The 72,089-nt window shown below is 47.3% G+C and overlaps 1 long non-coding RNA gene and 1 pseudogene across 1 annotated transcript in view; both read right to left on the minus strand.

The window, feature by feature from the left end:
- Nucleotides 1–6,507: 6,507 nt before the first annotated feature.
- Nucleotides 6,508–42,955, minus strand: LOC124666709 (annotated as a pseudogene).
- Nucleotides 42,956–70,036: 27,081 nt separating this feature from the next.
- Nucleotides 70,037–72,089, minus strand: part of LOC124666719 — a 2,493-nt gene continuing 440 nt past the window's right edge. The window contains exon 2 of the long non-coding RNA XR_006990998.1: nt 70,037–70,477. This is a non-coding gene — a long non-coding RNA (uncharacterized LOC124666719). The remainder of the gene's footprint in view (nt 70,478–72,089) is intronic.

Below are 72,089 nucleotides of genomic sequence, written 5' to 3' on the forward strand. Positions count from 1 at the left end.
TAACCAAAATAACTTATGAAAAAAATAACTTAAAAAATAACTTAATTGGCATGTTTGGAATTTGGAAAACTTTTGTGTTTTTTTCTAACTAACTACACGGGAATGTTAACTCTCGGTCGCCGCCACCGCTCTCTCGGCACCGCCACCGCTCTCTCGGTCACCGCCACACCGGTCTCTCGGTCACGCGGTTGCATATACACAATTAATTTGTTTTGACTACATGTTTTCAGGGCTGACCCGATTCTGGACAACTATGATCTGGACGTTGAAGACCATATATTCGGCATCATAAAAGGCGATATTCCATATGTGCCGACCGGACAAGAAGAAGATGATATCTCTTCTTATCTGAACCTTGACGGTGAAGATGAAGGGCGCCGTCGAGCAAGATGATGCCGAAGAAACGTCGGTAAACGACGATCTTGAATTGGAAGTAGCAACCACCTCCGGCGCCGAGGTATATATATACATTGAGCCTACGGTGATACAAACTAACCGATTTGAATAAATATGTGTGTACTAACGCGCGCGACTCTCTTTCTTATTTTAGCCCTCGGCCGGATCGTCGAAAAAATCGAGTACGTCGTCGTCAAAGCGTGGCGCAACCAAGACGATGAAACCAAACGAAACATGGACCATCGAGGTTGTCGACGAAGCAACCGGCAGGCGGCTGGAGCCCAGCAAGAACGCCACCAAGTTTATCGGCCAATGCGGAGCCGTTGTTAGAGACAACGTCTCGATCACCGTCCGAGAGTGGAATGAGCCAAAGAAGGCACGTCTTGGTTTCACTTTTGTCGATAAGAGAACAAAAAAGATTGCTTCAAGAAGCTTATAGAACATTTCGTTCTACCTCCGGAATACCGCGGATACGATGAGGCGGGTAACAAGATTCAGGAAAACAAGGAGAGGTGCAAGCTAGTCAAACAGTTCGCTCTTTCTAAGATGGCCGACGCATTCCGGAAATACAAGCAAAATCTAGCCCATAACTTTGTCAAGCAGGGCAAGACTCCGGTTTTCGAAGGACAATATGAGAAACTGCAACATGATTGGCCAGAATTATTGAAGCAAAAGAAATCGGAGCAGTTCCTTGAAATGTCGAAAAAAAATAAGAAGAATGCGGCCAAGAAGGAGTACAATCATATTATGGGGCCAGGAGGGTATCGCTTTTGGCAGCCTAGGTGGGAGAAGATGGAGAACGAGGCGAGGGCGCGAGGAATCCGTCCAGGTACGGAGGGATGGGACCCAAGGGCCAAAAGGCTGGTGGTACGGGCATGGGGGATCGGCTGAACCCGGAGACGAGGGAGTGTGTTTATCGGGGCAAAATAATTAAACCCACCCAAAAGCTTATTGAGGCAATGAGGGATGCTCAAGAGGGGAGGATCAAGTTCAACGGAGAGAACGACGCCACGACAAAAGCCCTCGGGAATCTCGAACACGGAGGACGTGTACGAGGCATGCCCGGGGACATTCCGTGGAAAGTAGGGTTCCCCCGAACGATGACCCGTACGGTTACGAAGCCGTAAGAGAAAGATGGATCGGGATGCGGATGTTGTGGCGAAGGCGGTAACGGAAATGGATGTGATGAAGAAAACCGTGAGTGTACTAGTAGCCGAAAGAGATGCAGCTCGGGCGCGAGCATGAAGATCATCCAATGGATCTCGGAAGCCAGCGAGAGAAGAAGCAGCGTGGCTTCCACGGAGGCCTCACCGGCTGGTGCACCGACGATCGAAATTACTGCACCGGAGCATCTGGTGGTCGAAATTACTGCACCGGAGCCTCCTCGCTACCCCGTGGACGATATAAAGGAGATGAAAGCATGTCATCTGTATTATCCTATCGGGAACATGTCCATGAAGGTAGCCACCGGCAGTGCTTTACCACCTGGAGCACTCCACCACAACAACCCCATTCCAGATGGCTATGCTCGTGTCACGGTGGAGGAGATAGTCCAAGGGTTTGAGGACCTGGACATTGACATTGCTACACCTGAAGGGGCGACAAGACTTGGAGATGTCAAGCGCCGGTTCATTCCGTGGCGGAAGAAGTTTATCAAGTTTCCAGGCGAGGCGCCAAGGCAAACAAGTCCACCCCCCTCCGGTGGTGGTGGCGGCGGCGGTGGTGGTGGTGGTGGCTCACCTACACCTCCGGCGGGTAAGCCAACGCCGCCCCCCAATTCACCTCCGGCGGGTAAGCAGACGCCGCCCCCCAGTCCTCGTCCGGCGGGTGATCAGACGCCGCCCCCCAATCCACCTCCGGCGAAGAAGCAGAAGCAGTCCTGGGTTATTAACCCGGACCCTTACGTACCTACAACCACAAAGATACCGGAGCCATCACTTAAGCCTCTCCCCAAGAGGTCTTGGGAATGTAGTGCCGAGGAAGTCGAGGCGGGCGCGGCTGCTGATTTAGAGAAATGGAAGGCGAGCTGCAAGAAGAAAATAGAGGGCGAGCCCAAGCCGGTATTTTACGATGAGCAAAAGAAGTGGGCTAAGTCATTTTTGAACACATCGTCCCAAGCCGCGAAGAATCTCCCTGACGACTATGAACGTGAACTTCGTACGCAAGCACTCACGTTCAGGAGGAACCAAGAGTTGGCGGAGAAGCAGGAGAAGAAAGTCTTGGAGGAGGCCGAGAAAAAATTAGAAAGGGGGAAACAAGTTGCCCAGCTCGGGGAACAAAGTAAACGATCGATCCCCCGGCTCATAGTGAAAGCCGCAGGTCCGGAGGACGAAGCCCACGATGTCATAGCAGCTGCGGCAGCACGGGGATTGAGCGTAGCGAAAGCCAAAGAACAAGCGGCAGACTTAGGTCGACTCTTCGTGTAGCGTTAGGCCTTGATGACGTGGCAATGAAGGACGTAGTATTTGGATATGTGAAGGATGGTCCTCTCGTCGAGCCTGCGCAGAGAAGAGGATCTACCTCGACAAATGAAAGGTCCGCTAAATTGGTACAAGGGTTACATAAAACTTAAAAACGCCGAGAGAATATATTTATGCGGAAGTTAGACCCGAGCATCACTTCAAACATTACTATATAACAATTCATCGGAGTGAATTGTTCCAGCTGTTCAATCTGCGCGAGCTCGACAAATCTATCATCAGTCTGCTATGTTACGTAAGTGATTTATTAATTTCTACCCCATCTCGTTCATTGCCCGCACTATAAATATATATATTATCCTAACTATCTTGTTGTGTACGCTATTATGCGGAATGAAGAAGCGGGAAATGCGAATAAGGCACACCCATGATGTTGGGTTCATTGACCCACAAATCGTTAATTCATATGTGTTACAACACCACCCCCAGAGACGTGGAGGGTGACCTGTGGATGTTTCTTACAAAACAGGAACTCAAAAGTGATATTCTATTTCCTTACCATTTTGGGTGAGTGTTTCTGTCTTGAGCACATTCTCTTTTGTTTACTCCATGCATGGTATGTGGCTAATCGATGAGTTATGCATGACTGTGCATGTATCGTGTCCGCGAGGTTCCACTTGGATTCTGCTAGTAATTCAAATTCAGAACTCCACAGTTCTCGTCCACGACTCTCTGAATATGGATACGAAGCTTTGGGCCGACATGAGAAAAATGATGCAAAAGTAAGTACTTTCATTCGTTTGCGCTCTATATCGATCGGCCTATTACATTCATCATTTCCTAATATCAAGTAACTAATTAATAACTCTCTTGTTCATTTAATTTTCCTTGCCTCGTAAGGTTTGGAGACGGTTCGTAGATCAAAAGGTCGGTGAATTCAAAAAAGAGCTACATTTTAAAAGGGCAAAGGCTGCGACCGGGGACATTCAGCCACCGGGGACCAATCTATGTGGATACTATGTTTGTGAGAGGATCCGGAGATACACCAGCGAGCGGCAGCCGTACGAGAACAACACCGGGAGGAATAACCTCCGGGCGACGCTTACTCCGGAAGCTCGCTTCCGACCACTTCAAGAGGAACTAGGCTGGATGGTTGGCGAACCAAGTCATCGATCCTAGAGGAGAACACTATGTAGAGGACGTAGAACTTTATATGCACTAAATATGTATGGAAACTTGTTCAAAATTGTATATGGTCATCCGATATTGAATATATATTGTATATTCCTCTTGAATTCTTTTTGGTTCTAATTTCAAATTTGTTTGAAATTGTACATTCACATGCATGTATACCGTAGAATATGTGAAACTCCTTCAAAATTAAAATAAAACACAAAAGAAATAAAACAATACAACTTAAAAAGTAACCAGGGGTTAGGGGAACCAGGTTAGGGGGGGGGGCTAAAACCCTAAACCTGCGGCGGCCTTTAGTCGCGGTTGGCGAGCAGAACCGCGACTAAAGGTCCTCCGCCCTGGCGCTCGCCTGCCGCCCACGTGGACGGGCCTTTAGTCGCGGTTCGTAAGGAACCGCGACTAGGGGGGGGCCTTTAGTCGCGAATAATAGGTCGCGGTTGCGCAACCGCAACTAATGGCAGTTGCGCACCGCGATCGAAGGCCATTTTTCCACCAGTGTGAGCATTAACAACAACAACAAAAACGTGTCCATACGAGTGCTTTATTTCGATCCAATCTCATGTTCAGCCAATGAACGGAGCTCAGGCTGGGGTGTAGCTTGTATGTGGCAGGGAGTGTCTGGAGCAAGCTTTTTGTAACGACGCGGACACATACGTTTTTTTTTGGCAGGCCTCACCACCTTAACATTTGAGCTACTTATCCTAGTTGGTCTAGTGTGGTAGAAAGAGCAAAATTGGGGTTGATTATTTTTTATTGTGATCGTTCTCTTTCTTTGTCAATCCTGTTGTTTGCATGCCCGGAACAAATATTATTGCTTTAATCCTGTTGTTTACCGAGCCTGATGACTAGACTTCTTTTACCAGAGAGCGGAGCCTCTCCCATCATGCAACTGGGCCATGTCCCGGCTTTGGCCCGCGACACAGTGACCCTCACCACAGGTAAAACAACCGCGAGCACTAGAGCCGCACACCATTATTTGTTCGTCGTTCCACCACACAACCTCTCCGCCTCTCCCCATGTCGATCTTTTCTTTCTCTCCACTCGCCTCGACTCCGATCCCGGTCTTGTGGCCAGTGTCCTAGCCCACGCGCTACATGGTGGAGCCAAAATTTGTTGCCCCCTTCCCGCCTCTAAGCGGCTCTCAAATTTATTTCGGATCTTTCCTCCATCGGCTAGGGTCTCGAACTGTTTAGGAGCAGGAGGGGCGGAGGCAGGGCGGTGTTTTTGTTCCTGTTTCATCCCGGTCGGGGCATAGGTGATGGGCTCGCTGTTAAGAGATGCGTCTGGCGGCCTGCTGTTGAGCGACGCCGTCGCTGTCCAGATTTGTTGCTGGGTTTGTGAATTCCAGCCTTCCAGTGTGTTCGTGTCTTTTTTTTTTGTTTCCGCCACGGCTGTCTCCTCCAGCGCCTCCGGTCCCTCTACTTCCGGCTTCCTGTAAATCTACTATTGGTGTAACTCTATCATTATTAGTCGCCCATTAGGCCTAAGCTCCAAGCCTGCTTAGCCTGAAATCCACATTGCACACAACCCGTTAACCTAGCATATTGATTGCAAAAATAATAATGGATCAATAACTGAGACGGTGAAACGTAATGTACATTAATTATATGGCATGACAATTGACTGTAGAGTAGTTTTTGAAAATGACCTAATAATCATGCCCTCCAAAATTAAAGACAATTAAAATATTTTATATTAGTGAGATATTTAGCTACATGCATGGTGATCTGGACTTTTGGCTCTCATCTACGTAGCCCCATGATATCCACACCGTTACCAGCTTCGTGATCTGTGGATAGGGTAACAGAAATGTAGAAGTCAATGAGAATACACTCCTGCAAAACATGAATAGGCAGCTAATACACATTTAATGGGCCATAGCTGGCTCGGCCCAAGTTAATTCCATATTGATGAAACTAATAATGAACTCACTGGTTAATTAGCAGATGAAATGCACTAATATGAAAATCATTACTACCTTCACTCCAAAATTTAAGGCTTTTTTTTTTGAAAAGTCAAATCAAGTAAAATTTGATCAAACTTTTAGAAAAAAATATCAACAAATATAATATTTTGTAGATACCGTTCGAAAATATATTTCATTATCTATATATAATGATGTTAATTTATATTTTGCACATTAATGATTTTTGGTAAAGCTTAGTTATACTTGACATAGTTTGATTTTTAAAAATAATATAATCCTTAAGATTTGGGATAGAGGTAGCACATATGGAAATAATTGATCTCAATATGCTGTTGCATAACTGAATAGTTCCATGTGCTGACAATATATGTTTTGGAGTGTGTTCTCATTTACTTCTATATTTCTCTTACTCTGTCCACGGATCACGAAGCTGGTAACGGACGTGTGGATATCATGGGGCTACCTAGATGAGAGCCAAAAGTCCGGATCAACGTACACGGTGCCTATAAAATGTCAAAACACTAAAATGATGATCACCTCCTAGTGAAAAATAAAGATGATGCCCTCGTATTTGCCAGTGCCACCATGTTAGGGAAAGAAAATTCACGGAGAAGTTTCCATGACCTTCAGCTTCCCCTCCGGGAGATCTTGCAAGAAACAGCTCAAAGAACGATTCGACGAGCCGCCTTCCTGGACGGCTCGACGGGAATCCTCGCGCAGTTCTGCAGCTCTTCTCCTCATTTCTCGCCCAACACCACTGTCGAAATCCATCAGCTTCATCACGGCGGCAGAGATGGCGGCCCTGCTCACGGTGCCATCATCGCCCCTCTGCTCCGTCAGGTCGATGCCCACCTTCCATTCGTGGGCGACCATCCGTGCATTCACCAGCTGATCCCACACGACAGGGAAGGCGAGCATGGGCACCCCGGCGCACACGGCCTCGAGCACGGAGTTCCACCCGCAGTGGCTGAGGAAGCCTCCGACGGAGGGGTGGCACAGCACCTCCAGTTGCTCGCACCACGGCACCACCAAGCTCCTGTCGCCGCACGTCTGCCGCAGACCGGCGGCCTTGTCTCGGGCCACCCAGAAGAACCTAACCCCGCTGTCGCGCAGACCCGCGGCGATCTCTTCGAACTGCGAGGCCGGCATGGAGACGTAGCTGCCGAAGGAGACGTACAGCACCGAGTTCTCCGGCTGGGCGTCGAGCCAGTCCCGGTGCTCCTCGTCGCCGATCTTGTTGCCGCCACCGGTGAGCGGCATCCTTGCGATCGAAGGGCCGATCGGATATGCGGGGCATGGAAGTGACTCTGCTATTGTGCTGAAGGCGCGGGGCTCAAGCTCGCGGAAGGAGGTGAAAAGGACACACTGCGCTTTCGGAAGGTTGGCGAACGCCTCCGCTACTATTTTCATTGACCGCTCCATTGCGATTGCCCTGAAGGTCTTTAGATCAGATAGCTGCACCGAGGAGAGGCCCGGGACATATTGCTCCAAAGATTTCGTGCTTAGTTCTGCAGAGCATAGCATAAAAGCAGAGCATATCAAATTCTTGTTCAAATTAACAAGTTCGATGTTAGACGGAAGGCTCGAGCAGAGCCCGGCTTTAAATTAATAAAGCCCCAACGGCAGAGTACAAAGCCCACAACCACAGAATCATACAACATACAAACACCATCCGGGCAAGACCGCCCCAAACTGAAGCACATAAACACACACACAAGGTCGGAGGGTGCCCCGACACCACCGAAGCCTGACGCCGGAGATACAGAGCCACCAGAGAAGGGTCTAGCTGTCGCGGTCTCTGATGGTCGAATGGAGAGTGCGGATCCGGGTGACCACCCACTCCACAGCTTCGCGGTCCTTCTTCCTAGCCACTAGCTTCCACACCTGCAAGTACATAGACATTTTGTATAGGGCATCGGCAGGTTGGCGGGGAAAGACCCCGTCAATCGAGGATTTGTTCCTAAGATTCCAAAGCGTCCACAGCAGAGCAGCGCACGCCATCCCAAGGACCCGCTTTGATTGTCCCCGCTGAGCGTGGAGGAGCCTAAAGATATCCGCGAAACACGAAGGGTTCCAAGTGCGGCCGAGCAGTTCCCGAACTGCACTCCACATGAACCGAGAGAGGGGACAGTCGAAGAAGATGTGATTGTTATCTTCAACTTCCCCACATAAGGCACAAAGACCCAGGGATGGCCCCCTACGCCGCCGGATGTTCTCATTAGAAGGGAGGCGTTTCCTAGCAAGTTGCCAAAGGAAAATCCGGACCTTCAAGGGGATCGAGAGTTTCCAGAGGTCGCTAAAGAACTTCGAGGGGGTCCCCTGACAAAGTCTGAGGTACAAAGAGCGCACCGAGAACCTCCCCGAAGGTTCTAGGGCCCAAGTAACCTGATCTGGAAGGGGGGAGGGAGATGGCACCCGAACCTCCCGAAGGAGATTGGCAAGGGCCACCCTGTCTCCCTGCCCAAGCTCACGGCGGAGCGGGAGGTGCCAGGAGCTACCAATGCGGGCAGCGGCAACCGAGATATCTTGGTCCATGGCAACGGCGAAGAGCGTAGGGAAGCGGTCGCACAGGGGTCCCGACCCCTGCCACCAATCTCGCCAGAAACTCGTCGTCTTGCCATCAAGCACACTATGCTTCGCCCCCAAGCGAAACAGGTGCTTAAGCTTCTGAATGGAGTTCCAAAACTGGGAACCAGGGCGATGATCGTACAGCATCAGATCCTTATCCCTAAGGTACTTGCTCCCGAGGATATCCGCCCAAAGACCTTGCTCCCCAGAGTAGATCCTCCAGATCCATTTGACCAAAAGACAGGCGTTCATGAGGTGCGAGTCAGTAATGCCCAGCCCCCCAAGGCTCTTGGGCGTGCACATCGCCGACCACCTTACCCAGTGGTACTTGCGTTTAGCACAGTTGGCTTCCCAAAAGAAGCGGGCCCGATGGCGGTCTAGCAACCCATGCGTCCCGTCGCTGAGGAGATAGATCGCCATGGCATGAAGCGGAATGGACGAAAGACATGCGTTAGTGAGTGTTAAGCGCGCAGCCGAGGACATCAGTTTCCCCATCCAGGGGTCGGTACGCTTGCCCACCTTAGCCGTCAACGGACCCCAATCCGCCGCCGAGAGGGCTCGGTCCTTAATCGGAAGCCCCAGGTAGGTGAACGGAAAGGAACCCAACTTGCAATTAAGCATATGAGCTATCGGCTGGCCTTCCCCCGGCGCCAAACCCATCACCATGACCTCGCTCTTATGGAAGTTGATCCGGAGGCCTGACATGCTCTCAAAGCAGAGGAGAATATACTTAAGATTGGCCACCGCCAAATCGTCAGGTTGGAACATGATGATAGTATCATCTGCATATTGCAAATGAGAGACCCCCCTAGGGATCAAATGAGGAATCAATCCCGCAATGTGACCCGCCCCTCTAGCCTTGTCCAAGATAGAGGCCAGAGCCTCGACGACATAGTCGAAGAGGATGGGAGAGAGGGGATCACCCTGACGCACCCCGCGCCCATTGCAGAAGTAATTCCCAATATCTCCATTGATGGAAATAGCAGTTTGCCCCCCCGAGACCAAACTCAGGGCCCTATGGACCCACGCGGGCTCAAAGCCCTTGCCCAAAAGAACCTCACGGAGGAAGGGCCAGTTCACCCGATCATAGGCTTTCTCAAAGTCCAACTTCAGGAAAACTCCCCTAAGTTTCCTGGACTTGGTTTCGTGGACGATCTCTTGGAGGGAGAGGACCCCCTCATGGATATGGCGACCCTTGATGAACGCAGATTGCGCCCGATTAATAGTCCTATGGGCAATAGGAGAGAGTCTAGTAGCATAAGCCTTAGCAACAAATTTGAAGATAACAATAATCAAAGCAATCGGCCTAAACTGTTTGATATTATCCGCCCCAGAGACTTTAGGGATCAGCGTAAGGATCCCAAAGTTGAGCCTCGCAATGTCAACTCTCCCCAGAGCGAAGCCATTGGCGATGTCCATGATGAAGGGTTTCACCAGATGCCAGAAGCGTTTGAAAAAAGGCCACCGGAAAACCGTCTGGTCCTGGAGCGGTATCCACCTTCATGCTGGCAAGAACCGCATCGATCTCTTCCCCCGAGAAGGCGATCATGAGGCTATCATTCTCCCGTTCCGACACCTGAGCCGTAGCATGCCAGAAGGAGGGGGAAAGGTGAAGCAGGGGGGTTCGCCCGTGGATCCCATGAGGGCACGGTAAAACTCATAGATATGCGCCTGAAGCGCATGAGACTCGACTGGGATCCCCGAATCCGTCATGAGCCTGGTAATGGCGCATTTGCGGCGTCTTCCATTAGCATAAGCATGGAAAAACGCGGTGTTAGCGTCCCCCTTGGTGAGCCAGGTAACCCTGCTCCGCTGGCGCCAATACTCCTCCTCCACCTCCGAGAGATGGGTGAGTTGGTCCTCCAGATGGTAACGAAGTGCCCAACCCTCATCATCAAGACCACGCCCATCCGCCACCCCGTCAAGGGCCTGGATGCGCGCAAGGATATCGGCCTTCAGGTCGCGGTTTTCTCTTCCTAAGTTGGCCCCCCAGCCCTTCAGGAATTGCCGTAGCCCCGCCGAGGCCCGTTGCCAACGTGTGATTGGATCGGAACACGGCCCCAGGGCGGCGACCTGATCACACCACCTGCTAGAAACCAGATCCCCAAATTCTGGCCTCAGCAGCCAACCCTGTTCAAAGAAGAAACGAGGGCTACGCTTCCTAATTTCCTCCCCAGAGCTTAGGATCAGCGGAGAGTGGTCGGACCCAATGATGGTATCCGCCACCAGGGAGCAGAGCGGGAAAAGGGCCTCCCACTCGGCAGTCATGAACACCCTGTCTAGGACGCAACGGACTGGGTCAAGTTGTCGATTCGTCCACGTGTATCTGGCGCCCGTCCTACGGACCTCCCTGAGAGCAAGGGACGCGATACAGTCGTTGAAGCGATGCACCCGAGGCCAGTCAATGTTCGAGTTATTCTTGTCCTCTGATCTCCTAATCAGGTTAAAATCTCCGCCCACCACCAAGGGAAGGTGACAGGCGCCGATGGCCAGCGACAGCTCCGCAAGGAAATCCCCCGATCTCTGATGGTCAGCAGGTCCGTACACAACGAACAGAGACCAGACCTTTGCGGTATCAAGTTGCCTCACATCAACCCTAAGGAAGAAGGCTCCCGAGCCCCACCCCAGGACGTCAAAGGTATCCTCATTGACGCCAAGCAGCATTCCCCCCGAGCGCCCCGACGCTGGGGAGTGGTGCCAGGCAAATTTGCCGAGGGGGTCAATGCCCCGCAGATCCGCCGGCGTGAAAGATGCCTTCATAGTCTCCTGCAACCCCACAAAGTCCAGGTGTTCTCGGGTCATGAACTCCTTAATTTGGGTACGGCGCCCCGGCCTACCGTACCCCCGGATGTTGTAGAAGCCCGCCCGCATTAGATGCGAGGGGCTTTCCTCCGTCCAGAACGGGATGCCAAACAAGCCCTCGGAATGCCCCCCGTGTTGGCGCGGGTGGCAGCCAGAACCGGGACCTCCACAAGCGAGGGGTCGCCGTCGTCGCCCGAGACCGGGGCAGCCCCAGTTGCCACGGGTCCGGGGTCGGAAGATGAGGCGGCCTTGCGAGCCGCCTCCACCTCCTTGCGGAACACCGCAAGGGCCAGCACCGCCTGTGCCTCCTCATTCGCACGAATGAGGGATATCGATTCCGCGACTGGGCGGGACTCCGTCTGGCTCGAGGTTCTTCGCTGCCGCCCGCTCCTGAGCACGCTGCATGACCGGGGTCGAGTCGGTCAGCCTCGCGCTCTTCCTGGCTGGCTCCGCCGGGACCGTCTTCGTGCGACGGCGGCGTGGGATCACCTGCCGGCCCGCCGCAGGCGCGCCCTGGTCCACCACCTGGCCGCCCTCCTCCAGCATCTCGTCGTCACCACCAGCCACCTCCGCGTCCATGGCCTCCACGCCATCAGTGTTCTTGGACGGGGAGTCCGCGGAGTCCTCCCCATCCGACTCGGCAGTGAGCAGGGTGGAGGATTCTGGGAGGAGGGGGACGGGGGCGCCTCGCCATCCTCCAAGATCAGAGACGGTCGGCACCCTGCTGAGGCAAGGTCCGCCGCCCTCGCTTGCTCAAGCTGGAGCAGCGGGAGGGGCCAGCCCCTCAGGTTGGACCCATACTGGTCCGAGACGACCTGCTCCACCGGACCGGACGCAGCCGTAGACCCCCCCAGGTCCACGGGCGCACAGGCCGCAGAGGCCGCAGGGGGCAGCCCCTCCGTAGCCGGCGTAGCAGCCGCAACGACCGGCGGGGCTGTCGACGGAGCACCCGCCACAGCCGCCCGGGCCTGGTCACGGGCACCAAGCTCATCCCACTCCTTACGAGAGGGGCTGAGGTCATCGACATCATCGTCGTCCTCGTCTTCATCGTCCTCCGGTCCCGCCTGTGGAGGTGGAGGAGGAGCCGTGGTAGAGGCACCGGTGGCCGGCTCAACGTGCACCCCGATGTTGTAGCCGAGCTTCTTGTGAAAGAGCTGGACCGAGCCCCGCAGCTTGTCCGGGTTGCGACACGCGAGCAGCATGCGAACCGGCTGGCGGCTGATGTCTACGGGTGCTTCTATTCTTGTAGACAGTGTTGGGCCTCCAAGAGCAGAGGTTTGTAGAACAGCAGCAAGTTTCCCTTAAGTGGATTACCCAAGGTTTATCGAACTCAGGGAGGAAGAGGTCAAAGATATCCCTCTCATGCAACCCTGCAACCACAGAGCAAGAAGTCTCGTGTGTCCCCAACACACCTAATAGGTGCACTAGTTCGGCGAAGAGATAGTGAAATACAGGTGGTATAAATAAGTATGAGCAGTAGTATGGCGCCAGAAAATAGCTTACTGGCGTGCAGTTGATGGTAGTAATATTGCGGGAAGTAAACATGCAGTAGAACAGTAAACAAGTAGCGATAACAGTATTTAGGAACAAGGCCTAGGGATTATACTTTCACTAGTGGACACTCTCAACATTGATCACATAATAAATAAGTTCTCTTTCCTTTGTGCTACATATACTCTTGTTGGATGATGAACACCACTAATTGTGTAGGGCTACAAGAACCCTCAATGCCGGAGTTAACAAGCTCCACAACATTCGATATTCATGTTTAAGTAACCTTTAGAGCATAATAGATCTTTGCAAAATAAACCAAGTACTAACATAGCATGCACACTGTCACCATCACACTACGAAGGAGGCATAAATCACATCAATACTATCATAATGACAATTAACTCCACAATCTACAAGAGATCATGATCATAATCTACGACAAGAACTACACGATGCACACACTGTCACCATTACACCATGCAGGAGGAATAGACTACTTTAATAACATCACATGAGTAGCACATAGATAAATAGTGATACAAAACACATTGCAATCATAAAGGGATATAAATAAGCACTTCACTGCGCCATTCATAACATTGAATAAGTATTCTGTGAAATATAGCCTAAGAGACCCACACGGTGCACACACTGTCACCTTTACACACGTGGGACAAGGAGTCTCCGGAGATCACATAAGTAAAACTCACTTGACTAGAATAATGACATCTAGATTACAAGCATCATCATATGAATCTCAATCATGTAAGGCAGCTCATGAGATTATTGTATTGAAGTACATAGGAGAGAGATGAACCACATAGCTACCGGTACAGCCCCGAGCCTCGATGGAGAACTACTCCCTCCTCATGGGAGCAGCAGCGTTGATGAAGATGGCGGTGGAGATGGCAGCGGTGTCGATGGAGAAGCCTTCCGGGGGCACTTCCCCGCTCCGGCAGGGTGCCGGAACAGAGACTCCTGTCCCCCAGATCTTGGCTTCGCGATGGTGGCGGCTCTGGAAGGTTTCGCGTACCGTGGCTTCCTCCGTAGGGGTTTTTAGGTCAGGACCTTTAAATAGGCGAAAGGGGAGCCTCCGAGGGGCACCAGGGTGCCCTCACCACCAGGTGGCGCGGCCAGGCCCTGGCCCGCGCCCAGGTGTGGTGTGGGGCCCCCCTGGCCCATCTCTGGCGGCTCTCGGGTGTTCTGGATGGTTCCGGGAAAAATAGGAACCTGGGCGTTGATTTCGTCCGATTCCGAGAATATTTCGTTACTAGGATTTCTGAAACCAAAAACAGCAGAAAACGGGAACTGGCACTTCGGCATCTTGTTAATAGGTTAGTTCCAGAAAATGCACGAATATGACATAAAGTGTGCATAAAACATGTAGATATCATCAATAAAGTAGCATGGAACATAAGAAATTATCGATACGTTGGAGACGTATCAGCATCCCCAAGCTTAGTTCTGCTCATCCCGAGCAGGTAAAACGATAACAAAGATAATTTCTGAAGTGACATGCCATCATAAAATTGATCATATTGTAAACATATGTAATGAATGCAGCGATCAAAACAATGGTAATGACATGAGTAAACAACTGAATCATAGAGCAAAGAATTTTCATGAATAGCACTTTCAAGACAGGCATCAATAAGTCTTGCATAAGAGTTAACTCATAAAGCAATAATTTAAAGTATAGACATTGAAGCAACACAATGGAAGATTAAGTTTCAGCGGTTGCTTTCAACTTGTAACATGTATATCTCATGGATAATTGTCAACATAGAGTAATATAACAAATGCAATAAGCAAGTATGTAAGAATCAATGCACAGTTCACACAAGTGTTTGCTTCTTAAGGTGGAGAGAAATAGGTGAACTGACTCAACATAAAGGTAAAAGAATGGTCCTTCAAAGAGGAAAGCATCGATTGCTATATTTGTGCTAGAGCTTTGGTTTTGAAAACATAAAGAGAGCATAAAAGTAAAATTTTGAGAGGTGTTTGTTGTGGTCAACGAATGGTAGTGGGCACTCTAACTACCTCATCAACCAGACTTTCAAGAGCGGCTCCCATGAAGGACGTTATCTCTACCAGCAAGGTAGATCATCCCTCTTCTCTTTTGTATACACATGTACTTTAGTTTAGTTTTTCTTTATTTATGGATGACACTCCTCCCAACCTTTTGCTTACACAAGCCATGGCTAACCGAATCCTCGGGTGCCTTCCAACATTCACATACCATGGAGAAGTGTCTATTTGCAAAATTAAGTTGCTTACTGATGAATCAGAGCAAAACATGTGAAGAGAATTATTAATGAAAGTTAATTAATTGGGGCTGGGAACCCCATTGCCAGCTCTTTTTACAAAATTATTGGATAAGCGGATGAAGCCACTAGTCCATTGTGAAAGTCTGTCAAAAGTAAATGACAAGATCGAAAGATAAAACACCACATACTTCCTCATGAGCTATAAAACATTGACACAAATAAGAGGTAATAACTTTTGAATTGTTTAAAGGTAGCACTCAAGCAATTTACTTTGGAATGGCGGAGAAATACCATGTAGTAGGTAGGTATGGTGGACACAAATGGCATGAATATTGGCTCAAGTATTTGGATGCATGAGAAGTAATCCCTCTCGATACAAGGTTTAGGCTAGCAAGGTTATTTGAAACAAACACAAGGATGAACCGGTGCAGCAAAACTCACATAAAAGACATATTGTAAACATTATAAGACTCTACACCGTCTTTCTTGTTGTTCAAAACTCAATACTAGAAATTATCTAGACCTTAGAGAGACCAAATATGCAAACCAAATTTTAGCAAGCTCTATGTATTTCTTCATTAATAGGTGCAAAGTATATGATGCAAGAGCTTAAACATGAGCACAACAATTGCCAAGTATCACATTATCCAAGACATTTTACCAATTACTACATGTAGCATTTTCTAATTTCAACCATATAACAATTTAACGAAGAGGAAACTTCGCCATGAATATTATGAGCTAAGAACACATGTGTTCATACGAACCAGCGGAGCGTGTCTCTCTCCCACACAAGGATGAACTTATTCAGAGAACGAAGATAACAAAACAAAAATAAAAGCACACACAGACGCTCCAAGTAAAGTACATAAGATGTGACCGAATAAAAATATAGTTTCAAGAGAAGGAACCCGATACTTTGTCGATGAAGAAGGGGATGCCTTGGGCATCCCCAAGCTTAGATGCTTGAGTCTTCTTGAAATATGCAGGGATGAACCACGGGGGCATCCCCAAGCTTAGAGCTTTCACTCCTCTTGATCATAGTATATCATACTCCTCTCTTGACCCTTGAAAACTTCCTTCACACCAAACTTCAAGCAAACTCATTAGAGGGTTAGTGCATAATCAAAAATTCACATGTTCAGAGGTGACACAATCATTCTTAACACTTCTGGACATTGCACAAAACTTCTGAAAGTTAATGGAACAAAGAAACTCATTCAACTTAACAAAAGCGGCAATGCAAAATAAAAGGCAGAATCTGTCAAAAACAGAACAGTCCGTAAAGACGAATTTTAAAATGGCACCAGACTTGCTCAAACGGAAAAACTCAAAACTAATGAAAGTTGCGTACATATCTGAGGATCACGCTCGTAAATTTGCAGATTTTTTCAAATTTTCTACAGAGACTTGTGCCAGAATTCGTGACAGACAGCAATGCTGTTTCTGCGCAGCGATCCCAAATATAACATCAACTTTAGCATAGAAACTTTACTTGGCACAAAAACATGATAAGGAGAGGTTGCTACAGTAGTAAAACAACTTCCAAGACACAAATATAAAACAAAGTGCTGTAGTAAAAAAAAACACATGGGTTATCTCCCAAGAAGTTCTTTCTTTATAGCCATTAAGATGGGCTCAGCAGTTTTAATGATGCACTCGCAGGAAATAGTATTTGAAGCAAAAGAGAGCAGCAAGAGGCAAATTCAAAACACATTTAAGTCTAACAAGCTTCCTATGCATAGGAATCTTGTAAATAAACAAGTTCATGAAGAGCAAAGTAACAAGCATAGGAAGATAAAACAAGTGTAGCTTCAAAAATTTTAGCACATAGAGAGGTGTTTTAGTAACATGAAAATTTCTACAACCATATTTTCCTCTCTCATAATAAATTTAAGTAGCATCATGAGCAAACTCAACAATATAACTATCACATAAAGCATTCTTATCATGAGTCTCATGCATAAAATAATTACTACTCCCAACATAAGCATAGTCATTCTTATTAATTGTAGTGGGAGCAAATTCAACAAAGTAGCTATCAAATATAGGAGGTATATTGTAATCATAATCAAATTTATCCTCCATAACAGGTGGTAACAAAAGACTACTATCATTATAATCATCATAAATAGGAGGCAAAGTATCATCAAAGTAAATTTTCTCCTCAATGCTTGGGGGACTAAAAATATCATGCTCACCAAAACCAGCTTCCCCAAGCTTAGAATTTTCCATAGCATTAGCAACAATGATGTTCAAAGCATTCATATTAATATGTTCCATGGGTTTTTTAATTTTCGCATCAAACCATCCATGTCTTAAATCAGGAAATAGAATAAAAAGGTCATTGTTGTCCATTATGCCTAACTAGTGTAAACAAGTAACCAAATGTCGCAATTGCAGAGTCTAAAGGAAATAGCTTCGAGCACACACACAATGGCGCCAGAAAAGTACTGTTACGTGGAACCGGAGTATGAGTGCCTTTTACCTTTCCTCCCGGCAACGGAGCCAGAAAAGTGCTTGATGTCTATGGGTGCTTCTATTCTTGTAGACAGTGTTGGGCCTCCAAGAGCAGAGGTTTGTAGAACAGCAGCAAGTTTCCCTTAAGTGGATTACCCAAGGTTTATCGAACTCGGGGAGGAAGAGGTCAAAGATATCCCTCTCATGCAACCACCGCAACCACAGAGCAAGAAGTCTCTTGTGTCCCCAACACACCTAATAGGTGCACTAGTTCGGCGAAGAGATAGTGAAATACGAGTGGTATAAATAAGTATGAGCGAGTAGTATGGCGCCGTGAAAATAGCTTGCTGGCGTGCGGTTGATGGTAGTAATATTGCGGGAAGTAAACATGCGATGAGAACGAGTAAACAAGTAGCGATAACAATATTTAGGAACAAGGCCTAGGGATTATACTTTCACTAGTGGACACTCTCAACATTGATCACATAATAAATAAGTTCTCTTTCCTTTGTGCTACATATACTCTTGTTGGATGATGAACACCACTAATTGTGTAGGGCTACAAGAACCCTCAATGCCGGAGTTAACAAGCTCCACAACATTCGATATTCATGTTTAAGTAACCTTTAGAGCATAATAGATCTTTGCAAAATAAACCAAGTACTAACATAGCATGCACACTGTCACCATCACACTACGAAGGAGGCATAAATCACATCAATACTATCATAATGACAATTAACTCCACAATCTACAAGAGATCATGATCATAATCTATGACAAGAACTACACGATGCACACACTGTCACCATTACACCATGCAGGAGGAATAGACTACTTTAATAACATCACATGAGTAGCACATAGATAAATAGTGATACAAAACATATTGCAATCATAAAGGGATATAAATAAGCACTTCACTACGCCATTCATAACAGTGAATAAGTATTCTGTGAAATATAGCCTAAGAGACCCACACGGTGCACACACTGTCACCTTTACACACGTGGGACAAGGAGTCTCCGGAGATCACATAAGTAAAACTCACTTGACTAGCATAATGACATCTAGATTACAAGCATCATCATATGAATCTCAATCATGTAAGGCAGCTCATGAGATTATTGTATTGAAGTACATAGGAGAGAGATGAACCACATAGCTACCGGTACAGCCCCGAGCCTCGATGGAGAACTACTCCCTCCTCATGGGAGCAGCAGCGTTGATGAAGATGGCGGTGGAGATGGCAGCGGTGTCGATGGAGAAGCCTTCCGGGGCACTTCCCCGCTCCGGCAGGGTGCCGGAACGGAGACTCCTGTCCCCCGGATCTTGGCTTCGCGATGGCGGCGGCTCTGGAAGGTTTCGCGTACCGTGGCTTCCTCCGTAAGGGTTTTTAGGTCAGGACCTTTAAATAGGCGAAAGGGGAGCCTCGGAGGGGCACCAGGGTGCCCTCACCACCAGGTGGCGCGGCCAGGCCTGGGCCCGCGCCCAGGTGTGGTGTGGGGCCCCCCTGGCCCATCTCTGGCGGCTCTCGGGTGTTCTGGATGGTTCCGGGAAAAATAGGAACCTGGGCGTTGATTTCGTCCGATTCCGAGAATATTTCGTTACTAGGATTTCTGAAACCAAAAACAGCAGAAAACGAGAACCGGCACTTCGGCATCTTGTTAATAGGTTAGTTCCAGAAAATGCACGAATATGACATAAAGTGTGCATAAAACATGTAGATATCATCAATAAAGTAGCATGGAACATAAGAAATTATCGATACGTTGGAGACGTATCAGCGGCGACGGATGGAGTCCTCGTCAACACGCACCGGCCAACCCAACATGCGCATGCCGGCCAGCAGTCTGTCCGCCCGACGCATCCGGCGCGACACCCCAGTAAGGCGGATCCAGACCTCCTGCAGCATCTCGACTGGCGCCGGGTCGGAATCAGCCAGGCGGATGTCGGACACTGTCCCACTAAGGGGGAGAAAGAGGCGACCACTACGGGCCGAGATCTGCAGGGACTCGCGGGAGGGGAACACAACAGAGAATTCATGGGCAGAGGTCTCCTCGACCTACCAATCCCAGTCCGCCTCCACGAGGTGGTGAAGCTCCCGAGTCAAGTCACTCACCGAGAGCACCACATGTTTGAAAGAGATGACCGCCCCATTGGACATCTCCTCCGATTCCTCATCATCCTCCTCAAACTCGAGGGCAAAGAAACTTTCCCCCGCCACCGCTTGCCCCATCACGCGGAGCTCAGGTTGCCGTCCCTTGGAAGTGCAGGCCGCCGAGTTGTGGCCCTCGACGCCGCACAGGAGGCACACCGGGGGGAAGGTACAGGCCGCCTGGAAGTGCCCCAGCCGGCCGCATTTGAAGCACTCCATGTTGGTGGAGGGTGCCGCCGCCTCGGCCACCCGGAGGCCGGGCGGGAACCAGAGCTGGCCGTGGAGCGCCCCGGTTCCGCGACCTTCTTGCCGGCTGATGTCTACGGGTGTTTCTATTCTTGTAGACAGTGTTGGGCCTCCAAGAGCAGAGGTTTGTAGAACAGCAGCAAGTTTTCCCTTAAGTGGATCACCTAAGGTTTATCGAACTCAGGGAGGAAGAGGTCAAAGATATCCCTCTCATGCAACCCTGCAACGACAAAGCAAGAAGTCTCTTGTGTCCCCAACACACCTAATAGGTGCACTAGTTCGGCGAAGAGATAGTGAAATACAGGTGGTATAAATAAGTATGAGCGAGTAGTACGGCGCCGGAAAATAGCTTACTAGCGTGCGGTTGATGGTAGTAATATTGTAGGAAGTAAACAAGCGAGTAGTAACACAGCGAGTAGTAACGTAGTAAAACAAGTAAACAAGCAGCGATAGCGATATTTAGGAACAAGGCCTAGGGATTAGACTTTCACTAGTGGACACTCTCAACTTTGATCACATAACAGAATAGATAAATGCATACTCTACACTCTCTTGTTGGATGATGAACACATTGTGTAGGATTACACGAACCCTCAATGCCGGAGTTAACAAGCTCCACAATTCAATGTTCATATTTAAATAACCTTAGAGTGCATGAAAGATCGACACGACTAAACCAAGTACTAACATAGCATGCACACTGTCACCTTCACATCATGTAGGAGAAATAGATCACATCAATACCATCATAGCAATAGTTAACTTCATAATCTACAAGAGATCATAATCATAGCCTACGCCAAGTACTAACACGGATGCACACACTGTCATCATTACACCGTGCAGGAGGAATAAACTACTTTAATAACATCACTAGAGTAGCACATAGATAAATTGTGATACAAAACACATTGCAATCATAAAGAGATATGAATAAGCACTTCACTACGCCATTCATAACAGTGAATAAGTATTACGTGAAATATAGCCTAAGAGACCCACACGGTGCACACACTTGTCACCTTTACACACGTGGGACAAGGAGTCTCCGGAGATCACATAAGTAAAACCCACTTGACTAGCATAATGACATCTAGATTACAAGCATCATCATATGAATCTCAATCATGTAAGGCAGCTCATGAGATTATTGTATTGAAGTACATAGGAGAGAGATGAACCACATAGCTACCGGTACAGCCCCGAGCCTCGATGGAGAACTACTCCCTCCTCATGGGAGACAGCAGCGGTGATGAAGATGGCGGTGGTGTCGATGGAGGAGCCTTCCGGGGGCACTTCCCCGTCCCGGCGGCGTGCCGGAACAGAGACTCCTGTCCCCCAGATCTTGGCTTCGCGATGGCGGCGGCTTTGGAAGGTTTCGCGTACCGTGGCTTCTTCCGTCGGGGTTTTTTAGGTCTTGTAACATCCCAAGTTTTCAACAAATAATAAAGCAAGTGAGATTTCAATTACTCAAAATTCACAACTAACAAAAACTTTTCTATGCATATAGTGCCACATATAGTGTTGTGCATTTAAGTGAGTTTCTTTTGAGCTATTGCCATGATGAGTGTTAGCATGTGAATCAATTACTACATGAACCCAAATCAAGATCACAAAACCCTTAAATAAGGAGAAATGAAGAAAATGGGAAAAACCCATTCATCACTCACATACACCATATGTCAAAATGTAAAAACTTCACCAAGGCCATAATTGCTTGCTTCCTTGCTTCTAAAAAGCTTTAATATGATAAACTAACACAATTGTATCATTGGATCATGAATCAAAGCAAGAGAAATCAAGAACTCATCATACATATGATAATGGTCACTTGGGTGAAAAATATTTTCTTCACCACTTTGCACCCCTGTATTTCTTAAAACCTAAACCAAACTTTGTCAACCAAAGCCATGTCATCCAAGACCATGTCAAGGTGAACACTTTTCATGTTGACCACCATGGCTAGAGTTGACTAGGTTGACCAGAATTAAATTGACAAAAGAGGATCTGAGAATAAAAAGAAGATCATCTCAAATTTGAAACTTTGCAATTCTTTTCCAAATTGAGTGCCACCACCACCAATACATCACTATAATTATATAAAAGAGATTCACCAAAAAGAATTTCGAAATTTGAAAATTTTCTTCATGCGGCCATTGTGTCGAACACTTGGCAGGCATAAATTCAGAAATGTGTTACATGCATTTGTCCAGCAGTTTCTTCCCTAAAACCCTTTGCAAATGTGATCATTAGCTAGTTCTACACCCCCTGCCTCTAGCCCAGTACTTGCATGGTCGATTAAAGCCAAGGAAAAACCCTAAACTATGCACAACTCCACCATGCCGGCCACTTTGGCATCTCCACCACCAGCCAGCATTTTAACCCGTGCCCTTGTCCTGGAGCATCTGCAATGCATAAGGACACCAACGGTACCGCTCACTCGATCGATCGTGCACGGACTTGATCAGAACAGCCACGCCAAAAACCATGCCAGTACCGTGCCCATGCCGCGGTGAGCGCGCTCTGGAGCGCGCCAGGGCGCCGTGCACTCGAACGCGAGCGTCCTCGCCCTGCATCCCTACCACCGCGTCGACTAGCCACTCCGCTCACCCTACACGCTAGACATGCTCAAGCACCGTCCAGAGCCTTGTCGCCGTCGTCCTCGTCGTCGACGTACCGCGGTACTGCAATGATCACTGGAAAAACTCGAGCGCGTCCGTAGCCCTTTCGTCTGCGCCAATACACGTTGAGCATCGCCAGGACACCGCCTAGCCGTAGCCGTCCTTCACTTGCCCCTTGGAGCGCCAGAAGCGCCGCGCCATGGCCGTGCCCTTGCAGCACGCTCGGCCACCTCCCTCCCTCTATAAATACCGACGATCGGCACCCTCACTCCTCACACAATCTCCTCCCCTCTCCTCACTGAGCACTCCTACACAGTCAATTTCATCAGAGCTCGCCGGAGCTGCTCGAATTGCAAGCTCGAGTCCGCCGGAGCCCGCGGAAGCTCTGCTTCAATTGACGCCTCCCCGAGCTCCACAACTGCGCCAGTAGCTTCCTCATCGACCACCACTTCTCCGCGCACCTTGCCAGAGACACCGCAACGGCCCGGTAAGCTCTCCGACCCCCTACGACGCTCTGCCCTCGCCGGAATCCCGCCGGGGACGACGACGCACACACACCGTTGATCAGCCTCTTGATCCAACGCTCCTCATCGCTCGTACCGCTTCGGCGTGTTATGAGGCACTGACGGGTGGCCCCCGCTCGTCAGGGCAGCCCACCCGCACCAGTTGCTTGTTGGGCCGCGCAGTGTTTGTTTAAATCATTTCGGCCCAGTAGCATTTCCCGCCAGGCCCAAAAATTCAAATAGAATTAATCCAATTTGTTTAAATTCAAATACTGCTGCTCACTTCCAAATTGAATAAATTTGAAATCTGCCAAACCAAATCTAGCAAACTTTATATCGTTGGAAAGCCCATGAAATTATCTAGATAATGCCACTGGTCTCATACCCAAATTCGTATTAATTTTTAAATGATAAAAATAACAAGGCAGGGCATTTTCTAACTTCAAATAATTATTAAAAATAATCTATAAATGATTTTAAGTTGATTCCAATTCTAATAAATCACAAATGATGTTCTCTAATTGATGATGCAATAATATAGTCAGGTTATTTGCATGATCATGGATTAGATCAAATAAAATAGCTATGTAGTTAATTCTAGAACCATTTAACTTGGAATTCAAATTTTATGAATAGTATGAGAGCTACTCTCTCATTTAAATCTTGATCCTAAGTAATATAACCAGGGGGAATGACCTAGGCTAATGAACCCCTGATAAGTATTGCTTAGAGATTTTAATGCATTTAAAATAATAATATGATAACATGTGTAGTGTAGCACTTTAATTAAATTAGACTCACATATAATAGATATGAAATGTTGACTTGGGTCAACCTATATTTCATACCTGATTATTATATGAAGAGATTAAATCTTATTATGAAGTAAAGAGAAGAAATGAATTTCTTTAAGGATCTACCTATCTAAATTTAAGAAATAGGAATAATGAGAGGAAATTATTTTTCTAATAAATAAGAAATCATCAAATAACTCACCATGCCATGTTTGATTGATAATAGGACTAGAGTGTGAACTTTTTGAGTGTTCCTAGTTTAGCCTATGAGTTTGGTTTAGTATTTATACCTCGTATTCGTATATAGACGCTAGTAACGAGGATTACCAAGAGGAGGAGGCCTACTCCCAAGAAGAGGAAGAGCACTTTGATCACTACTCAGCTCAAGGCAAGCTAACCCTTGCTAAATACAAATGCTTAGCTTTACAAGAGCAAAGGCATCATCACACTTTACTTTTATGTATTACCTATCCCATGTTTTTATTTAGATTTTACTTTTGTTTACTTATTTCAAAGTACTTCGATTTATGAGTCACCATGTTTAGAATAGAACAATACTTGGTTTAGATGAGCACTACTCAAGCTAAATAGCACCCCTCATATAGTTGCTATTGCTAAATTATTAAAAATTTTGACTACTCTAGATGGGAACAAGTGGAGTTTGAAATGAAAGTAAAACCTTGGAGTATGACCAAGAGAAGATGGTGATTTTTGATATAAACTTGATATGGTTTTGAATGCGATACCTTTCCAATTATACAAGTACCCCCACAATACCTGATTATGGGTAGGGCTTAACTAGAAACTTGTGTATTTTAGTATGGGTTCCCTCTAAACAAGCATCATAGGGGTTACGGCGAGGCTGCCTCCGTATGTGAGAGATGATGTGAATATGAGGTGAATGTACGACCCAAGCCACTGTGCAGTCCCGGGTTAACAGTTGGTTCTCACCGGGAGGCCAAGCTCATGGGGAGAGGTGCCTATACTAGGACATATAAGTGAAAGGTTAGGATTGATGATCCGCGTACTGAGTTACGATGATTCGGGGTTATCCTCGACGGATGAAATCAATAGTTGTGGCACAAGAGTACAACCTCTGCAGAGTGTTAAACCTATTCGAATAGCCGTGTCCGCGGTTACGGACGGTTGGAAGGGCCATACTACTTCCGTTATCAGGATTTATGTTGAAATAATAATGGTGATTGATGAATTGTCTTGAATCCCAAATGAATGGTGGGAATGACACTAATGTTCCCACTTGAGTTAGTCTATTAAATAATGAGGATTTTTATTAAATATTTATTCAAAGAAAACTTGGCTTTATGCAAATAAACTTAGAGCTTAGTACCCCTTTAATACAATACATTATGCTTTATCTTAGTATTAGTTTGCGAGTACTTTAAAAGTACTCATGGCTTTGCCCTGGCTATTCAAATGCCAGACTATGAAGAGGAGCAACAGTATCAGGATGAGGGACAGCAGGACGTCTATGATAACTAGGATCGTCTTCTAACGTCAAGCGTTGCCTGTGGAATTATGAGTCCACTACTACTACGCTTCCGCTACTTATGTGTGATGTTGAACAATCTATTCGTGTAATATTGGATCATGTGATCCCTTTATGTAAGACTTTATGTGTTGTAATAAATGATGACTCTGAACGACTTACTATTATATCTCGCAAAAACAATCTTCCTGGGATTGCGATGTATGATATGATAGGGCATCCGGACTTAAAAACCCGGGTGTTGACAAGTTGGTATCAGAGCCATTGTTTGACCTTAGAAGACCTTAGTTAGAATGGACGTCCAACAAACTTAGTTTCTAATAAAATAGTTATGAAAATACATTCCTACCCTTACCTTGAAATTCTTTTTCGAAATAATCCCTTTCATTGATTATTACTTAAAATTTTGAACACTGACAATTATTAACTTATTTGTCACTCCCTCTACAGATGGATCCCCTCATCCCGACGGAGCCTTTTCTCCAGACCCAAGTCTACGACTTGGCGAACGGGGGAGACCTGATCTTCGAACGAGATCTGTTCGCTCTCACCGACTTCCTCGGACGCACGCCTCCCGTGTTCTACGGGGGTCAGATCTCGGACAACGGCCAGCTCCAGTGGCTCATCATGGCTAACCTTCCGGGAAAGCCGGAGTCGCCCATGTTCCGCCAGATCCAGTTCTCGCTCCGCGAGATACACCTGGGTGGATGGACTCGCCCATGCTCGCGGGAGTCTCTCGCTCGTCCGTGCGGGCGGAACTCGCCGGCCATCGAAGGGGAACGCTTTGCGCACCTCGCAAGGCACTCCTCCGTTGGTCCGCCCCTCGGCCCCGCCGTACCACCCCGTGCTGAGGCACCATGTGGACCACCTCGACTACATGCTGTACGAGACTCGGTCGGCGCTGAGCGACTCCCGCTCCGCCGCCAACCACACTCGGCAGCGAGCCTGAACCGAGTACGCGGAGACCATCAAGGTCATCGCGAAGGAGCGCGAGGACTCGCGCCGGCTGGTCGCGAAGAGGGATGCCACCATCCACCGCCTCAAGACCAAGATCGCCGTCCCGAAGGAGACCATCTCCACTCGGGTGGAGCAGCTCCGGATCCCGGAGGGAGAAGGCGAGGGGAAGACATCCAAGGGGATGGCTACTCCTACGTCGGCAACGACAACGACTACGAGCCGGAGGAAGAGGGAGACGACGACTTCCACCGGACCACGCTCTGCCGGGATGGACACCACCTTCCCGCTCCGCATCGATGGATAGCTTCCATCCCTCCTTGAGCACCGCGTAGCCTGAGATGTATCGGTCCTTTGTATTCGCCCCTTGTATCGTAGCTTGTTGAAAGGGTTCTTCAAACCCTCCGGAATGTTGGCTTGTAATAATTGCTACCTTCATGACTATGTTCGTATGTGTAATATTTGTAGATTATGAACCATGTTTTAAATAAATGTGAGTTTATTTCCCCAAAATTAAGCCATAGAAATAGTCCCTCTTATCTTATGATCCATATCTCTGTTCAGATGGCACATTCCAATCGCAACGCCAATCCGGATGCGCTGACGCAGATACTGCAACAGATGTTGGCTGAACGAGAAGTTGATAGGACCGAAAGGCAGGCTAACTTAGCTGTACTTCAACAGTTAGCGCAGAACAACCAAGGCCACGGGAACCATGAGCACCCGGGCTCCAAGTTGAAGAACTTTCAGAACACCAACCCACCGGTGTTTAGCAAGACAGAGGAACCCCTTGATGCTGATGATTGGCTCCAGACAATGGAGAACAATCTTGAGGTTGCCGGAGTGGAAGCCAATGACAAGGTGCTTGTTTGCCACCCACTATCTGGCAGGACCTGCACGTGCCTGGTGGACGAGTGCTCGCGCATTGAATGCAGGGCAGCTCATGACTTGGGCAGACTTCAAACTCAAGTTCAGCAAGTACCATGTGCCACCGGGTCTCATCAAGAAGATGCGGGATGAGTTCCGCGAGTTAAAGCAAGGCCGTCTGACCGTGGTAGAATACCGCGACAAGTTCCTCACCTTGTCAAGGTACGCCCCGGATGAGACTGACACCACCGAGAAAAGGAAGGAGAGGTTCCTAAACGGACTGCACGATGAGATGCAGACTGTGCTGGTCAACATTCCTTTTGATGACCTCGAAGCCCTTGTGGACTCCGCCATCCAAATGGAGGGCAAGCTGAACCAGGCCAACGAAAACCGCAAGCGTCGCATGATGCACCAGAGTGGGCCCAGCAACCACTCCAAGTTTCGCCCTGGCTCGAGCGGAGGCTTCACCCCCAGAAACAACAGGCCACCTGCACAGATGTCGCGCCCCGGTTATCAGAACCGGAACGGAGGAAACCCCAGGACGGGAGGACACCCCCACAACAACAGCAACTTCGTCCACCACAACAACAACTTCAACCGCGCCCCGACAAGAGCCCCTGCCAACCCCAACACCAACACTGCTCCAAGGACTGGGAGCAATGCCGTCCCTGTCACCCCCAAGGACAAGTCCACCATCAACTGCTATGAGTGCGGTGTGTTGGGGCACTTCTCCAAAGAGTGTCCCCAGCGACTCGCCAAGATGGCCGCCAACACCACTGGCCCTGCTCAGCAGCAACGCCGTGTCGCCAACAACAAGAAGTTCGCCCCCAACAACCCGAACAACCGCAGCGGCCGCCTCTTTCACATGAGTGCGGAAGAAGCTCGGGAAGCCCCGGATGTCGTTACGGGTATGTTCTCTGTTAACTCAATACCCGCAAGAGTGCTTGTTTGATTACGGAGCATCGCATTCATTTGTTACGGAAGAATTTGCATGCACTAGTAAGATTCAACCCATCAGTTTGAAGCATGTCATGGTAGTGCAAATACCTGGATCAACAACTAAAGCTAGAAAAATTTGCAAAGATGTTCCTATCAGAATTCATGAAATAGACTTTTATGCCAATCTGATTGTTTTGGGAACAAAAGGTTTGGAAGTAGTGCTGGGTATGGACTGGATGTCCAAACATCATGGATTGATTGATTGTGCCAAGAAGGCCATCACCATGACTAGTAGCACCGGAGTGTTAGTGGAGCACATCTCAGAAAGGCTGCCCAGAAAATTTACCTGCAATCAGAGTTTAACCAAACCCACCCTGGATCAAATCAGAGTTGTCTGTAGATACTCTGATGTGTTTCCGGATGACCTACCCGGTATGCCCCCGGATCGGGATATCGAGTTTATCATCGAGTTAATCCCCGGAACAGGACCTATAGCCCAGAGAGCTTACAGCATGAACCCGGCAGAATTGGTGGAACTAAAGAAGCAACTGGATGATATGTTAGCCAAAGGTTTGATTAGGCCAAGTGCATCACCCTGGCGGTCCCCAGTCTTGTTTGTGGACAAGAAGGATGGTTCGATTCGTTTATGTACGGATTACCGCAAGCTCAATGATGTCACCATCAAGAACAAGTATCCTTTGCCCAAAATAGAAGACCTGTTTGACCAGTTGACCGGTGCCACCGTGTTTTCTAAGATTGATCTTAGGACAGGGTACCATCAGCTGAAGATCCGTGCATCGGACATTCCCAAAACTGCCTTCACCACCAGATATGGATTGTATGAGTACAATGTCATGTCATTTGGATTGACCAATGCCCCCGCTTACTTCATGAATCTCATGAATAAGATCTTCATGAACTTCCTAGATAAGTTCGTCGTTGTCTTCATCGACGACATCCTGATCTACTCCAAAACCGAAGAAGAACATGAGCAACACTTGGAAATGGTCTTAGAGACTCTTCGGGAACACCAGCTGTATGCCAAGTTCAGCAAGTGTGAGTTCTGGTTGAGGGAAGTAGGATTCCTGGGACACATCTTGTCCGCAGGAGGAATTTCCGTTGACCCCTCAAAGATAAAGACTGTGGCAGAATGGAGAACCCCAACCACCCAGACTGAGGTCCGTGCATTTCTCGGATTGGCGGGATATTACCGCCGATTCGTTGAAGGATTCTCAAGCCTAGCCAGACCAATGACCCAATTGTTGAAAAAAGACAAGAAGTTCGAATGGACGAACAAGTGTGAAGAGAGCTTCCAACAGCTCAAGAGCGGATCGACTTCAGCCCCAATACTGATTATGCCGGACATCACCAAACCCTTTGATGTGTATTGTGATGCCTCCAAGATTGGTCTTGGATGTGTGTTGATGCAAGAAGGCAAGGTGATCTCGTACCTGTCAAGGCAACTGAAGCAGCATGAACAGAATTATCCGACCCATGACTTAGAGCTAGCAGCAGTCGTTTTAGCCCTGAAAGTATGGCGTCATTACCTCATGGGTAATCGATGCGAGATCTATTCGGATCACAAGAGTTTGAAGTATATCTTCACCCAGAAGGAACTGAACATGAGGCAAAGGAGATGGTTAGAGTTAATCAAGGATTATGATATGGATATCCACTATCACCCAGGCAAGGCCAATGTGGTAGCGGATGCTTTGAGTAGACTGCCGTGTCAGTTAAACTCCATGATTGCCGAGGAACAACCTAGCCTTCACCAAGAGTTTGAACAGTTTAGAATGGAGCTCGTAAGTGAAGGATTTCTCGCTAGCATTGAACTTCAACCCACTTTGATTAGTCAAATCAAGGAAGCTCAGAAGAGCAATGCAAGCATTGACGGGATTAAGAGCCAGCTAGCAGCAGGAAAGGCACCGGGATTCACTGTTGATGAAGAAGGAGTACTTTGGTACAACGGACGCTTGTGCGTGCCGTCGGATTCGGAGTTGAAACAAGTGATTCTAAAGGAAGCCCATGACACCTTATATTCTATTCACCCCGGAGGTACCAAGATGTACCGGGACTTGAAGGAACAGCTTTGGTGGCATGGGATGAAGCGAGAAATCGGGAGTTACATCGCCAAGTGTGACATCTGTCAGAGAGTCAAGGCAGAACACCAACGACCCGCAGGACTGCTACAGCCCCTGCAGATTCCCGAATGGAAGTGGGATTCCGTAGGAATGGACTTCATCACCGGATTGCCCAAATCTAGTAAAGGGAATGATTCTATCTGGGTAGTGGTCGATAGATTGACCAAAGTCGCCCATTTCATCCCCGTCAAGACCACCTACCAAGGACCAAGACTTGCAGAGTTGTATATCTCACGGATAGTCAGCCTACACGGAACCCCGAAGTCAATAGTATCTGATAGAGGATCCCAATTCACCTCCAGATTTTGGCAGAAGGTACATGAAGGACTCGGAACTAGACTGAACTTCAGCACAGCCTATCACCCTCAGACAGATGGACAGACTGAACGAGTCAATCAGATACTAGAGGATATGCTGAGAGCATGTGTGTTGGAATATGGATCCAAGTGGGAAGACTGTTTGCCGTACGCAGAATTCTCGTACAACAACAGCTACCAAGCCAGTTTGCAGATGGCCCCCTTTGAAGCTCTGTACGGAAGGAAGTGCCGTACCCCTCTGAATTGGTCGGAAGTTGGAGAGAGTCAAGTTTTTGGACCAGATATTCTCCGAGAAGCTGAAGAGAAGGTTCACAAGATCCGTGAGTACCTCAAGACCGCTCAATCAAGACAGAAGAGCTACGCCGACAAGAGACGCCGAGAGATGACTTTTGAGATCGGAGATTTCGTATATCTCAAAGTGTCCCCCCTTAAAGGAATGCAGAGATTCCAGCTTAAAGGAAAGCTCGCACCTCGTTATGTCGGACCTTTCAAAGTCCTGAGTCGCCGAGGAGAAGTATCCTATCAGCTAGAGTTACCAGAAGAAATGTCAACAGTGCACAATGTGTTTCATATCTCGTTACTCCGGAAGTGCTTGGAGGTACCTGAGAAGACGGAGGTGTTCAAGAACATCGACCATCGTACTGTGGATATCAACTCAGATCTAACCTACCGCGAAGTACCTATTCGCATTCTGGAGGAGGCTTTCAGAACCACTCGCACCAGGAGTATCAAGTTTCTGAAGATCCAATGGAGTAACCACACCGAAGAAGAGGCCACTTGGGAAAGAGAAGACTTTATGAAGACTGAATACCCCAATCTCTTTAGTACCTAGTTTTCTTCCAGATCTCGGGACGAGATCTTTTGTAAGGGGGAAGGGTTTGTAACATCCCAAGTTTTCAACAAATAATAAAGCAAGTGAGATTTCAATTACTCAAAATTCACAACTAACAAAAACTTTTCTATGCATATAGTGCCACATATAGTGTTGTGCATTTAAGTGAGTTTCTTTTGAGCTATTGCCATGATGAGTGTTAGCATGTGAATCAATTACTACATGAACCCAAATCAAGATCACAAAACCCTTAAATAAGGAGAAATGAAGAAAATGGGAAAAACCCATTCATCACTCACATACACCATATGTCAAAATGTAAAAACTTCACCAAGGCCATAATTGCTTGCTTCCTTGCTTCTAAAAAGCTTTAATATGATAAACTAACACAATTGTATCATTGGATCATGAATCAAAGCAAGAGAAATCAAGAACTCATCATACATATGATAATGGTCACTTGGGTGAAAAATATTTTCTTCACCACTTTGCACCCCTGTATTTCTTAAAACCTAAACCAAACTTTGTCAACCAAAGCCATGTCATCCAAGACCATGTCAAGGTGAACACTTTTCATGTTGACCACCATGGCTAGAGTTGACTAGGTTGACCAGAATTAAATTGACAAAAGAGGATCTGAGAATAAAAAGAAGATCATCTCAAATTTGAAACTTTGCAATTCTTTTCCAAATTGAGTGCCACCACCACCAATACATCACTATAATTATATAAAAGAGATTCACCAAAAAGAATTTCGAAATTTGAAAATTTTCTTCATGCGGCCATTGTGTCGAACACTTGGCAGGCATAAATTCAGAAATGTGTTACATGCATTTGTCCAGCAGTTTCTTCCCTAAAACCCTTTGCAAATGTGATCATTAGCTAGTTCTACACCCCTGCCTCTAGCCCAGTACTTGCATGGTCGATTAAAGCCAAGGAAAAACCCTAAACTATGCACAACTCCACCATGCCGGCCACTTTGGCATCTCCACCACCAGCCAGACATTTTAACCCGTGCCCTTGTCCTGGAGCATCTGCAATGCATAAGGACACCAACGGTACCGCTCACTCGATCGATCGTGCACGGACTTGATCAGAACAGCCACGCCAAAAGCCATGCCAGTACCGTGCCCATGCCGCGGTGAGCGCGCTCTGGAGCGCGCCAGGACGCCGTGCACTCGAACGCGCTCGTCCTCGCCCTGCATCCCTACCACCGCGTCGACTAGCCACTCCGCTCACCCTACACGCTAGACATGCTCAAGCACCGTCCAGAGCCTTGTCGCCGTCGTCCTCGTCGTCGACGTACCGCGGTACCGCAATGATCACTCGGAAAAACTCGAGCGCGTCCGTAGCCCTTTCGTCCGCGCCAATACACGTTGAGCATCGCCGGGACACCGCCTAGCCGTAGCCGTCCTTCACTTGCCCCTTGGAGCGCCGAAGCGCCGCGCCATGGCCGTGCCCTTGCGGCACGCTCGGCCACCTCCCTCCCTCTATAAATACCGACGATCGGCACCCTCACTCCTCACACAATCTCCTCCCCTCTCCTCACCGAGCACTCCTACACGAGTCAATTTCATCGAGCTCGCCGGAGCTGCTCGAATTGCAAGCTCGAGTCCGCCGGAGCCCGCGGAAGCTCTGCTTCAATTGACGCCTCCCCGAGCTCCACAACTGCGCCAGTAGCTTCCTCATCGACCACCACTTCTCCGCGCACCTTGCCAGAGACCTGCAACGGCCTGGTAAGCTCTCCGACCCCCTACTGACGCTCTGCCCTCGCCGGAATCCCGCCGGGGACGACGACGCACACACACCGTTGATCAGCCTCTTGATCCAACGCTCCTCATCGCTCGTACCGCTTCGGCGTGTTATGAGGCGCTGACGAGTGGCCCCCACCCTGTCAGCGCAGCCCACCCGCACCGTTGCTTGCTGGGCCGCGCTGTGCTGTTTAAATCGTTTCGGCCCAGTAGCGTTTCCCGCCAGGCCCAAAAATTCAAATAGAATTAATCCAATTTGTTTAAATTCAAATACTGCTGCTCACTTCCAAATTGAATAATTTGAAATCTGCCAAACCAAATCTAGCAAACTTTATATCGTTGGAAAGCCCATGAAATTATCTAGATAATGCCACTGGTCTCATACCCAAATTCGTATTAATTTTTAAATGATAAAAATAACAAGGCAGGGCATTTTCTAACTTCAAATAATTATTAAAAATAATCTATAAATGATTTTAAGTTGATTCCAATTCTAATAAATCACAAATGATGTTCTCTAATTGATGATGCAATAATATAGTCAGGTTATTTGCATGATCATGGATTAGATCAAATAAAATAGCTATGTAGTTAATTCTAGAACCATTTAACTTGGAATTCAAATTTTATGAATAGTATGAGAGCTACTCTCTCATTTAAATCTTGATCCTAAGTAATATAACCAGGGGGAATGACCTAGGCTAATGAACCCTCGATAAGTATTGCTTAGAGATTTTAATGCATTTAAAATAATAATATGATAACATGTGTAGTGTAGCACTTTAATTAAATTAGACTCACATATAATAGATATGAAATGTTGACTTGGGTCAACCTATATTTCATACCTGATTATTATATGAAGAGATTAAATCTTATTATGAAGTAAAGAGAAGAAATGAATTTCTTTAAGGATCTACCTATCTAAATTTAAGAAATAGGAATAATGAGAGGAAATTATTTTTCTAATAAATAAGAAATCATCAAATAACTCACCATGCCATGTTTGATTGATAATAGGACTAGAGTGTGAACTTTTTGAGTGTTCCTAGTTTAGCCTATGAGTTTGGTTTAGTATTTATACCTCGTATTCGTATATAGACGCTAGTAACGAGGATTACCAAGAGGAGGAGGCCTACTCCCAAGAAGAGGAAGAGCACTTTGATCACTACTCAGCTCAAGGCAAGCTAACCCTTGCTAAATACAAATGCTTAGCTTTACAAGAGCAAAGGCATCATCACACTTTACTTTTATGTATTACCTATCCCATGTTTTTATTTAGATTTTACTTTTGTTTACTTATTTCAAAGTACTTCTGATTTATGAGTCACCATGTTTAGAATAGAACAATACTTGGTTTAGATGAGCACTACTCAAGCTAAATAGCACCCCTCATATAGTTGCTATTGCTAAATTATTAAAAATTTTGACTACTCTAGATGGGAACAAGTGGAGTTTGAAATGAAAGTAAAACCTTGGAGTATGACCAAGAGAAGATGGTGATTTTTGATATAAACTTGATATGGTTTTGAATGCGATACCTTTCCAATTATACAAGTACCCCCACAATACCCGATTATGGGTAGGGCTTAACTAGAAACTTGTGTATTTTAGTATGGGTTCCCTCTAAACAAGCATCATAGGGGTTACGCCGAGGCTGCCTCCGTATGTGAGAGATGATGTGAATATGAGGTGAATGTACGACCCAAGCCCCGTGCGGTTCCCGGGTTAACAGCTTGGTTCTCACCGGGAGGCCAAGCTCATGGGGAGAGGTGCCTATACTAGGACATATAAGTGAAAGGTTAGGATTGATGATCCGCGTACCGAGTTACGATGATTCGGGGTTATCCTCGACGGATGAAATCAATAGTTGTGGCACAAGAGTACAACCTCTGCAGAGTGTTAAACCTATTCGAATAGCCGTGTCCGCGGTTACGGACGGTTGGAAGGGCCATACTACTTCCGTTATCAGGATTTATGTTGAAATAATAATGGTGATTGATGAATTGTCTTGAATCCCAAATGAATGGTGGGAATGACACTAATGTTCCCACTTGAGTTAGTCTATTAAATAATGAGGATTTTTATTAAATATTTATTCAAAGAAAACTTGGCTTTATGCAAATAAACTTAGAGCTTAGTACCCCTTTAATACAATACATTATGCTTTATCTTAGTATTAGTTTGCGAGTACTTTAAAAGTACTCATGGCTTTGCCCTGGCTATTCAAATGCCAGACTATGAAGAGGAGCAACAGTATCAGGATGAGGGACAGACAGGACGTCTATGATAACTAGGATCGTCTTCTAACGTCAAGCGTTGCTCGTGGAATTATGAGTCCACTACTACTACGCTTCCGCTACTTATGTGTGATGTTGAACAATCTATTCGTGTAATATTGGATCATGTGATCCCTTTATGTAAGACTTTATGTGTTGTAATAAATGATGACTCTGAACGACTTACTATTATATCTCGCAAAAACAATCTTCCTGGGATTGCGATGTATGATATGATAGGGCATCCGGACTTAAAAACCCGGGTGTTGACATTTAGGTCAGGACCTTTAAATAGGCGAAAGGGGAGCCTCGGAGGGGGCCTGGGGCCACCACACCATAGGGCGGCGCGGCCCCCCCTCTGGCCGCGCCAGGGTGGCGTGTGGGGCCCCAGGGCTTCTCTCTGGCGGCTCTCGGGTGTTCTGGATGCTTCCGGGCAAAATAGGAACCTGGGCGTTGATTTCGTCCAATTCCGAGAATATTTCGTTACTAGGATTTCTGAAACCAAAAACAGCAGAAAACGAGAACCGGCACTTCGGCATCTCGTCAATAGGTTAGTTCCGGAAAACGCATAAATATGACATATAATGTGTATAAAACATGTAGGTATCATCAATAAAGTAGCATGGAACATAAGAAATTATCGATACGTCGGAGACGTATCAGCATCCCCAAGCTTAGTTCCGCTCGTCCCGAGCAGGTAAAACGATAACAAAGATAATTTCTGAAGTGACATGCCGTCATAAACTTGATCATATGGTAAACATATGTAATGAATGCAGCGATCAAAACAATGGTAATGACATGAGTAAACAACTGAATCATGAAGCAAAGAATTTTCATGAATAGTACTTCAAGACAAGCATCAATAAGTCTTGCATAAGAGTTAACTCATAAAGCAATAATTTAAAGTATAGACATTGAAGCAACACAATGGAAGATTAAGTTTCAGCGGTTGCTTTCAACTTGTAACATGTATATCTCATGGATAATTGTCAACATAGAGTAATATAACAAGTGCAATATGCAAGTATGTAAGAATCAATGCACAGTTCACACAAGTGTTTGCTTCTTGGGATGGAGAGAAATAGGTGAACTGACTCAACATAAAGGTAAAAGAATGGTCCTTCAAAGAGGAAAGCATCGATTGCTATATTTGTGCTAGAGCTTTGGTTTTGAAAACATAAAGAGAGCATAAAAGTAAAATTTTGAGAGGTGTTTGTTGTTGTCAACGAATGGTAGTGGGTACTCTAACTACCTCATCAACCAGACTTTCAAGAGCGGCTCCCATGAAGGACGTTATCTCTACCAGCAAGGTAGATCATACCTCTTCTCTTTTGTTTACACATGTACTTTAGTTTAGTTTTTCTTTATTTATGGATGACACTCCTCCCAACCTTTTGCTTACACAAGCCATGGCTAACCGAATCCTCGGGTGCCTTCCAACATTCACATACCATGGAGGAGTGTCTATTTGCAAAATTAAGTTGCTTACCGATGAATCGGAGCAAAACATGTGACGAGAATTATTAATGAAAGTTAATTAATTAGGGCTGGGAACCCCATTGCCGACTCTTTTTGCAAAATTATTGGATAAGCGGATGTGCCACTAGTCCATTGTGAAAGTCTGTCAAAAGTAAATGACAAGATCGAAAGATAAAACACCACATACTTCCTCAAGAGCTATAAAACATTGACACAAATAAGAGGTAATAACTTTTGAATTGTTTAAAGGTAGCACTCAAGCAATTTACTTTGGAATGGCGGAGAAATACCATGTAGTAGGTAGGTATGGTGGACACAAATGGCATAGTGGTTGGCTCAAAGATTTGGATGCATGAGAAGTATTCCCTCTCGATACAAGGCTTAGGCTAGCAAGGTTATTTGAAGCAAACTCAAGGATGAACCGGTGCAGCAAAACTCACATAAAGGACATATTGTAAACATTATAAAACTCTACACCGTCTTCCTTGTTGTTCAACCCAATACTAGAAATTATCTAGACCTTAGAGAGACCAATTATGCAAACCAAATTTTAGCATGCTCTATGTATTTCTTCATTAATAGGTGAAAAGTATATGATGCAAGAACTTAAACATGAGCACAGCAATTGCCAAGTATCACATTATCCAAGACATTTTACCAATTACTACATGTAGCATTTTCTGTTTCCAACCATGTAACAACAAGTGAAGCGATCAACTTTCGCCCTTGAACATTAAAAGCTAAGAACACATGTGTTCATATGAACCAGCGGAGCGTGTCTCTCTCCCACACAAGAATTTATTCAAACAAAAACTAAAACAAAAACATACAGACGCTCCAAGTAAAGTACATAAGATGTGACCGAATAAAAATATAGTTTCAAGAGAAGGAACCTGATACTTTGTCGATGAAGAAGGGGATGCCTTGGGCATCCCCAAGCTTAGATGCTTGAGTCTTCTTAAAATATGCAGGGATGAACCACCGGGGCATCCCCAAGCTTAGACCTTTCACTTTTCTCGATCACATTATATCACCCTCTTCTATTGACCCTTAAAAACTTCTGCCACACCAAACTTCAAGAAAACTCATTAGAGGGTTAGTGCATAATCAAAATTCACATGTTCAGATGTGACACAATCATTATTAACACTTCTGGACATTGCACAAAACTTCTGAAAGTTAATGGAACTAAGAAACCCATTCAACAAGGCAAAAGCGGCAATGCGAAATAAAAGGCAGAATCTGTCAAAAACAGAACAGTCCGTAAAGACGAATCTGAAAGGGGCACTTAACTTGCTCAAATGGAAAAACTCAAAACTAATGAAAGTTGCGTACATATCTGAGGATCACGCTCGTAATTTTGCAGATTTTTTCGAATTTTTTACAGAGACTGATGCCAGAATTCGTGACAGACAGCAATGCTGTTTCTGCGCAGCGATCCCAAATATAACATCAACTTTAACATAGAAACTTTACTTGGCACAAAAACATGATAAGGAGAGGTTGCTACAGTAGTAAACAACTTCCAAGACTCAACAAAACAAAAATTGCTGTAGTAAAATAAACACATGGGTTATCTCCCAAGAATTTCTTTCTTTAGAGCCATTAAGTTGGGCTCAGCAGTTTTAATGATGCACTCGCAAGAAATAGAAGTTGAAGCAAAAGAGAGCATCAAGAGGCAAATTCAAAACACATTTAAGTCTAACATGCTTCCTATGCATAGGAATCTTGTAAATAAACAAGTTCATGAAGATCAAAGTAACAAGCATAGGAAGATAAAACAAGTGTAGCTTCAAAAATTTCAGCACATAGAGAGGTGTTTTAGTAACATGAAATTTTTTACAACCATATTTTCCTCTCTCATAATAACTTTCAGTAGCAACATGAGCAAACTCAACAATATAACTATCACATAAAGCATTCTTATCATGAGTCTGATGCATAAAATTATTACTCTCCACATAGGCATAATCAATTTTATTAGTTGTAGTGGGAGCAAATTCAACAAAGTAGCTATCATTATTATTCTCATCATCAAATATAGGAGGCATAGTATCATCAAAGTAAATTTTCTCCTCAATGCTTGGGGGACTAAAAATATCATGCTCATCAAAGCCAGCTTCCCCAAGCTTAGAATTTTCCATAGCATTAGCAACAATAGTGTTCAAGCATTCATATTAATATGTTCCATGAGTTTTTTAATTTTCGCATCAAACCATCCATGTCTTAAATCAGGAAATAGAATAAGAAGGTCATTGTTGTCCATTATGCCTAACTAGTGTAAACAAGAAACCAAATGTCGCAATTGCAGAGTCTAAAGGAAATAGCTTCGAGTACTTACAATGGCGCCGGAAAATAGCTTAGTAGCCGAGATCCGGAGTGTGAGTACCTTTTACCTTTCCTCCCCGGCAGCGGCGCCAGAAAAGTGCTTGATGTCTACGGGTGCTTCTATACTTGTAGACAGTGTTGGGCCTCCAAGAGCAGAGGTTTATAGAACAGCAGCAAGTTTTCCCTTAAGTGGATCACCCAAGGTTTATCGAACTCAGGGAGGAAGAGGTCAAAGATATCCCTCTCATGCAACCCTGCAACCACAAAGCAAGAAGTCTCTTGTGTCCCCAACACACCTAATATGTGCACTAGTTCGGCGAAGAGATAGTGAAATACAGGTGGTATAAATAAGTATGAGCAGTAGTACGGCGCCAGAAAATAGCTTGCTGGCGTGCAGTTGATGGTAGTAATATTGTAGGAAGTAAACAAGCAGTAGTAACACAGCAGTAGTAACGCAGTAAAACAGTAAACAAGCAGCGATAGCAGTATTTAGGAACAAGGCCTAGGGATTAGACTTTCACTAGTGGACACTCTCAACTTTGATCACATAACAGAATAGATAAATGCATACTCTACACTCTCTTGTTGGATGATGAACACATTGCGTAGGATTACACGAACCCTCAATGCCGGAGTTAACAAGCTCCACAATTCAATGTTCATATTTAAATAACCTTAGAGTGCATGAAAGATCGACACGACTAAACCAAGTACTAACATAGCATGCACACTCGTCACCTTCACATCATGTAGGAGGAATAGATCACATCAATACCATCATAGCAATAGTTAACTTCATAATCTACAAGAGATCATAATCATAGCCTACGCCAAGTACTAACACGGATGCACACATTGTCACCATTACACCGTGCAGAAGTAATATACTACTTTAATAACATCACTAGAGTAGCACATAGATAAATTGTGATACAAAACACATTGCAATCATAAAGAGATATGAATAAGCACTTCACTACGCCATTCATAACAGTGAATAAGTATTCTGTGAAATATAGCCTAAGAGACCCACACGGTGCACACACTCGTCACCTTTACACACGTGGGACAAGGAGTCTCCGGAGATCACATAAGTAAAACCCACTTGACTAGCATAATGACATCTAGATTACAAGCATCATCATATGAATCTCAATCATGTAAGGCAGCTCATGAGATTATTGTATTGAAGTACATAGGAGAGAGATGAACCACAAAGCTACCGGTACAGCCCCGAGCCTCGATGGAGAACTACTCCCTCCTCATGGGAGACAGCAGCGGTGATGAAGATGGCGGTGGTGTCGATGGAGGAGCCTTCCGGGGGCACTTCCCCGTCCCGGCGGCGTGCCGGAACAGAGACTCCTGTCCCCCAGATCTTGGCTTCGCGATGGCGGCGGCTCTGGAAGGTTTCGCGTACCGTGGCTTCTTCCGTCGGGGTTTTTAGGTCAGAACCTTTAAATAGCGAAAGGGGAGCCTCGGAGGGGGCCTGGGGCCACCACACCATAGGGCGGCGCGACCCCCCCTCTGGCCGCGCCAGGGTGGCGTGTGGGGCCCCCAGGGCTTCTCGCTGGCGGCTCTCGGGTGTTCTGGATGCTTCCGGGCAAAATAGGAACCTGGGCGTTGATTTCGTCCAATTCCGAGAATATTTCGTTACTAGGATTTTTGAAACCAAAAACAGCAGTAAAACGAGAACCGGCACTTCGGCATCTCGTCAATAGGTTAGTTCCGGAAAACGCATAAATATGACATATAATGTGTATAAAACATGTAGGTATCATCAATAAAGTAGCATGGAACATAAGAAATTATCGATACGTCGGAGACGTATCACCGGCAGCCGCCTCATGCGCCCAGCCCCCACCGGACGCAGAGGGAGGAGGAGGAGCCGCCGCCCCGGAAGCCACCTGCGCGAGGCGGGCCGCCTCCTTAGCCGCCCTTTTCTTCTCCCTTTCCACCCACCAGGCGGGAGGGGTGTGGTTGCTGTTGCCGCCCTGCTCCCCGGCACGGGCGCCCTCGGTCCCTGACCGGTTCCTGTTTTTCTCCGCCAGAGCACGAGCGCGGAGATCTGCCTCCTGCTGCTGCGGGTTCGTCCGTCCGCCGCCGGTACCGGAGCCCGAGCCGGCACGCTCATCGTGGCGGCGCTTGTTGCCGGATTGGTTCCGGCCCCGCTGCCCACCTTCTCCCTGAGGGCGCTCCATGGCCACGACCGCGGCGAAGGAAAGGCGTAGCGGCGAGGGGGGCGGAGGGACACGGACGCGACGAGCGGATTTACGGTGGCGGCGCACGTCGGAGGCCGAAGCCGAAAACCCTAGCTCGAGAGTGGACGCACCTCTCCGAATCCAACGCCACCTCGCAGATAAGTGCTCCCGGACCGCGGCCGAATTGGACTGCGAGCGGGCCTCCTCCGGCCTGTCCTCGGCCCCAGGCACATGGGCCGCAGCAGAGGCGCCCACCTGGAGCCCAACAGCGGACACCTGGGCCGGGCCCAGGAGCGGCCCATCCACCGGCCGCGAGTGGAGCGGGGGAAACCCTAACGGGTCAAGCGGGGGACAGCCCTGTTCGTCCGCCGCCGCCTCCGGCGCCGAGCGCGGCGAGCACGCCACGCCAGGCCGGTCAGCTTCACCAGCCGGAGCCGAGGAAGCTGAGGGCGGTGCCGGCGCCCTCCGCCGCACGCCGCGGTCCCCGGAAGCCTCGCGCCCACGCGCGGACGGCCACCGCTGCCTCCACCGGGGGCGGTCGCCGACGACAGCGCCGCCACGGGACGACGCCGCAAACCTCGAGCCCCGACCACCAGGCGCGAACGCCGCTCTGCGGCCCGACCGGAGGGAGCCCCAAGCTCCTCCGCCGCCCGCAGGAAAACGCCGAACGGCGTGCCCGCGCCACGCCCAGGGGCGCGCAACGGAGAGCCCTCCTCGCTGGGCTCACTCGTCGCCTCCGCGTCGTCGACGTCGGGGGTGAGGGCCCAGAACCTTCCGCCGAAGCCGCCCCCGCTCACCGACGGGCGAGAGCAGAGCGCCACCGGCGAGCATCGAGGATCCGGCGTTGCGGGGTCTTCCGCCTCCGCGTCGCCAGAGCCCATCTCACTCACTGCCCGTCAAATCTTCGAACGTAGTGTTGTTGTTTGGTAACAAGTTCGATGTTACGCTGAAGAGAAATAAAATCTTGGAGCGTGTCCAGTTAGCTAGGTAATTTACCTTGTTCGGAGTCTTGGTCATTCACCGGCGGCCACAGGTCCATGTGGTAGAGCGCCAAGAAGAACGTGGCCGGTTGAGTCCACAGCGAGCACACCGGCACCCCGCGCCGCGCGCCGGCCGCCACCGCCCACGTCAGGAAGGTGTCGGCCACGATTACGAGGACCTCCGGCCCTCCGCTCCAGCGCCAGCCGATCGAGAAGCCGCTCGACCTGCTCCCCCATCTTGTCGCGCACGGCCTCGTAGAAGCCGGCCATGTCGGCACAACGGCAGTGCTCGGAGGGGATGACGTTGGGGATGGTGGCCAAGCGGATGCAGTCCGGCAGCGTGTGGGGCACCCCGGCCGAGAACAGCAGCCCGTGCCACTCCTCCGTGACGACGATGTGACGGTGAGCGCGCTGTCGGCGGCGACGAGCAGACGGCACACGGCGAGCATGGGGTTGATGTGGCCGCGACCCGGGTACGGTAACGCGACCACGTGCCGAGCCACCGCCGCCGCCGCCGCCGTGGAGGCCATTGTTTGATTCTGTGCAGGCTGCGGTGCGGAGAGAGATGGGAGGAGGCAAGACATTGGAACACGCTGGGAAGCTCCGCTCGGGCACTTCCAAAAATCACTAGAGTAGAATCGTCATGCGACTTTTGACACGCACCATCGGCCGGCGATTTGCACAAAAATAACCCAAAAGTGAAAGAAAAGCACAGGCTGACCCTCCGGCGAAACTATTTCACCCATCTAACCCTTTTGTGTGGCCCCCCCCACACCGACGCCACACATGCCTGTGTGGCGCCCCTGCCGTTGGCGCCACAAACCGGTCCGACGTGGCTCGTCGACGCTGAGCTGGTGATCCCGATCCGACGTGGCAGCATGTGTGGCGCCCCTCCCATCGGCGCCACACATGCACTTGTAATTGCCCACAACATACTGTAAGACAAAGCGTCTGGGACTTAGCCGTTTTGAGGAGGCTGTTTGTGTGGCGCCGATGCCACGGGCGCCACACAAAGAGCCTCGCCAAAACGGCTAAGTCCCATACGATTTGTCTTACAGTATGTTTTGGCCAATTACACATGGATATGTGGCGCCGATGGGAGGGGCGCCACACAGTGCAGTGTGGCGCCAGTGTGAAGGGCGCCAAAAGCTATGTCATACACACATCATATCAACAGCCATTTCGTACACACATCATGGACATAACATCATCATACCTAACATCATAGCACATAGTTTCATACAATTTAAGATAGAATTCAAACAACACGAAGCAACGAAGATAGAGTTGACAACACTCTAAGTTCTAACTATCGGTGTCCGAGCCGGATTCGCCGGTGTGGGGGTAGTGCACACGGCAGGCGGTGTCGTCGAACACCTTGACGATCATCTCGCCGTCCCCCTCGTACAGGAAGGTGAGCTGGCAGCCGGGCTCGAGGTGGAGGTCACGGGCGAACTTGTCCCACCCCGTGTGCAGGTACATCTTGCCCTGCCCGTCGAACAGGACCTCCACGGGCCGGCGGCGAGGCTGCAGCCTAGCCTCCCGTAGCCGCAAGTGCGCCGGCTCGACGCCGTCGACGAACTCGGCGAACTTGTCCGGTAGCCTCTTGATGCCGAGTGGGTCGTCGTCGATGCGGAGGAGGAACTCGAAGCGGCGTTCCTCATGCGAAGACGAGGAGGATGCAGGTGACGGTGACCGTGGGGCCCTTGTCGCTCCACCGCGGCGGCCCCTTCCCCGGCCCCGGGGGCGCCCAGGACCGCGGCCTCGACCGCCTCGCCGGCCATCGGGACCGGCCATCCTACATGTTTACATTATTGAACCATATTATGATCCATTCCAATAACAAATACTAGACATACATGTGGGTTCATACACATACATACATAGGGTTTCAACAAATCTATGGTTCAAACACATGCATACATGAGGCTACCATCTCCAACACAAACAATACAATATAGAGTGCACACAAAAAAACCATGTCTAGGGTTCATGTCCAAATCTAGCCCGATCTATGAAATTAGTGGATGAATGGAGAAGATTCGAAGGAGATTACCTTGAGAAATGGATGGGGAACGATCTCCACGGACAGATCTGGTGATTTGGTGGTGAATTTGGTGGGGGGGGGGAAGGGGGGAGAGAGAGGAACCGCCGGCCACCTCCTGTTCTTCACGGGAAGCAGAGAGGAGAAAGAAGATGGTCGGGCTGGAATGGGCGCGCGCGGCCAAACTTAAGTGGATGTGTGGCGCCCTTGCCAGGGGCGCCACACTTTCAACGTGTGGCGCCGGCGGGAGCGGCGCCACACATGCTGCCACGTCGGATCGGGATCACCAGCTCAGCGTCGACGAGCCACGTCGGACCGGTTTGTGGCGCCAGCGACAGGGGCGCCACACAGGCATGTGTGGCGCCGGTGTGAGGGGCGCCACACAAAAGGGTTAGATCGGTGAAATAGTTTCGCCGGAGGGTCAGTCTGTGCTTTTCTTTCAGTTTTGGGTTATTTTTGTGCAAACCGCCCCATCGGCCGGCCCCGGCCCGCCCTTCGCGTGGCTTATCGTCGGTAGTACCATATGTTTTAGGTGTGACTATTCCTAGTCACATGATGTCATCCAAAATTAAAATCAGTTGTAATTTATGTTACAACTCAAGACTAGCATAAATTATAATATAAATTAAATGGTGTAAGACTTGACTGAGCATGAAATTCGGTCTCAGCTAGCTGAGAACTAGCAATCTGATAAAATATAAATTTAGAGAACAAAAGTCGATTGTTCTATAAATAATCATTTAATCTATACAATTATAATGTAGTTGCTTGTCAACGCGTTTCATGAAAGAGATTAAAACTATCTGAACGATCCAATCTAATCTTACTGCATCCGTTCTCTTCCGACCTAATTTGGCATCAAATCAGCGCCTCACTAGTCAATCACGCTCACGGGACTATAGTATGAGAAGATACCTTTGCCTTTCTATTCCTGAGCGTAATTGCATTCACAGTACAAACTTTATGGTCGTCATATCTTGAATGTTCGTTCTTTCCGGGATGTAGATCTGAGCGCGTTTCCCGGAGAGCCGTTGGAGGCGACTCGGAGGCGGTTCTGGGCGCTGATTTCCGACGAGGACTCCGATGAGGAATCCGGTGAGGAGGCTTTGTCGCCTGTCCAATTTTCAGGTAGATCTCTGGCCGCGTTTTGTAAGACGCCGCCGGAGGAGGTCTGCACTTTGGTACCGTCGGCGCTATCGGCGATATTGCGACGCGAGAAGAAACGGCAACAACAACGTGAGACGGCTTTGCTTCTACAATCAGGTATTTCACCTTCCCCTTCTTCGTCATGTCGTTCTTCGCCATCTGTTGCAGGTTCGACGTGTAGGAGGAAAATCAAAGCATCGCCGAGGCGGATCAGGATCTTTTCACCGATCCTACCACCGTCTACTTTCTTGCTGCATGAGTTCAATGCAGATGAATGGATTCGAGTTCAACGACGGAGGAAGAAGAAGGAAGCCTGGCGTCGGTGTCGATCAGAGATACCATCGCGATCTCGGGCTACATCTGTGCATCTGAGGATGCGGGATGCCGACGCATAAAATTTCAAACTGTCACCAAATGGGCCATTTGGGCTCAGGTAATATGATGGATACGTCTTATGTTGATCTGTATGGCAGTATGGGCCAGGATCTGAGAGTTTCTGAAACAAAGAGGATACATATACCTCAATTTGCTCGAGGTGTTACGTATCGTCTGCGCACTCCTAGCCACCATCGATGATGCAAGGGCCCGGGTAGAGTAGGGGTCCACCATACATTGACGCGGGGCAAGAGATGGACGTTTGCGAGGGGCGCGCACATGCGAATCTCACTAGGGGACGAGCGCTGGGACCATGGCCGGAAGACGGAGGCTCCATTGTGATGGTTCCGCTTGTCCTCCCGGGGTCGCCATCGGAGGCTTGCTGCTTTTGTGAAGACGTGGGTTGTCCAAATCATCAAAACTTTTGACAACTCGGAGATAGAATTTGAATCTGGATCAGAGGGAATAACAACAGAACAGCTCCTGCTGCCCCCAACCCTAACCCCCAACTCCCTCCTCCTCCCGCCGCCGTCGCCAGTGGCGCCGCCGGGCAAAGCCCCGGTGGCGTGGCGGCGGCGGGGGATCCTCTCCTGCTACGCCGGGTTGCGGCTCTGCTTGGTTTCATCTAGGTTTTCGGGGGACGTCATCGGGATGGTGGAGGCGGCGTCACGTCGAAATAAGAGGGCTGGAGCTCGATCCCCAGCAAGACCACGTGTGGCGGCGCCGGCGAGCTGCTAGCCAGGTATCCTCTCAGATCTATGGATCTAGGGAGGGTGGTCTCCCCGGGTGCGGTCAATCTTCGACCCCGCCGTGGGGTTTGTGGAGTCTGTGCAGGAGTTGGAGGAGTGCTGATGTTGTTGTCTTCCCCTTGGCCGGCCGTGGTGGCGAGGGACATGAAGGGGATGGCACCAGCGTCCTCCTTTTTAAGTAGGGTCGTGTGTGCTTTTCTGGTGGTCTGCGGCTGCAGCGTCTTGCGGCTCCCTCCGGACGGCCTTGGTGGCGAGGGGAGGAGACGGCTTGACGTGTCGACGCCTGAACCTGCCATATGGTGGAGCGTTCTAATGGTGGCTTGGGTCTACTGCTCGGGTATCTTCGTCTGGAGGTACTGTTGGCTCTTCCCCATCTCATGCGGTTTGGAAAAGAATATTAGCTCTCACCCTCCGGGGTGGGCACTCCTTCGGTGTTCAAAGCTCAGTGTGGCGACGGTGGCGGCAGTGATACGATGGTGTTGGAAGATGTGCTGCCTCTGGATCCGGTCTCTGCACTTGTTTGGTGACGACGAGGACGATGGGCTTGATTGCGATCTAGAAGTATGGTGTGAGATCATTCTTGCAAAAGTCTGGGATCCTTTTGTATTTTCCTTTATTTTTTGAGTCGTTTGTAATCGGTTTCGTCAATGAATTCCATCAGTTATTATCTCAAAAAGTAAACCAATGACAACTCTTATTTACTCTGATATTATATATACAATCTGAAGGTACACATAGTACTACATCATGCATTCATATGGATGCAAGAATAAACTGGTAATTATATTTATAACCATGCTCTTGGCATATATGTAGTAGATGTATGTTAATTATACTAGTGTCCATGTACCCTAATTTAACGAAAGTGGACGCTGTCTGTTGAAGAGCATCAGCTTATTTATACATATAAACCTTTCGCGATAATATTCATAGATCCGTCTTTGATGCAGCTGCCAGAAATTTTGCATTCAACCACGACAATTATGAGCGGGCTTTCCCAAGCTTGGTGGGCAACAGGGTAAGTTTGGAATTCTGCAGTGATGTTCACCGTCGCCAGGCATTGGCATCCGATCATTCCCCTGCATCTTCGTCTGTGTTTCGGCTGTCTGCTGTCCATTATCTCCGGCCAACTTTCTCACTGGAGCAGCAGCAGACGAAGTGATCACCAATATGATGCAGACAATAACTGTAACCCCTTTCATTTTTCCACAAGTTGTGGTATAAATCTGAAAGGAAACAAAATTATGAGGAAATGATATGAAAATGCTGCAAGTGACAAAAAATGGAATTTTGCAACATGGATACCGTATGAATTGATTCTGAAGAGTCCTTGCTTAAAATTCCTTTAATCTACTCCACGTTGGACATGTTTTCTCTGTGATGGGCTTGTGATATTTATAGGCAGTGGATATACATATACAGTAGTAATTCAAAGTGTAAATTATCGACCCCACTATGAAATTCCACCAGATATGCATTATCAATCGACAATATGAAGTGGTTCCAAGAATACACTGGCCCGATCGATTGCAAAAATGACCGCTGATGGACTGATGGAATATCAGTGCATCCAATGTTAGGCAACCTATATAGCAAATTGCATTAGGGGAACTGTTCCATTGCATTGTGACGGCAAGGAGCATTAACAGAGAATTATGAGTAAGGTTTTGATCCTAATTCTTTGGTTTCCAATGCACCATAACCTTTTACTGGAACCTCAACGATTTGGGTTACTGTAGATGGTGTCCGTCTACGTACAGTGACTCGATTTTTCTTTTCCGTTTGATTTATTTTCGAATGGTGACCCAGTTATTTCGTGACCTGGATTTCATCTAGCAGCTACCAAAGCACGGTCAAAACGGTGCGGACTATCGAGAAGCTCCACCGCTTGGTCTGGCATAATAACAAAGGAAAAGAAAGTACCGGCATCGCCGTTCTCTCCCTACCTGCCCCCGGTACTTCCCATCTCTTCGTTCGTTTCGTCCCAACCCGGTCGGGATCGAGTCCAAATCCACGCGTGTTAGCCGGGATCAGACCCGTGGGGGTCAAATCCCGTCGCTCTTCTAGAATGTGTTCGGTTAAACCCGCCGGGACTTCGACCCCGTCCTATTTTCCCCCAATCCCCTCCATTTCGCTGGGAAATAAACACACGACCCTTATCTCGTGGTACGCATCCCCGAATCGGTACGCCTGTGTCGTCTCTCTTTCTCGCCCCCACCTATCTCTCTCCCGCGATCTGGAGGGCCGCCGGCGCGGCGGCGGGGGCTAGCGGATGGCGGCGGCGCAACTAGTTGAGCAGATTAAGGACGCTTGCTTCTCCCTCCCTCCCCCTTCTCCCACCAGCGGCAGAGCGACCAACCGAGCGGCGCGAGGTAGGCCTGGAGACCCCAACTCCGTCCGAGCTCAACGGCGCTCGTGAGCCGTCATCTCCGACACCCTCTCCATCTACGGCTGCTCCGCAGTGCCATGATTGCTGCTGTTTACTGCACGCGTTGTCTCCTGCTGCTTGTGGGTCGGGGATTAACCGAACGAACAATTAGAGGCAGAGAATATGGGTAGAGAGATTAGCTGGGATTCGGGTGATCATTGGGGTTCACCCAGACCCCCGGGTGGGTAGATTCCTAGGCGAATTGGTTAAGGGCCAACCGAACGAGGCCGGATGGAAGACGTGGTTAAAGAGTTTTATTCCGAGTGTTTTGGGACTTTGGGTGAGTAAGGCGTGGATTAGCGTGTATATTGAACGATCGACGACTTCGAGGTGTTTTCATGTACAGTATGGTACTGGGCTTGTATTCACCGAAAAGTCATTTTGGCTCCTAGGCACCAGTGGTCTCGTCGTATTTAAAAAAATGAAAATTATATTTATGTGTAAAAAAAATTATATAACAAAAGTCTAAAAAGAGCTGATGATGTATCCCTAACATACAAAATTCCAATTACAAATGTTTTGTTTTCAGAGCTACACCAAAATGCCAAAGTCTGATTTTTTTTTGGAGATTTGAATCACTATACATAGATCTACATATTTGTTATTTTTGTGTAGCCCAAAATACACATTATTTCCAGTTGAAAGTTTACAAGTTTGTGGGATACAATACTGGCTACATCATAATTTTTTCGATTTTTTCTAAAACTTAGAAATATGATTTTTAATTATTTTTTAAAAAAAGGATCACTGGTACCCCTATGCACCATGCTGGAATTTGTGGGCATTTGGCCTTTGGCCCATGGCCCATTATCAAATTCTGAAACTCACATGGCCCATATCATAAATCAGTGGCAGCACTAGTGGGGGCTAAAGTTTAGTCCCACATCGCTAGTTGGGAGAGAGTTGGAGTGGTATATAAGGTGGGCTGTTCTAGTCCTAGTAAGTGAGTGAGAAGAGAGAGAGCCCTCGCGCACTCCTCCTCCTCCGCCGCCCGCCTCGCCTCGTCACGGCACGTCACGACACGACGCGCCGCGCCGCGGGTTGCGGGAATCTCGCCGAGCCGAGCTGTCTTCCTCATCCCGTCCGTCGGCGTGCACCGACTGCCGGGACAGTAGGCCTCCGGAACCCTGCCTCTCGTGAACCTGTACGGGTGAGGGGCAATCAGGTTTTTGGGGAGCGCTCCGGCGCGACTACGCGGCAGACGACGTCGTCTTTGGACGACGAGTTCCTCCACACCGACAACTTCTTCCCGGACCTCGGCGACTTCTTCGACAACCTCAACATGGGCGACAACGACGCTGCCGTGAAGTATGTGATCTTGTTGTTTCTCTTTCGGCTTCGTTAGATCTTCTTGTTCTAGTTTCTGTGGTAGATGCGATCGGTTTGTCTTGTTTAGATGTGATCTGTTCATCTACCTTACTAGTCTGCATGATTAGTTTCCTTATTGTTTTCATAGTCATGATTTATCAATTACTTATACAGATTATTTCATATGGATATTTGCTTATATATTCAACAATCCAAAAACCTGATTATAGGCAAATCAATTCAAGCAGCATTGTTGCCGCTACTCGACCTCCCTCCTTTGATGGTATGCATTACAAGAGGTGGCGCACAAAGGCGGTCCTATGGTTTACAAACCTAGGCTGTTTTAGCGCCACAGATGCTAGACCTGAGGGGCCTCTCTCTGCAGAGGAGCAGGGAAAGTTTGAGAAGGTCGACGCCATGTTTAAGGCGGCCTTGTTCAGCATTCTTGGGGACAACATTGTTGACCCGTACATGGTTTTCGACCATGGTAAAGATGCGTGGGATGCGCTCGAGGCCAAATTTGGGGTCTCGGACGCTGGCACCGAACTCGTATGTCATGGAGCAATACTATGACTACGGGATGACCGATGAGCGCTCCGTGGTTGAGCAGGCTCATGAGATTCAGTCCCTTGCCAAAGAACTTGAGCAGCTTTAAGTGTACCTTACCGGACAAATTTGTGGCCGGTGGCATTATTGCCAAGCTTCCTCCTTCATGGAGGAACTTTGCTACTTCTCTGAAACATAAGAGACAAGAGTTTTCCGTTTCGGATCTCATTGGCTCACTTCATGTGGAAGAGAAGGCGAGAGCAAAGGACACACGCGCTCGTAGTTTTGAGGGAGGTTCTAGTGCCAATGTGGTACGTAAGAAAAACTTCCAATCCCACAAGTCTAAGAATAAGAACAATGGAAAAGGCAAGTTTGACGAGAAGAACAAAGCCTCAAACTCAACCAACTTCAAGAGGAAGACTCCTTATAAGAACAAAGGGAACTGCCATGTTTGTGGCGCTCCTGGACATTGGGCTCCTGATTGCCCGTAACGCCATGATCGGCGTGGGAACAGCGGCAAGTCCGCAAATGTTGTTATTGGCGTTGATACCGAGATGAAGGACGTTGGGTACGGTATTTCTCCTACTCGTCCTTTCGGTATGTAATTCTCTCGATTGGTGGATAGACACCGGAGCCAATACACATGTATGTTCCGATATGTCTATGTTTTCTTCTTATCGAGGTTGCAAGGACTTCCTCCGTGCTGATGGGAAACGGCTCACGTGCTTCGTTCGTGGTGTTGGTACGGTGGATCTGAAGTTTACTTCGGGAAAAACCATCCAGCTGAAGAATGTGCAGCACGTTCCCTCTATTAATAAGAATCTCGTTAGCGGATCGCTTTTATGTCGAGATGGTTTTAAGTTGGTCTTTGAGTCCAATAAAGTTGTAATTTCCAAGTATGGACAATTTGTTGGAAAGGGTTATGTGTGCGGAGGCTTGTTCCGCTTATCTCTCGTCGGACATATGTACTCAAATTATTAATCATGTTTGCAATGATAGTGAGTCCGATATTTGGCATTCACGACTTTGTCATATTAATTTTGGGTGCATGACGCGGCTAGCGAATATGAATATAATTTCGAAATTTGCTATTGTCAAGAAATCCAAGTGCCAAGTATGTGTGCAAGCAAAGCAACCACGTAAGTCTCACAAGACTGCAGAGGCAAGAGACTTGGCACCCCTGGAGCTTATACATTCGGATCTTTGTGAAATGAATGGCGAATTGACAAAAGGAGGGAAAAAATACTTCATGACTTTAATTGATGACTCTACTCGATATTGTTATGTGTACCTCCTGAAATCCAAAGATGAAGCTCTTAATTACTTCAAAATCTTTAAAGCTGAAGCAGAAAACCAACTTGATCGAAAGATCAAGCGGCTAAGGTCTGATCGTGGTGGAGAGTATTTTTCCAACGAGTTTGATTCTTTTTGTGCGGAACATGGTATTATCCTTGAGAGGACGCCTCCCTACTCACCTCAGTCAAATGGGGTGGCCGAAAGAAAGAACCGTACTCTAACTGATTTGGTTAACGCCATGTTAGATACATCGGGTCTATCCAAGGCATGGTGGGGGAGGCGATATTGACTGCATGTCATGTCCTAAACCGTGTCCCCACAAAGAACAAAACCATTACTCCTTTTGAGGAATGGGAAAGGAAAAGGCTGAAACTCTCTTACCTACGAACTTGGGGTTGTATGGCGAAAGTAAATGTGCCGATACCCAAGAAGCGCAAGCTTGGACCAAAAACCGTGGATTGTGTTCTTCTCGGGATATGCATTTCATAGCATTGGCTACAGATTTTTGATAGTAAAATCTGAGGTATCCGACATGCATGTTGGTACAATTATGGAGTCGAATGATGCGACTTTCTTTGAGGATATCTTTCCTATGAAAGAAACGTCTAGCTCATCAATTCGAGAGATGCCCAGTTCATCTACTCGAGAATTATTTCCTGAACCTACCATGGCTATAGAACACTTTGAAAATCCCGTGGAGGATGACAATGAAGCTCCCAAAAGGAGCAAGAGACAGGAGGACTGCAAAGTCCTTTGGACATGATTTCATTGTGTACCTCGTGGACGACACTCCCACTTCCATTTCGAAGCCTATGCATCTCCGGATGCCGACTACTCGGAAGGAAGCCGTCCGTAGCGAGATGGATTCCATCTTAGCTAATGGAACTTGGGAGGTGACTGATCGTCCTTATGGGTGCAAACCTGTAGGATGCAAGTGGGTGTTCAAGAAAAAGCTTAGGCCTGATGGTACTATTGAAAAGTACAAGGCATGTCTTGTGGCCAAGGGTTATACCCAGAAAGAAGGTGAAGATTTCGTTGATACATACTCACCGGTTGCCAGATTGACCACCATTCGAGTGCTACTATCCTTGGCTGCCTCACATGGTCTTCTCGTTCATCAAATGGATGTTAAGACTGCTTTCCTAAATGGAGAGCTTGAAGAGGAAATTTATATGGAGCAGCCTGATGGATTTGTAGTAGATGGTCAAGAAGGAAAGGTGTGTAAACTACTGAAGTCTTTGTATGGGCTTAAGCAAGCGCCTAAGCAGTGGCATGAGAAGTTTGAAAGAACTTTAACTGCTGAAGGCTTTGTTGTAAACGAAGCTGACAAATGTGTATACTATCGCCATGGTGGGGGCGAGGGAGTTATTTTTTGTCTCTATGTCGATAACATATTGATATTTGGGACCAGCCTTAATGTGATTAAGGAGGTCAAGGAGTTCCTATCTCGTTGTTTTGAGATGAAGGACTTGGGAGTAGCTGATGTGATCTTAAACATCAAGTTGCTTAAAGATGACGATGGTGGGATTACATTGCTTCGAGTCCCACTATGTGGAAAAGATCCCGAGTCGCTTCGGGTATAGCGACTGTAAATCTTCTCCAACGCCTTATGATCCTAGTGTGATTATTCGTAAGAATAAAAGAATTGCTAGAGATCAATTGCGATATTCGCAGATTATTGGCTCGCTTATGTATTTAGCCAGCGCCACAAGGCCTGACATCTCCTTTGCTGTAAGTAAACTCAGCCGTTTTGTGTCTAGACCTAGAGATGTTCATTGGCATGCTCTTGAGAGAGTTTTGCGCTATCTAAAAGGCACTGCGAGCTATGGCATTCACTATACTGGGTATCCAAGGGTACTTGAGGGTTATAGTGATGCAAATTGGATATCTGATGCTGATGAGACAAAGGCCACAAGTGGTTATTGTTATCACCAGAATTTGACCGGATCAGAGGTGGGCCGCGATCAAGATGGGTTTGAAGAATATACATGGAAGAAATACGTGAATCGGCCTTGTGTACCAAGTTTGGGCTAAATTGCCCCTGTATCTGTATTATAGTAGATCGCATCTTAATTTAGAAGTTAGAGTTTTACCCGTGCACGGTTAGGTGCACGCCTCAATTAGAAAGTCCCCTGGACTATAAATATGTATCTAGGGTTTATGGAATAAACAACAACCAACGTTCAACACAAACCAATCTCGGCGCATCGCCAACCCCTTCGTCTCAAGGGTTTCTCCGGTAAGCACCATGCTCGCCTAGATCGCATCTTGCGATCTAGGCAAGCACGAGCCTGCCCACGTTGTTCATGCGTTGCTCGTATCGAAGCCTTTTTGATGGCGAGCCACGTAGTTATCATAGATGTGTTAGGGTTAGCATTGTTCTTAGTATCATATGCTTGTCGTAGTGCAACCCTTGCGCATCTAGCCGTCCTTGTACCTCATCATGGGTGCGGGGCGGCACCCCGCTTGATCGTTATTTAGTAGATCTGATCCGTTACGATTGCTCCTTGATTCATCGGGGATTAGTTTAATATCTCGCAATAGTTAGGCCTTACAAAGGGTTGGAGGATCCGGCGGCGTGTAGGGTGTAGTTTGCTGGCCCTAGACAGGATGTTCCGAGGATCAACCTCGTGTTGGTTTTTAGGCCTTGTCTAGGGCTGGTTTACGGTCACCGTGCGCGAGCGCGAGGCCCAATCGTGAGTAGGATGATCCGATTATGCGGTGAAAACCCTAGATCGTCGTGGATCTCATATGCTTTATCTTGATCAAGCGGGACCACCATATATTCGGCCACCTTGGACGAATCATGGGTGGATCGGCTCCATGAGCCGATTCACGGGATAACCCGAGAGCCGATCGAGGCTCGTATTTAACGTGTACGTGTGTGCCCTGCAGAAACTAAGCGAGGCATCATCCACACCTTCCCGACCAGGTATAGGTCGGGTGGCACGCCCTTGCAATTTGCATCGGCGCGCGACCGAGGAGGCTTTGCGGGCCGTCGCTCCGAGGGACCGGGGCCAGCCGCAGCCCTAGTTGTTCCCGGCTCTACGGTGTTGGCCGATCCACTGCCCGCCGGTGGGTTTCGACGCCAACACATTCTCGGCACGCCCGATGGGACAATCTTCGACATCCACCGCATCGCCATTTACATCCGAGATGGCGGAAGACACTCTTCGGCAACCATGTCGACATCCACGAGCTGAGATGGCTGGCGACTCGATCACGTACGCGAGTTGCTCGATGAGCACAAGAAGAAGTACGATGAGCTCAAGGCTCTCTTTGAAGCCGATCTAATCGGCTCTTTCTCGAAGACCCGTTCTCATGGCATCGGGTGGAGCGGCTTTACGGCCGAGGGTGCCCTCGACCAAGTAGATCCGTCCACCCCTTCGGAAGAACGGACCGGAGCTCGCGCCGGAAGTTAACTACATGGTAGCTCATTCCGTTTACCGCCATGGCAAGGACAAAGAGGAGGCCGTTTCAAGCGATCGGCTTCGATATGATGATAAAGGTACAACAATGAAGACGGTATAGAGTCTTATAATGCTTTCAATATGTCTTTTATGTGAGTTTTGTCTGTACCGGTTCATACTTGTGTTTGCTTTAAACACCTTGCTAGCCTAAACCTTGTATCGAGAGGGAATAATTCTCATGCATCCAAAATCCTTGAGCCAACCACTATGTCATTTGTGTCCACCATACCTACCTACTACATGGTATTTATCCGCCATTCCAAAGTAAATTGCTTGAGTGCTACCTTTAAAATTCCATCATTCACCTTTGCAATATATAGCTCATGGGACAAATAGCTTAAAAACTATTGTGGTATTGAATATGTACTTATGCACTTTATCTCTTATTAAGTTGCTTGTTGTGCGATAACCATGTTTCGGGGACGCCATCAACTATTCCTTGTTGAATATCATGTGAGTTGCTATGCATGTCCGTCTTGTCCGAAGTAAGAGAGATCTACCACCTTAATGGTTGGAGCATGCATTTGTTAGAGAAGAACATTGGGCCGCTAACTAAAGCCATGAATCATGGTGGAAGTTTCAGTTTTGGACATATATCCTCAATCTCATATGAGAATAATAATTGTTGCCACATGCTTATGCATTAAAGAGGAGTCCATTATCTCGTTGTCCATGTTGTCCCGGTATGGATGTCTAAGTTGAGAATAATCAAAAGCGAGAAATCCAAAATGCGAGCTTTCTCCTTAGACCTTTGTACGAGCGGCATGGAGGTACCCCATTGTGACACTTGGTTAAAACATGTGCATTGCAAAGATCCGGTAGTCCAAGCTAATTAGGGCAAGGTGCGGGCACTATTAGTATACTATGCATGAGGCTTGCAACTTGTAAGATATAACTTTCATAACTCATATGCTTTATTACTACCGTTGACAAAATTGTTTCATGTTTTCAAAATAAAAGCTCTAGCACAAATATAGCAATCCATGCTTCCCTCTCGCGAAGGGCCTTTCTTCTACTTTTATTGTTGAGTCGGTTTACCCATTTCCTTCTATCTAAAAAGCAAACACTTGTGTTAACTGTGCATTGATTCCTACATACTTGCATATTGCACTTGTTATATTACTTTATGTTGACAATATCCGGAAGATATACACAAGACTGCATTCGAGTACCGAGGTTCAATGGGCTTGTTTGAATATGTAGTTATGACATTTGGACTGAAGAAACTCGGGGGCAGCTCACCCCGAAGGTCCTCTCCTCTGGAGAGCCGATTTCGTTCAAATCGGCTGGCTCTGCATGATAGTGCCCTCAGACATGATCAAGCCCAGGTCCATTCGGCTAATTTGTGTATCCTCGTCTCCGTTTCGCCTTGACCGAGACTCGAGGGGCAACCGACACCGGTAAATGTTCTGTTTCTAGAAGCCAATTGGAGTATCATCGGCTGGTCCTGTGTAGCAACCTTCTTCGAGGATGGTGAATTTTGCGGAGGAGTGTCACCGAGGTCTCGGAGTCATCAATCGAAGAAGATGAAGGACAGATTATGAGAGACCAATGCGTTGCTATCGGCTCATTGGGCGTCGATCCAGCTAACAATCGGCGGTTTCGCTCCGCCACGACATGACCCGACGAAGGAAAAGCATAATGATTTTGGAAATGTCATTTCCAAAACCAGGGGGGCATGTGTTATCACCGGAATTTGACCGGATCGAGAGGTGGGCCGCGATCAAGATGGGTTTGAAGAATATACATGGAAGAAATACGTGAATCGGCCTTGTGTACCAAGTTTGGGCTAAATTGCCCCCGTATCTGTATTATAGTAGATCGCATCTTAATTTAGAAGTTAGAGTTTTACCCGTGCACGGTTAGGTGCACGCCTCAATTAGAAAGTCCCCTGGACTATAAATATGTATCTAGGGTTTATGGAATAAACAACAACCAACGTTCAACACAAACCAATCTCGGCGCATCGCCAACCCCTTCGTCTCAAGGGTTTCTCCGGTAAGCACCATGCTTGCCTAGATCGCATCTTGCGATCTAGGCAGCACGAGCCTGCCCACGTTGTTCATGCGTTGCTCGTACTGAAGCCTTTTTGATGGCGAGCCACGTAGTTATCATAGATGTGTTAGGGTTAGCATTGTTCTTAGTATCATATGCTGTCGTAGTGCAACCCTTGCGCATCTAGCCGTCCTTGTACCTCATCATGGGTGCGAGGGCGGCACCCCGCTTGATCGTTATTTAGTAGATCTGATCCGTTACGATTGCTCCTTGATTCATCGGGGATTAGTTTAATATCTCGCAATAGTTAGGCCTTACAAAGGGTTGGAGGATCCAGCGGCGTGTAGGGTGTAGTTTGCTGGCCCTAGACAGGATGTTCCGAGGATCAACCTCGTGTTGGTTTTTAGGCCTTGTCTAGGGCTGGTTTACGGTCACCGTGCGCGAGCGCGAGGCCCAATCGTGAGTAGGATGATCCGATTATGCGGTGAAAACCCTAGATCGTCGTGGATCTCATATGCTTTATCTTGATCAAGCAGGACCACCATATATTCGGCCACCTTGGACGAATCATGGGTGGATCGGCTCCATGAGCCGATTCACGGGATAACCCGAGAGCCGATCGAGGCTCGTATTTAACGTGTACGTGTGTGCCTCGCGAGAAACTAAGCGAGGCATCATCCACACCTTCCCGACCGGGTATAGGTCGGGTGGCACGCCCTTGCAATTTGCATCGGCGCGCGACCGAGAGGCTTTGCGGGCCGTCGCTCTGAGGGACTGGGGCCAGCCGCAGCCCTAGTTGTTCCCGGCTCTACGGTGTTGGCCAGTCACTGCCCGCCGGTGGGTTTCTGACGCCAACACATTCTGGCACGCCCGATGGGACAATCTTCGACATCCACCGCATCGCCATTTACATCTGAGATGGCGGAAGACACTCTTCAGCAACCATGTCGACATCCACAGCTGAGATGGCTGGCGACTCAGTCACGTACGCAGAGCTGCCTGATGAGCACAAGAAGAAGTACGATGAGCTCAAGGCTCTCTTTGAAGCCGATCTAATCGGCTCTTTCTCGAAGACCCGTTCTCATGGCATCAGGTGGAGCGGCTTTACAGCCGAGGGTGCCCTCGACCAAGTAGATCTGTCCACCCCTTCAGAAGAACGGACCAGAGCTCGCGCCGGAAGTTAACTACATGGTAGCTCATTCCGTTTACCGCCATGGCAAGGACAAAGAGGAGGCCGTTTCAAGCGATCGGCTTCGATATGATGATAAAGGTACAACAATGAAGACGGTATAGAGTCTTATAATGCTTTCAATATGTCTTTTATGTGAGTTTTGTCAGTACCGGTTCATACTTGTGTTTGCTTTAAACACCTTGCTAGCCTAAACCTTGTATCGAGAGGGAATAATTCTCATGCATCCAAAATCCTTGAGCCAACCACTATGTCATTTGTGTCCACCATACCTACCTACTACATGGTATTTATCCGCCATTCCAAAGTAAATTGCTTGAGTGCTACCTTTAAAATTCCATCATTCACCTTTGCAATATATAGCTCATGGGACAAATAGCTTAAAAACTATTGTGGTATTGAATATGTACTTATGCACTTTATCTCTTATTAAGTTGCTTGTTGTGCGATAACCATGTTTCGGGGACGCCATCAACTATTCCTTGTTGAATATCATGTGAGTTGCTATGCATGTCCGTCTTGTCCGAAGTAAGAGAGATCTACCACCTTAATGGTTGGAGCATGCATTTGTTAGAGAAGAACATTGGGCCGCTAACTAAAGCCATGAATCATGGTGGAAGTTTCAGTTTTGGACATATATCCTCAATCTCATATGAGAATAATAATTGTTGCCACATGCTTATGCATTAAAGAGGAGTCCATTATCTCGTTGTCCATGTTGTCCCGGTATGGATGTCTAAGTTGAGAATAATCAAAAGCGAGAAATCCAAAATGCGAGCTTTCTCCTTAGACCTTTGTACAGAGCGGCATGGAGGTACCCCATTGTGACACTTGGTTAAAACATGTGCATTGCAAAGATCCGGTAGTCCAAGCTAATTAGGGCAAGGTGCGGGCACTATTAGTATACTATGCATGAGGCTTGCAACTTGTAAGATATAACTTTCATAACTCATATGCTTTATTACTACCGTTGACAAAATTGTTTCATGTTTTCAAAATAAAAGCTCTAGCACAAATATAGCAATCCATGCTTCCCTCTCGCGAAGGGCCTTTCTTCTACTTTTATTGTTGAGTCGGCTTACCCATTTCCTTCTATCTAAAAAGCAAACACTTGTGTTAACCGTGCATTGATTCCTACATACTTGCATATTGCACTTGTTATATTACTTTATGTTGACAATATCCGGAAGATATACACAAGACCGCATTCAGAGTACCAGGTTCAATGGGCTTGTTTGAATATGTAGTCATGACATTTGGACTCGAAGAAACTCGGGGGCAGCTCACCCCGAAGGTCCTCTCCTCCGGAGAGCCGATTTCGTTCAAATCGGGCCGGCTCTGCATGATAGTGCCCTCGGACATGATCAAGCCCGGGTCCATTCGGCTAATTTGTGTATCCTCGTCTCTCGTTTCGCCTTGATCGAGACTCGAGGGGCAACCGACCCGGTAAATGTTCTCGTTTCTAGAAGCCAATTGGAGTATCATCGGCTGGTCCTGTGTAGCAACCTTCTTCGAGGATGGTGAATTTTGCGAGAGGAGTGTCACCGGGTCTCGGAGTCATCGGTCGAAGAAGATGAAGGACAGATTATGAGAGACCAATGCGTTGCTATCGGCTCATTGGGCGTCGATCCAGCTAACAATCGGCAGTTTCTCGCTCCGCCACGACATGACCCGACGAAGGAAAAGCATAATGATTTTGGAAATGTCATTTCCAAAACCAGGGGGCATGTGTTATCACCAGAATTTGACCGGATCGAGAGGTGGGCCGCGATCAAGATGGGTTTGAAGAATATACATGGAAGAAATACGTGAATCGGCCTTGTGTACCAAGTTTGGGCTAAATTGCCCCCGTATCCGTATTATAGTAGATCGCATCTTAATTTAGAAGTTAGAGTTTTACCCGTGCACGGTTAGGTGCACGCCTAAATTAGAAAGTCCCCCGGACTATAAATATGTATCTAGGGTTTATGGAATAAACAACAACCAACGTTCAACACAAACCAATCTCGGCGCATCGCCAACTCCTTCGTCTCAAGGGTTTCTCCGGTAAGCACCATGCTGCCTAGATCGCATCTTGCGATCTAGGCAAGCACGAGCCTGCCCACGTTGTTCATGCGTTGCTCGTATCGAAGCCTTTTTGATGGCGAGCCACGTAGTTATCATAGATGTGTTAGGGTTAGCATTGTTCTTAGTATCATATGCTCGTCGTAGTGCAACCCTTGCGCATCTAGCCGTCCTTGTACCTCATCATGGGTGCAGGGGCGGCACCCCGCTTGATCGTTATTTAGTAGATCTGATCCGTTACGATTGCTCCTTGATTCATCGAGGATTAGTTTAATATCTGCAATAGTTAGGCCTTACAAAGGGTTGGAGGATCCAGCGGCGTGTAGGGTGTAGTTTGCTGGCCCTAGACAGGATGTTCCGAGGATCAACCTCGTGTTGGTTTTTAGGCCTTGTCTAGGGCTGGTTTACGGTCACCGTGCGCGAGCGCGAGGCCCAATCGTGAGTAGGATGATCCGATTATGCGGTGAAAACCCTAGATCGTCGTGGATCTCATATGCTTTATCTTGATCAAGCAGGACCACCATATATTCGGCCACCTTGGACGAATCATGGGTGGATCGGCTCCATGAGCCGATTCACAGGATAACCTGAGAGCCGATCGAGGCTCGTATTTAACGTGTACGTGTGTGCCCTGCAGGAAACTAAGCGAGGCATCATCCACACCTTCCTGACCAGGTATAGGTCAGGTGGCACGCCCTTGCAATTTGCATCGGCGCGCGACCAGGAGGCTTTGCGGGCCGTCGCTCTGAGGGACTGGGGCCAGCCGCAGCCCTAGTTGTTCCCGGCTCTACGGTGTTGGCCAGTCACTGCCCGCCGGTGGGTTTCTGACGCCAATAGTTATTTGTTTACACTTGGAGGTGCCGCTGTTTCCTGGAAGTCTTGCAAGCAGACCATCATTACGAGGTCAACTATGGAAGCAGAACTTACAGCATTAGACACAGCCACTGTTGAAGCAGAGTGGCTTCGTGAGCTATTGATGGACTTACCCGTGGTTGAAAAACCAATACCCGCTATTCCTATGAATCGTGATAATCAAACCGTGATCGTCAAAGTAAACGAGTTCTAAGGATAATATGAAGTCATCAAGGCATGTGAAGAGGAGACCGAAAACCGTCAGGAAAATGAGAAACTCCGGAGTTATAGCGTTGGATTATATCCATACGTCTAGAAACTCGGCAGACCCCTTCACAAAGGGACTATCACGAAATGTGATAGAAAATGCATCGAGGGAGATGGGTATGAGACCCACACTATGAGCTGTCCACGGTGGTAACCCACTCTATGTGATCGGAGATCCCGTGAATTAGAACTGGGAGACAAGCTGTTGGTCAGCTGGGAGGAGAGTATATCCCTATAGCAATTTTACCACTCCGTAAGATGCAATACTCTCCTAATCTCGCATGGCAGGTTGATAATTATCTTAATGTGTTCTAAGTGGCTTATTTTAGCAGAGATGTTGTCCTGCGTAACATCTTTTGAAGAACACACCTATATGAGTCCGATTGTTAAACGTCGCAATCTATGAGAGTTGGGTGCTTTCTAGTAAACTCATGAAAGGCCCTGGAGTATGACGTATAAGCTCCAAACCGCGAGGAAGCCTCGCAGCATCCTAGTATCGGTCTAGGCTTTGTATGAAGCTAGTGCGCAGAAAACTTGTAGTTCAAGGCATAGTCCACTATCCAAGTTGCAATCTAGTGTAATATGAAGCTTTAAGTGGAAGTTCAACTTAACAGTCTCCACGACATACCGGTATATAAAACAATGTTCGGAAACTTATTGATGAGATGTGCCAATGAGAGTTTGTGGGGGATTGCTGGAATTTGTGGGCATTTGGCCTTTGGCCCATGGCCCATTATCAAATTCTGAAACTCACATGGCCCATATCATAAATCGGTGGCAGCACTAGTGGGGGCTAAAGTTTAGTCCCACATTGCTAGTTGGGAGAGAGTTGGAGTGGTATATAAGGTGGGCTGTTCTAGTCCTAGTAAGTGAGTGAGAAGAGAGAGCCCTCGCGCACTCCTCCTCCTCCGCCGCCCGCCTCGCCTCGTCACGACACGTCACGACGCGCCGCGGGTTGCGGGAATCTCGCCGAGCCGAGCTTATCTTTTTGCTGTTTGGAAAATTAATTGTGTAATCAATTCTGAGTCATTAACGGACGCGTTACTAAGCCGTTTTGCCTTCCGGATTTTCTGGATCGTGGCTGTGCCGACTCGGACGTGGGCTGCGCCCCACGACCTTCCCGAACCGCACTATATAAGCACGGACGAGAACCCTAGCCTGTACGTGCCACATATGCGACTACCGGCTTCCGGCTTATTGCGCCGCCGCCTTAGTCTTCCTCATCCCATCCGTCGGCGTGCACCGACCGCCGGGACGAGTAGGCCTCCGGAACCCTGCCTCTCGTGAACCCGTACGGGTGAGGGGCAATCAGGTTTTTGGGGAGCGCTCCGGCGCGACTATCGGCAGCACGACGTCGTCTTCGGACGACGAGTTCCTCCACACCGACAACTTCTTCCCGGACCTCGGCGACTTCTTCGACAACCTCAACATGGGCGACAACGACGCTGCCGTGAAGTATGTGATCTTGTTGTTTCTCTTTCGGCTTCGTTAGATCTTCTTGTTCTAGTTTCTGTGGTAGATGCGATCGGTTTGTCTTGTTTAGATGTGATCTGTTCATCTACCTTACTAGTCTGCATGATTAGTTTCCTTATTGTTTTCATAGTCATGATTTATCAATTACTTATACGGATTATTTCATATGGATATTTGCTTATATATTCAACACACCAAATCTATGTCCCGTATTCACGGTTAAGGATAGTTGATGGATGTGCTAGCAGAAAAAAGAAAGGGAGCGGATCCTAACAGCTAATCCCGTTGATCTCATCGATCCGTAGGGGGCGTAACTGAAGAGGCATTAATCGGGAGCTGAGAGAGGTGTGAACCCCTCTCTCTCGCAGGCGGCCAGATCCCATCTCCACGGGCAGCAACGTTGGGCCCCTCTCCCTCCGCTTGCCGCTCCAGCGGCAGGAGGAGGAAGAGACCTCGTTCCTCCGCTCTGTAGTTAGGGCTTGTCTGCCGTGGTGCGTCGGTGGGAGCGATATCCGGGCAAATAAATCTGCCTCAAATCCAATCTCACGCCGGTGAGGACCTTTACGGTGGCATCTCAGGGTTGTTGACAACGTGTGCTTGTCGATCTTTCAGGTCGACAACTTGGTCTCCTCGTCGTTCTTCAGATATGGTGAGATCTGTTTCTCGACATGTCGCTGATGTCTGTCATTGTCCACCATGGGGCTGGGGGGGGGGGGGCTAGGTGGATACTCTAGACTAAGGATGTTGGTCCGGGGGTGGTGGATTTGTCGTTATTCCTCGACTTCATCAATGGGATGAAGTGGATCTTGGTCCAAATAACACGGGGACGTCTCCGGTCAACTTGCCATAGTGACATGTGCCTCGCTGCTTGCAGCGGGTTTGTTCATCGACTCACAAAGTCTCGTTAATGATGGTGCTCTTTTGAATCTGGCAACGGTGGAGGTTCGGCGCCTCTTCGAACATGTGTTGGTGTTTGGCGGCGGCGCTGACTTCAGCGTGTGTAGAAAACCGTAGGGATAGTTTTGTATATTTCTATAATTTAGGTTTTTTTGCAAAGTTTTTAGAATAACTGTTTAATCCTGGTCTATTTGGTAGTTTTCACAATTTGTAATTTGATTTTCTATTAATGCTCCCAAAAAAAAAGGAATTTCGGATCCAAAAACGCGAGGTAGCTAGGTGACGCGTTTTGTGATCCCGTGGAACTAACAAGTATTTCAGCGTACAATAGGGGATTCGTGAGAAAAGTGTGTTCAGCACATGAGTTCCAGCGTTTCTGGTTTTCCAAAATCATAACTTTTGAATTCTGTTAATGGTGGACACTGTCTGGTCAATTGGAAAACAATTTGTCATCCCAAACCTAATGGCGGGTTAGGGATCTTAAACCTAGAGTTCATGAACATGGCCATGCGCGTTCGATGGACATGGCATCTAAGAGTTGGGGACCAGAAGTCATGGTGCTCGCTAGCCAGTCCCATGGAAGAACAAGACAGGCACATTTTCAATGCGGCGACAAGTGTGGTCGTGGGTAACTGCCAAAGGTGCTACTTCTGGACCGATAATTGGTTAAACAAGAGATCAATAGAAGACATTGCCCCTGACATATATCATGCAATTAACCCTCTAATGAAGGCATGAAGAACTGTTGCATAAGCGGTCTTTAATGGAGCTTGGATAGATGATATCAAGAAACAAATCAACATTCAAGGTTTTCTTCAGGTCATTGCCATATGGGAAGAACTCAATGGCATACATTTAAGTCAAAATGCAGAGGATGTGTGGATATGGACTTGGGACGCCAAAGGAATATTCACATCGAAATCAGTATGCATGGCTCATTATAAGACTGCAACTCAGTGTGATATCGCAAACGAAATCTGGAGGTCATGGTCGCCTTTGCGATGCAAAATCGCGGTTTGGCTGATCATATGTGAAAGGTTATGGACGGCAAACCGGCTAGCAAAAAGAGGACTCCCCCATAACGAGAAATGTGTTTTCTGCAATTTAGCAAAGGTAGATACTCAACATTTATTCATTGGCTGTGCAGTAGTAAACATAATTTGGAACTCTCTGTTAAAATGGGTTGGTTTTGATCAATTGGTTCAAATATCAAGCCAAAACCTCAGAACTTGGTGGAAACAAGCGTTGAAAAATATGCAGAACGCAGGCAAAAAGAAACTGAATTCTATCATCATGCTTGTCTCTTGGTCGATATGGAGGGAAAGGAACAGCCGGGTGTTCAAAAATTCTTACAAACCAATTCCGCAACTAATTGATCAGATACAATCAGAAGCAAGGATGTGGTCGATAGCAAGTAAAGGTTGTTTCATTCTGTACGTGTCAAGCCGCTAGGGCTGCTGTGTGTGTTTTCGCTTTTTTCTTTTTGGTCAGGTCGAGTTTCACAAGACTATATTCTGTTTTGTACTCTTTGCCTTTTTGGAGCCTTTTTCTCCCTTCTTTTTCTCCCCATGGTTCGAAAAAAAAAAGCCTTTACAACATAATGTCGTGTGATCTCAAATGGTGGTTGTCATCGAATCGCGATGTATATTCTGGGTCACTTCTCCTTGCAGATCAAAGGACACCAAGTGAGACCACGGTGCAGATCAAACAAATTCTCCAGTCCCGTTCGACCCTGACGGATTTTCCTTCTAGGATACAACGTGTACCGGTCAGAGCGAGGCAGCGGAGGAAATCCACGCCAAGAACAGGACGTGGGAGCCGTTCCCATCCACTTGTCATTCCTTCTAGTCCAGGCTACTACTGCGATCGACTGCTGCACGCCCTAGTTTCATCTCATTTCTTAGTCGCTAAGGAATATATACCACATTCATCTAGAAGCCTGGGACTGAAGAAAGGCCGGGCGTTGATTATTCATGAACTGCTTGGTTACCTGTTAATGGCAGTCTATAATCAGTACACGTAAGTTTTTGTTGTTTTATGATATTCCCAGCACACAAGAGTTAATTAGGTGAAAACGTGAACTATGTAAATGTACCAGATCGATCACCAGTTTCTGAATTTGAACTTTTGCCAGTTAAAAGGGAATTAGCATGACGACTTTCCGTTTGTCTACTACAACAAGCTTTACTTCGACAAGCTTTGCCCAGCTTTGGTGATGGAGGGGCGAGGACGGCGGCGCGCCTTCGGCTTAGTGTTTGTAGTCTTCACTAGATGGTCCAAAGACATTTTTATAATTTTTATTACTTTTGGCGCTCTTTGTATTGTTGTTAATGATGATTAATAGATTGGTGGTCCTTTTCACAAAAAAAAAGGAAAATACAGTGGCAGTCAAAAGGGATTAACAGAATAACAGTAGGTGGGTGACAATTTAGAAACCTTTGGATGTAAGGAAACTAATCAAGTCCCGATTTTATCTCCACGAGATGCCTTTTTTTCGAGAACCCGCAGGAGATCTGCGCGTCATTATATTAAGCATCAGAAGCGGACCAGGAATGTCCAAGTACAACGAGGCGAGAAAACAACAGGGTAAGCACCCATCCCATCTCCACGAGATGCCTGAAATGCAAGAATCTTCCAAAAAGCATTAAAATGTGTGTACACTTGATAGTCGGACATTGACAAATGTTGGACCTCGAGGCCCTACAAATACCCCCATTTCATCCAAATGCTAAGCTAATAACCGTGCTTAGCGAAGTTAGAAGATAATTAAGTGAGGTAGGATCTATCAGCAGGTTAAAGACTTGCCGCTGAGAAGAGAAGAGAGGAACTCTCCCCGGTCGGTGGTGGCGATGTATAACAACCCTCCACCGCCGCAGGACATGTCCTACTACGAGCACTGCTCCAAGCGCCACGAGGAGAAGGGCTGCCTCTATGCGTGGTAAGTTAAGCTTCACTCTGATCTCCACTTTTTGTTCAGCCAGCCATAAATTCTTTTCCTGAAGCGTGATGTGATAGTTGCAGTATGACCCATAGTTCATGTTTGTAGAGAGTGACCCAGTAGCCAACTTTTCAGGCATCATTAGTGGAGGTCGATGCTACTAGTAATTCTTCCTACTACCCAGAGCACACTGCACACACCCATCATGGTCATGGACTCATGGCACCCATGACCTCATCCGATCCATATGGCGCGCACAATTAGGTGGTCGATTTATTCCAGCCCATCGGAACTGACCACCCAACTAGGAATACCCTCGTCAAAAAGCAAGTCAAGAAAATACTATAATTCGAAACCAAGCTACCCTGGCGTGCAAAATGGATGGAGAAAACAAGAACCAAGCTCAATCCCATCTCACTGTATTTACTACTACTACAAAGTGGACCCCGAGAATTTCTAAAATTCATATAGTAACTAAATTGTTCTTTGTGTGATTTCCGCGAAATACTCAACACTTTTTTTTTCGAAACGGAGGCTGAAACCGCAACCTCCGATCAAAGAGATGCATGCCAACTTCATTTAGATTTTATTCAAAAAAGACTTGCCAAGAGCGAATGTCGAAAAACTCGAAGCCACCACTCAACATCTACAAATCTGACAATTAGGTGAAGAAACATGCCATCATGGCCTAATGACCTAAAAAAAAGAAACAAGGCCCCACCAGCTAAATACCAAGGGCATGACCTAGTCACCCTATGCCGGAAACGGGGGGTACTTATCCGATCTAGCAGACCCTCAACGAGCACCTCATGCACTCTCTTCAGAAGCCCTCACCCCCATCAATCGCTGGTAAATTTTTAGGGCAGCTGCAGAGCTCTTGCCATCATCAAGCTATGCTAAATTATTCGGTGTGAGATTTCCACGAGATTCATCTAGCACGGAACGACGGGTAGACGTGTCATGTTGAGACATGTACAATGGTGATATCTTAGTACTGCCACATAGGACAAACACTGAGGTAGAGGAAAGATAAGGGCGAGAAAAAGGTTTGCCTTCTCTTTATTAAGAGATGATCTCTTAGCATAATTTCTCTCACCACATGTTTAGGATGTCTACCTAGTAGAGATAAGAGATAAGACCAAAAAATGACTCATTGTACATCATATTTTATTGTCATATCTAAATTAGGTGGCAAGTTAAGATAAGACATGTCTTATCAACCATTGCACGTGTCCTACCTTCCAAAGCCGACCTGCGCATGGGGCCTGTCAAGCTATGCTAAGATACAAAAAGTCGCTGTTGCCAGTTGTACGTTTCGGTGTGAGCAAAATGACCAGTGGCAGCACACCAGCACAATTGCAGCCTTCCCAGCCTATAAAGCACCATCCTCTTGTGCCGGTCCTAGCAAGCCACAGGAGAGTTCTTGCATAGTAGCCTTCTTCTCCAGCCAGCCAGACAGCCAGTTAGGACTAGCCAGGGAAGATGTATAACGCTCCGTCGGCGCAGGAGATGTCCTACTCCGACCATGTGCAGAGGCGCCACGAGGAGAAGGGCTGCCTCTACGCATGGTGAGACACCGTTTGATCGATCTCACTCGCTCTCTCGGATTCTGTGTGCAGGAAGAAATACAACTCTTCAGTTTTCTGGAAAAGAGAAATTGGAAACGAAGAGGATTTTGTTTGATTTTTCTATTCTTCCATCTCTGATTTTGTTTCTCTCGTCTATCTCTGACTTCTGTATGTGATTAATCTGATTGCAGCGTGTTCACGGCGCTGTGCTGCTTCTGCTGCTACGAGACCTGCGAGTGCTGCCTCGACTGCCTCTGCTGCTGCTGCAACTAGCCCACTCTGCTCAATCCGGCAGGAACAACATGGAGATGGAGATCCTCCTTCCGTCGCCTTCAATTACCCCTCAACATGTTTAGATTCTGAATTAATAATCGTGTGTGCCTTGTCTAGTAGCTTACCTCTATGAGGAATTTGTCAGATAATGTAAGCATCGATCATGTTTCTTGTTGCAGCTGCTGCCATAGCATTTTATAATCTTAATTACCAGATCAAACCACTCGTGCCGTTTCTATTATTTATATTTTTCTCCCTGAAGTTATATGAAGACTAAAGTGAACAAGTGCACCTACTATATATTGCTGCAGCGCACTAGATTCTCCATATTGTTGCGGCTAATTGCCATTGAGCAGGTTAACCTGCCATACCGACTTGCCAACATAATACAACGTTTTCTATCCACCTGTGCTCAAAGAATATGAATTATAAATGATTAGTTCAACCGTCAACAATATATCTAGAAGATCAGCAAAGTTTTAGAAGGGGTCAGTTGCTCCACAAGGACCATTTAATAAGCTCGAAAGAATCGGAAAAAGAAATATGCCCAAAGCAACTACTGATCGCCCAGCATATAGCAGTTCATGATGAAACTACACCCTACCACTCTGCCGGGGATTCTCTTGGGCCCCGTTTCAAGCGAGTGAATGTATTCCTGTCCCAGCAGAAAATAAACTGACTTCTGTGGGAAGAAAAGTATTACCATATTTCGATCTTTAGCCTGCACACAAAATGCAAAGGGTCGAAAAGATTCTGAGCAAGACATAATATCCATGTGGGCATTCCTTGGTGCACAAGGGGTTGAATTCTGTTACAACAGAATGATGAAACTACGGCTGCGGGTTGTGGAAACTAGGGACTCTTGTTAACAGCACTAGGGGAGCCTCTTCTGAAGCGTAAAGGATTACAGAAAATTCCAAAGCTTCAAACAGAAGTTTGGTACTACAAAGTCTACCTACATGCTCTGAAGCGTCCATGTCTGCTTTATAGCATGACTTGAAACTGGGAGATGTCTTCTTTGCACAAACAATCAAGGACAATGACAAAGCCCCAGCCGTTTATCTTCAAGCAGATTGCTTGTCCACCATCTGTTGCATGAGGTCGTAGATCACGCCGCCTTCACAACTCTCCACCTCCTCCAGTTGGATTTGGGTCAGGATTTCCCTTGGCAACCCTGCCAAATGGATGTAAGAAGGGGTCAAGACATTTAGATCTTTTTTTTAGATGGAACATCAGGCATTCCATTAAACCCATCCACCAGGGAAGTCGCTGCCATCAAACAGTTACAAATTCTTGAAAATGATCCATCCAAATAAAGTCATTGTTATCTGCCGTGACAGAAAAGGAAGAAAAGCAGACCGCTTTGTGTGTTTATTACAATTGTCGGGATGGGACATGACAGTTGCTATGGGCATATAATAGGTGCAAGAACATTCAAATAGCTCAGTGCAGACATGAAAAAGCATGAAAACAATAGGTCCAGCGGATGCTTTAATGATGAGATCAATCTTTTGTTAGCAGTGTGATGTCAATTTCCCCACCTCAAAATATAGCACAGTTTGATGTTTACAGTATGTAGTTATGGCTAAAAAGATCAGGATGTGGCAGCTTCGAAGTCCTTGCTACAGGATAAACCATACATAAACATTCAATTTACTTCGTATAACCTCCCATGTTTCTTAAAAAGAAAAGAACTGCAACAGGAGCTCTTCATACTACTGTGTGGTAGATTAACTAAGTTCAGAAGCAAAAGTTTAGGCCCAACAGACAAAATATATTTTTCTTTAAGTTCAGCTTACTAGTTGCTACTGCTGCCACTGAGGCTGCTTTTGGCAATTGAGGTGGATTATGGTAACCCAGCTTTCCCAACAAGTGTTTGCCTATTTTTCCATTTGGCTAGCCAACTCTTTTCAGATCTCATGGCTACATTTTCACTGCTGATTATAAAATAAGTTCAGCAACCGCAAACTAATCCTGACAAAAGGTACTCGTGTCTATTACTTAAGAAAAAAATATAAAGCAGTTCTATAATTTTTTGGACAGAAATATTATAAAGGCGGTTGACACTTGACACAGGTAAAATGATATGACTAGTAAAGTTCAACGCTAGCTATCTATTGGTTGCTAGTTTGTTCATGATAACAGTATTAGGTCATTTGGCACAACAGCCTCTTCTCCCACCATAAATCGTGAAGTACAAACTCCTCCAATTCGGATACCTATGCAACTGCACGCCGCCAGAAAAGAAAAGAACAGAAACAACACAACCCCATTCCAAACATGGACTACTCACCTGCTACCCATACCCTTGGACATATTAATACTAAGAGTGAATTCCAGATTTTACTCTCTTGTTTGCCATTTGTGACAACATTTACCTCATTTAATAAAAAATCATCTATTTTACACCATTTAGTTAACTTTATGCCATATTTTACCCCTTTTAATAATTGAAAGCATTCTGTCAGTTGGAACCTAGTAATCACGTTTACCTAGCGTGCCACATCGGAGACCTAATTTGTCGCAGTGTTCACCACTCGCTCCTGAATCGCTCCCGCCCGCACATTTAAATGAAATCAATCTATGTATATTAACTAGACCGTGATCAAAGATGAATGTGTGATCACGGCTATAGCGGATACAAGAGCAAATGTAATTGGCCCGTGACCAGAACATCCTCCTCATGCTCAGCTGCTGGAGCTGGTCGTGGAGCCAGCGCACCACCATCGGATGTATAGTACGCGATTGCAGCCCACACACACAGAGTATTTGTCATGGATAACCTC

Source organism: Lolium rigidum, chromosome 1 (genome assembly GCF_022539505.1).
Source record: "Lolium rigidum isolate FL_2022 chromosome 1, APGP_CSIRO_Lrig_0.1, whole genome shotgun sequence".
Taxonomy (NCBI): Eukaryota; Viridiplantae; Streptophyta; class Magnoliopsida; order Poales; family Poaceae; genus Lolium; species Lolium rigidum.